The following is a 72,089-nucleotide window of genomic DNA, read 5'->3' as shown; positions in this document are numbered from 1 at the left end:
CTCTCACACACACATACGCACACACACACCCACACATAGAGTCACATACACTCTCACACACACACAAACACACACAGAGAGACAGTGTCCTGTCACTGTCCTCTGCGCACCTGCGCATACACACTGTCCTCCTGCTGTGTGTTGCAGGTAGGTTTTGGTAGTCTGACCTCTCCGTAGTCCACCGTCTCCGCCAATGTTCTCTTCTCCTCAGTTTCCCCCTTCTTCCGGAAGGTCACCTCTCCGTAGTCCACAGTCTCCGCCAATTTTCTCCTCTCCTCAGTCTCCCTCCTCTTCTTGAAGGACACTTCTGCATACTCCACCTCGTAGCTGTTAGCTGAGACAGACAGTAAAACAGTCCATATGACAGGTACACATAATCTATGTGTGAGATAGAAACAGTCTACATGACGGGTAAAAATAGTCTGTGTGTGAGATAGAAACAGTCTACATGACAGGTAAAAATAATCTATGTGTGAGATAGAAACAGTCTACATGACGGGTAAAAATAGTCTGTGTGTGAGATAGAAACAGTCTACATGACGGATAAAAATAGTCTGTGTGTGAGATAGACACGGTCCATGTGAAAGGTAAACACAAGTGTGTGTGTGAGGTGAAATAAGACCTATGATCATTATTCTGGGTGGTTCATTATGTGGGCTTGGGGGGGCAGTCTGATTACTTTTCTTCTTCTATTTTTTTCATACTAGAAAAAAAGTCTTTGACTTTGATCGACAGATTATTTTAATTTAATTTCGATGCCATAGCTTTTCAACAGTGAATCTGTTTAGTCCACAGTGTTGACTGTGTGAGGTTTGGCACCAATAATAGTCTTCTAGACCAGGGGTCTTCAACCTTTTTCAGCCCAAGGACCCCTTGGCTGAGAGAGACACTGAGCAGGGACCCCCACCCCCGCCGCCCCAAATTTGGGCCTGATATTCATATATTTTATTTGGAACTAAGTGTCAGTCACACACACACACACACACACACACACACACACACACTCCCCTACACATGTTTGAACATAATTGCAAATCATCTGTGACACACAACTCGTTTAAATGTATTCTGTTTATTATTGACATTTTTTCTCCCTTACAGTTAGCCATCACTCTGTATTCAATTAGGGAGGGACAAAGAATTGAGTAGCTTGAGAAGCTTAAGTATGGATGAAATATCTCATACCTAGTGAGAGATCTGACGTTTGAGAATTCATCACTCATGTCTTTGGCAACAAGATTCTCCCTATGAAGCATGCAGTGCGTCATACATGGCTCTTGCACCGCCTGTGCACATCGCGACACATTTTGGCCAGGGTATATCATGTTCACGGAAAAAATTGTTCTATCACTTTGAAAATCTCTGAACTTGTTTTACGTCCAGGCAGCTGCTTACAGAATAGATATTCCTCCTGCATCTCATTTTGGTCGACAAATCACAAAAGCTAAAAGCTGAGCGTCGTTTGACACATCGGTGGATTCAACAAATTGTAGTGCAAAATAATCTGCCTTTGGGAGTTTTGCGACTAGTAGTGCCCTCACATCAGCTGCCAATTCATCAATAGCATTGGGATGCTTTTCAGTTTTTTTACGTACTCATCCTTCCCAAACATTGTTTTGCACATATAGCTGCTGGCAATATTAAACTTTCGGCAATTATGTATGGCTGTTTGGTCTGAGCGACACGTAATGCAACTTGATAAGAGGCTTTTAAAGTTAGCTCGCACACTTTGGCTGATTGTCTCATCAATGTCTGCTGGCCCTCAAAAGATTTTAAACAGGTAATTCAAAATGATTTCAAGTGAGCATGGGTTGTCTTTAAGTCTCGTTGCAGCTTTGATGGTTTTATAGTTTCGTTTGATAGCACGGGAGGGCAAACCACGTAGTGGTTACACTGGTAATTCGTCACCATCAGTCAAGGCAAACTTCAGATAATTCTCTGAATATTTACGTGTCTTCTCCCGTTTGGCTTTTGGCTGTTCGTGGAAGGGGTGTTGGCATCCTCTGAATGTAGGTCATCTGAACCGCCATCAGTCGTGCCTGACGTGGAGCTTTTGTTCCGAGAAATTACAAAACGATTAAAGCAGGTAACGTGTTTTGGCACCAGATAGCTAAATGTAGCTAAAAGTGCATATGTTGCCATGGTGATCAAATGATCGCGTGAAGACTCATGGGTAGCCTATGTATGATTTTTAACGAATAGAAAGCAATTTTTACGTTCTGTTTATGTTTATGTAGGCCTATTGGACGTTTTTAATTTTTGGAAGAGGGAAAAAATGCTTCAGATGAAATAATTTGGCGGACCCCCTGCAGTACCTCCACGGACCCCCTGGGGGTCGCGGACCCCCGGTTGAAGACCTCTGTTCTAGACCACTCCAGACAAGAGAAAAAACATTTGTGTGCTACTGAGGTTCCAGTGCAAAATGTGCGACTGTGAGCATTACACTGGTCTGACCACTCCAGTGTACGACTAAAGGTGTGATGTGTGTGCGTGTGTGTGTGTGTGTGTGTGTGTGTGTATGTGATGTGTGTGTCTGTGTGTGTGAGCGAACTGACCTGTTGTGGGTGCGTTTTTCTTCTTCTTTTTGCAGATACAAAACACTGCCATGAACATACACAGAAACAGAACACCTCCCAGAACTGCTCCAAGGACTGAGGGAGGAAGAAACCACATGCAGTCAACCACATGCATTCTGAATAGCTTCCTATGTTACAAGGCTGTACATATGACAGTACACACACACACACATACACACACACACACACACACACACACACACACACACACACACACACACACAGACACAAGCACAAACACACACACACACACACACACACACACACACACACACACACATACACACACACACAGATAACCACTCGCTACCAGTAACAAATTAATATAACTTACTGGTGAGCGTGGTGTTAGTTGCCATGGATACTACACTGCTGGTTGTCACAGATACAGTAGAGGTGAGATGGTGTGGAGGTGAGGAGGCAGTTGGTGCTGGGGTGGCTGAAAACACACATCCAGAAAAAACTCATGTAACAGACAGCTGCAGAAAAGTGACAACATCAGTGCTGGTATATTTGAACACACACACACACACACACACACACACACACACACACACACACACACACACACACACACACACACACACACACACACACACACAAACTGTAAACCCTCTGTGTCGTGTGTCTGGACCTTACTTGTGCAGGAGGGTAGTAGTTGGGCCTCGTTGGCGCTGCTGATGCTGTTTCTGGCTGAGCAGGTGAGATGTCCCTGAATGCCCTCTGGGAGTGTGAGGTTAGGTGAACTGAGATCAGTGTTAAGATCAGGACTAGACTCCGGCCTTTCAGTTGAACCACTGGAAGATGCTTCCTGTGTGTTTGGAGATGTCTTATTGGTCTTGGTTTGACCTTCTGTGCTCTGATTGGTTAAGATTTCACTCAGAGGCCTTCCATCCACAGACCAGCTGTATTGAGGACTGTCCCCATTGGAGGAGCAACTCACCCTCCTCTCCCCATTGGCTGAGCAGCTGATTGACAGATTCACAACAGACACAGGAGCTGGAAGAGAGGAAGGACTCTAGTGAGGATTAGAATGTTACCATCCACATAGCCATGTTTGTTACAATACATTTTGTCCCTCAAATTCACTTCTGGGGCACGGAATGCAGAACAAACTTTTTGCTTCAAACACAGACAGATTTGTGTGGCTCATGAAAGGATTTCAATAACGTGAACATGTATTGTGAAAGGTGTAAAGAGAACAGTTTGTAAATAAAATTTGACAAAACTATTTCATGTAACAAAGGCCCCATAATTATGAGTTCCTAGATCTCTAGCTGTGTTTCACACATGAAGCTAGGTATGCAGGAGAAGACTGCTCAAGCTCTCTCTCTCTTTGTTTACTGCCATTACAGTGAGTCAGATGCTGAGGCAGATTATCAAATTTACTAATGCCATGCAGAGCAGATGAGGATATTTACTTTCAATCATCAACTGGACTGTGTCCTTTTTGACGCCTTAGAGATCCTCACTAAACTTCACTGTGTCCCACTGTTTGAGTTCAGAATGACAGTGCAGGAGATGTTAAATCTAATAACGCATAAGAGGCAAGATTAAGTGATTTACCTTCAATGATCAGCTGTACTGTGTGATCTCCCACACTCTTCCCTGATGACTTTTTAAAGATCTCCACTCTGTATGTTCCTGCATCTTTCCTCTCTGCAGGGTTTATAATGAGGGTCCCGTTATCAGGAACAAACTGCCACCTCTGGAGGTATGATGGGGTGTTGAACTCGTTAGAGAACACTGTCTTGGATCGTCTGAGTGTAAAAATGGTTTTATGTTCATTACGAAAGCTCAGTTCATGCCCACTGGTGTCCCTCATCAGCTGCAGATACACAGGTCCTCCCAGAGCCCCATAACATGTAGCATCCTGAGTAGCATCACAGATGGAGTCCAGACCTGTGGAAAAAAAGGCCTTTGAAATGAATGACTGTAATACTTAAAGTTTTATGAGTGAAAATGGTAAATGGCAAAGTTGCCAGATGTCACATTAATGCAGTCAGTTGGGTGTTGAGATGAACAGGTCTTATAGTGGCATGTAGTAGTCTCATGTACTGTTGTTTAACTTACTGTACTGGGAAATAAAATTGTCTGCACACTTTTTTGTACTATAGTATACCACAGAAAACACATATAGAGACATATAGCTGAATTTCATATTTACTGTATTTTATTTTATATTACAATATGTACAAGGTGTCATACGTTGTTCTTTTCTTTTGCAATGCAACACTAAACTGTGCAAAAATAGAGGATACAGCAACACATAATATATGCATTTTGAAATGCTTCAAGTTGCCTGTGTTTTTTAGTTAATTGTACATTGATTGATAAAGTAGTTTAATGGGAGAGAGCATAGTAATGGCAGCATAAGACACTTTTAGGTGAAAGTGCTAGGTAAGTGTTTTGCTGGTTGTAGTGCATTTTGCACCAAAGGTTAACTGATATGCTGAGGTGTGTGTCTGGTAAGCCCACTGTGCGAAGAGTTTTAAAAAAGTGTGAAAATTATTGGAAAAAAGTTTAAATACAAAAAAATACTAATACTTCTGAGATATAAATTTGGACTAGATATATGTATGTTGAAACATTTTGTGAATTTCCCTTATTTTGAATTAGACCAAGTGGTGCAACATCATACAGTACATAAAGCATTTCTAACTGCTGCTCCTCGCTACTGCCATTACACACAACAGTATCACATTACACACTTGTCCCAATACTATGTCCACTTTTTCAAAACGCTTCACACAGTGGGCTTTACAGACACACGCCTCAGCACATCAGTTAACCTTTGGTGCAAAATGCACTACAACCACCAAAACACCTCATACTTGATCCAAAAGTGACTTGTGCTGCCATAACTATAGCACATGCTCTCTACCATTAAACTACTTCATCACTCAATGTACAATTAACTAAAAAACACAGACAACACATCCCCCCACCCTAATTGGGGCAGGACAGAGAGGCCTGAGCTCCATGACACTCACATATTCTGATGTGTGTACTCACAGATATGCACACTGTGCCCACTGTGTGAAGAGGTTTGAAATAGTGGACATGGTATTGAGACAAGTGTGAAAATGATTGGAAAAAACTGTAACATTTATGTCAGGCCAGTCGATTCTGACCCAAACCACAACAAGTGAAACTGCGATGCAAACCCAACATGAGAGTTAGAAATCCACCCAAAATCCAAACTCCACAGCTTGTTTATTTACACAATAAACCTTTAGCTAAAATACGAAACCAGCTTAGGACCAACTGTTGACAAACAAACAAGGAGAATGATTTATTTATTTATTTTTAACAATTTGAGCTCTTGTTTTTTTTAACCTAGGTTTGTCCATGTTAAAGTGATACCGTTGTGTGCTATGGCAGTAGCGAGGAGCAGCAGTGAGCACGTCTAGGTCAATTTAAACCAAACAAATCGTTTCTTATCACTTAGAGCAGGGGTTCTCAAACTTTTGCAAGCTGGGCCCCCCCAAAGCTGGTTAGGGGTAGTTGGGGCCCCCCCATCCGCCCGCGGGCCGCCGCCACCGCCCTCAACTACACCACCATATATAGATAGATAGATAGATAGATAGATAGATAGATAGATAGCATATTGTTATTGATAGGCCTGACATGTCAAGGTTAGGCTATTGTTATTGTTAGGCCCATACAGACAATTATTATAACTATTTATTATTATTATTGTTATTGTTATTATTATCAGTAATAGTAGGCCTATTATTAGGCTATTCATTATTATCACCATCATTATGTTATTATTATTATAATTAATGATTATCGACCAATTATTATTATTGTATAATTATTATTATCATAATAATAATAAGTGTTATTATTGCTATCATTAGGATACTGTTATTATTATGGGCCTCTTGTGATCTTTACAAAAAAAAATCCTACAGGTCTGTCAATGTGAGACATGAGCCTGCTTTGCACTGCAAAGGTCCTCAAATCTTGGGGCAATGTTTGACAAATATATCATCAGGTCATCCTCGATCTGTGCGCGGTTGCGATATTTAGTTTTGAGCGCAGTCTTGAAAAGCCTATCTCGCACAAATATGTCGACGCGAAAAGGAGGAGCATTTTTAAGGCTATGTCGCAAAGCTGATCATTGCTACCCAGAATGACGAAAGAGGGGAGATGCTTAAGTCTACTGTCACTCTTCAGCTGCTCTTTCATGTCTAGTGACAGCTCATCTGCTGAGCAGAGAAATGGATCCCGAACTCAGGCGAATGAACGGTAGTCCACTTTGAAATAGGACCCAAACTGATTTCTGATATTCGGCGTGATACAGTGTAATTTGACATAGGAGCTAAACTCAGCACAATACCTATCATTATTCTACACGTCTTGCGTGGCCGGCTAAATCAGTGTTTCGGCAATTGTATGGGGTTTGCCAAGCTCAATTCTATGAGCAACTACATAAGATGCCTCCAGACACTGCTTGGAGACAGTGCTATGCTTGGACATGGTGGTTCGTTGTTGCTGGAGGCCATCACGTTTATGTTTAAAGAAGTCCACAGGCTTCTCTTTCTGACTTTTACGAATCAGAAACTTGTCCATGTTGTGTTTGTTTGCTGATACAGTGTGTGTGAAGTTAATAAAGTTCTAATTTCAACGTAGTGTTCTTGTATGTGTGGTTGTGAACGATTTGCACACGAATAATGGATAAGGCTGTGCTAGACAATGATTCCTAACAAAACGAACTGTACACAATGTAGACAGGGACAGCACACAATAGTATTCAAGTGCTGGTGTTTTATTTGTTGCAACACGGTGGATGATCAAAAAATGTAAAGGTAGGCTAGGTGTTAAGGAGAAAAGGGCTAGCTGTAGTTGGAAAAGGTAGCTAGCTAGGCTAGCTCTCGGGGCTACGAACTTTTTTAAGGTTTTTTTTTTATACTCGGAAGCGGAGGTGCAACTCGCGTTGAAATGATAAGACTCTGTTTTGATTGGTGGATCAGGAGCAAAACAGTATTTGATTTGTTTTGGTCAGTCCAGCCCCTTGCATTTCGCCACTGAGGGAGCTTTCACTAACCAGTGACAGGTCGGCGTTTTTTTTTTTTTTTCTCCGTCTGTGACATCGCGCCCCCCTGGAGAGTGTTCGCGCCCCCCACTTTGAGAACCACTGACTTAGAGACTATGTAGCATTGACACAGTAGATCAGATACTTGGATCGTATTGCCTATGAAGGCACATGTGTAAAGTAGTAATAATGCGACTCGCTGTACTGTACATATCTGTGAGTACACATGTCAGAATATGTGCGTGTCATGTCACTCAGGCCTCTCTGCCGTGCCCCAAATAGAGTCGGGGATGTGGCACTTTACAGCAGTAGCCTACAGCAGCAGTGACCACATCTTAACAGAGGGCAACAGTGCGCTTGCATTATTAGTCACTAAATAAAAATCAACAGGGCAATCATCTTCTAGAATCTAGAGAACTTAGTTTACCCTATTTTTACACACACACACACAGACACACCTACACACACACAGACACACCTACACACACACACACACACACACACACACACACACACACACACACACACACACACACACACTTACCATAAGTTGACGCAATCAGTAGCACCAGAAGTCCAGTAAAAGCTCTTATCTCCGCAAGCAACACCTGCATCTTGGCGAACACACTCTCTTTGCTGATAAAAGTTTCTGCAATGTCCAAATGAGCCCAGGGTTGTGTGTGTGTGTGTGTGTGTGTCAGAGAGAGAGAAAGAGTGTGTGTGTAAGTCTGGGGTCATAAGAGACAAGTGTACAGAGAGAGAGAGTGTGTGTGTGAGAGAGAGAGAATGATTGGTGATTTTCATAGTTGTGTGTGCTTCCTTTGGAAAGAGGAAGCTTGACTTGCGGTGCTGCACCTCTGTCTTTCACAACACTGATACAACAGTTTTTTTTGATTGCTTACACACATTTAGCGAATCATGGGTCAACTTACTCTAATGCTCACACCTTCTTTGCACAGCAAGAGTCTTCTCTGGCGAATGGGTTAACTATTTCTCATTGCTGTTACACAATTTTCTTTGAGTTTTAACACACTTTTCAAAACAGTTAACACACCTCTCAGAGAGAGACACGAAACCTAATAGAATAACCATGTCAACACTTCGCAGACACTTAAGATCTAAGTTGCAGCCTACTGAAACTGCTCTCTATATTCTAAATATCATCAGCACCTGTGTGAACTCTCTGTGCACAATTCATCAAGTAGTTCTCAACCTATAAAAGAGGTCAATAGATTGAAGTTGATACCAAGCATGGATCGAGGAGGCCGCCACCAACAACCTCAGCAAGGACTAGGACGAAGACAAGGAGGAGGTCCGTGGTAGCGGTAGAGAGGCCCCTGTCAGGGGACGTGGCGTTCATGTAAGATGCTCTAATGAAATTAGGGCAACAGTCATTGATCACGTAGTCAATCATGACCTCTCCATGAGAGAGGCTCGCCAAAGGGTTCAGCCAAACCTGAGCCGTCATACTGTGGCATCAATTGTTTGGACGTTCCGCAATGACATGAAAAACTGTAAATGAGTGAGTGTGTTTAGTGAGTGTGTAGATGAGTGAGTGTGTAAATGAGTGAGTGTGTGTGGTGAGTGTGTACATGACTGAATGTGTGTGTGTAGATGAGTGAGTGTGTAAATGAGTGAGTGTATGTGTCTAGATGAGTGTGTGTAGATGAGAGAGTGTGTGTGGTGAGTGTGTGTATAGATGAGTGAGTGTGTGTGGTGAGTGTGTATAGGAGTGAGTGTGTAGATGAGTGTATGGGTGTGGTGAGTGTGTGAACTATGAAAAGATGAAGAAGTTCTCTCTCTCATTTGCGCAATGTGTGTTTGCCTAGAGCAACACAAAATCCAGGACCAACACTGTACATGATAAGAGACAGATAAGATTGTGTGTGTGTGTGTGGAATAGCAATCCATTTATAATTTTTTTTTAGCATTGAGTCGTTAGATATCAGTCTAAATACATAATGCTAAAGAAATAAAAAAGCTGAATTTTCTTCCCAAAGCAACATAGCCTGGTTGTGTCTGTGCTTTCAGTCCTCAAACTCCCAGCTCTTTACTCTTCATTAGACACGTAACCCTCAGGGTGTGACACCACACCGCACTACTCCTCAGCAGTCACGTAACCCTAATGGTGTGGCACCACAAAGCTTTTAGAGGTCTTGTCCAAGTGAGGAGACGTGACCAACAGCACTACTCTTCAGCAGAAGCTTTTAGAGGTCTTGTCCAAACACCCATCAGGGTGTTTACACCACACAGCACCACTCTTCAGCAGAGTAGCAGTGGTGCGTTCACTACCACACTGCTCTGTGGAACTTCACTGTGGGGCAATAACTGTAAAAATGGACAGCTCTGTGTAACCTGAGTGTGTCTCTGCTGCTCATTTCAGTAGAGTAGGAATGGTGCGTTCACTACCACACTGCTCTGTGTAACCTGAGTGTGTGTCTGCTGCCAGAACTCAGGAGCACATATGGGTGAAATAAGGATTGTCTCTGTATCTCCACTCTGTTGTTCCCAGCTTAGTGAACAACAGGCAGGAGGCAGGATCACACCAGCAGGGCATCTCAATTATCATGGACTCCTGTACTGTGTGGTTTAGGTCTCCTAGTCTTGATGGACTCATCATGATGGTACCCCTGATTAACTACATCATTTCATCATGATGGTAACCCTGATTAACTGCATCATTTCATCATGATGGTAACCCTAGTTAACTACATAATTCCACCATTATAGTACCCTTGGTTAGTTGTGTCTGCTGTGGTCAGGTATTTAACCTCCACATTAACCTGCTATGAGGAACAGACACACTCTGCTACATGCCTCCACTACGGTGTTCATATTAGGACATCCTCAGATCTCAGTTAGGTTAGCGACAAGTGGAGGCATTCATTCTTCAGCAAAGTCGGCAACCGGAGGACTAAACATGGGTTTACTTTACACGAGTGAACTAGCTTGCAGAAAACAACTATTTCGTATTATATCAAAAGTAAGTTTTCTTGCTGTACCAGTTAACAAAAACACCACAGCGGTATTCACTGTAAAAGCTGCAACTTTTTTTCTAAGAAAGTTCTGCTGAGAATGACGGCGTTTGGTTTGACAAAGAATTGTGTGAGGATGACGGCGTTTGGTTTGACAAAGTTTTGTGTGAGGATGACGGCATTTGGTTTGACAAAGTTTTGTGTGAGGATGACGCCGTTTGGTTTGACAAAGTTTTGTGTGAGGATGACGCCGTTTGGTTTGACAAAGTTTTGTGTGAGGATGACAGAGGTTTTTCTGAGACTGAAGCCGTTTCGCCTGAGTCTGACTACTTTTGGTCTGCTACTTTTGGTCTGCAGTGAGTGAAAAGAAAGAGCCTGAGGATTTGGTGTACGTCCAGGTGACCACTGGTAGCAACGGCAGAGGACAAATATCAGACATTCAAGGTCAGATTACACATATCAGCACACACACACCCCCTGCACCTGCTTCATAACTACATCTGCTTTGTCAAATGTGCATTTGTGTGTGAAAGAGAGTTGGCACAGGCTTTCTAGCCTGGAGTGTGTGTATTCCTCTTTTTCATTCTGATGTAGAACGTCCCCACAGCGACACACAGACACAAAGTCAGGGGCATAATAACACAGAAATAACTTTTACTGAAAGAGAGAAAACACACACACACACACACACACACACACACACACACACACACACACACACACACACACACACACACTCAGATCACTGACTTACCCGTCACATGTCCAGAACACATGTCCATCCCTGACCAAAGATGGACAGTTCACCTCACTTGGTCCCCGGGCACTACAAGCTGCCCACTGCTCCTGGGGGGTCCTTGAGGAAGGACAGTCCAGGATGGGAAAAAGCAGAAAATAAATTCACCGCGACCTCAGGCCTACCTGCGTGTGTGTGTGTGTGTGTGTCCTGTGTCGCCTCCATATATGCACGTGTGTGTTCCAGTGTGTTGTGTGTGCCATTAAAAACCTGACAAAGGTCTTAAAAAACCTAACAAAGGTCTGACAAAGGTCACTGAGGGACCTGGGTGGGTAGAGGGAAGAGTCGTGTTAGTCTGGTTAGTTGGTGTGACAGACACAGTGGGGGTACCTGAAACACGTTATATGTTAAACATGTTATAACAGATGGCAAACACTGTCATAAGCCTTTGTGACACATGGTAGAGGATAGATGATCCAGTGATATTTACAGTTTATTAGTATATAATCCAGTGCCATACTAGCATCATCATGATTGTTATGACTGCATGTCAAATGTTGTGATTTAACCTCCTCTGGTCAACCCTGCAAACTCAGATACTGCTGAACACCCCGTGTTTTTATTCTTTACTCTCATAACTCATCATTGTTATTATTATGGCATACGGCTATTTGCTCAAGAGGAGAATCTCATGATTGACCTTTGCTATGGCTGATTACTGATGTTATGTCTGTATTAGGGCTGTCAATAGATAAAAAAAAATTAACTAATTAATCGCACATTTTGAAATTAATTAATCGCGATTAATCGCGATTACATTTTTTTTTCTTCTTAAGACTAAATCTTATAAATTAACGAGTAATCACTTCATACAAACGTGTTTTTTAGACACTGTTGTTTAATTGTATTTTTTTTTAAAAACACAACGGTGCCCCTCGACGGTAAATCGTAAGAATTTCCCCTGAAGCAATTTGAATCACCTCAATCAGCCCACTGTCCTCAACTATGTTGCAACCCAAATGGCAACCTTTTCACGGACTGGTCTAGTTATTTTCCTAGAGAAGTCATGGAGTGTGGGTTGGGGACCATCTAACCTGGGACTGCTTTGCATTAGGGTGATAACTTCAAGATGAGCTGCTTCTGTGATAGCTAAATTCAGCTTGACAAATGCTACATACAACTTCAGTTTTGTCGATTGTTCCGTCATTTTGGCTCTTAAACAGAGACTTTCCGCCCAACAATCCCTCAGCTCTTTCCATCTTCAACTACCGCAGTGGTTCTCAAACTTTTTCTGTCATTCCCCACTTTGAACAAGGGGGGCTATTCAAGCCCCACCTGTCCCTCATCGCTCCCATAAAATGGTAGGCCAAGCCCCCTTACGGGCTACATTGCCCGAGGGGGACACAGGTTCAAGTCTGGCCTGATGTAATTTCCCAATCCTCTCCCCACCTCTTCTCCGCCTCGCTTCCTGTCATAACTTCATGTCATATCCAAATAAAGGCATAAAAAAAAAAAAAAAAAAAAAAAAAAAAATCATTTTAATCGCATAGATTAACGCGTTAACGCTGACAGCCCTAGTCTGTATTACTGATGTTGTCATGACCACTAAATCACTCAGATGTAAAGTAATGTCCCACTAACTGACCAGAGCAGGCGTCCAGCAGTAGAACTGAGGTGTTTTTGCTGCTGATGTGGTGCTGCAGGTGAGTTTGCTGCAGGTGAGTTCTCCAGTCACATTCCCACTCAGCAGGAGAGTCTGGTTATCTGCACTGAGATCAGCATCAGCTTCACTCAGAGGCCTCCCGTCCAGGGACCAGCTGTACTTAGAACTGTTCCCATCGGAGGAGCACCTCATCCTCCTCTCCCCATTGGCTGAGCAGCTGATTGACAAGTCCACATCAGACACAGGGGCTGAAGTAGAGCAATCTATTTATCTATATATCTCTTAATTTCTCTCTTTCAGTCCATATCTTTAACTTCTCCATCTTTTTCTACATTTGTTTTGTGTCTAAACTGTATATTCCCTCTCTCTTTCACTCACTTTCTTTCTCTCTTTCTATCTATCGGCTATTCTACATGTCTTTATTTCTTTGTCTATCTCTATGTTTGTCTTTATCACCTTCCACATCTCAGCTGCCATCACAGGCTTTGCTTTTCTCTGGCTCCCCCTCCCCACCCCCCTCAGCATTAAATGTTCTTTTGACTCTCTAACCTTTTATTTCATATTTGTTTCAAATGTCTTAATTTATGGAGTTATGGAGTTTATGAACTTTTAAACTCCCCAACATCACCTCCAAAGCCATGTGCCGTACAGCTATGCACTGATAAAACAGTTTACAAGTCATCACAGACTATTGGTTGACTAGAGTCTCTGCAGGATTTATAATCAGGGTCCCGTCATCACAAACAAACGGCCACCTCTGAAGGAATCATGGGTTGTTGAACTCGTTTAAGAACACTGTCTTGGAGCTTTTGGATGTAAATATATTCTTATCTCCACTGAATAACTTCAGTTCATGTCCTGTGGTCTTCATCAGCTGCAGGTACACAGGTAGTCCTAGGGTGCCGTTACATACAGCATCCTGAGTCCACACCTGGATTAAGAGAGATTTATTCTCATCATTTGAACACATCTGTATGGACGAGTCCAGTCCTGAACGAACCGAAAACCTGAATTTACTGACAATAAACAGTTGAGAACATACCTTTCCACAACCTTGGAAAAGTACCATGGTCAGATCTGTCTTGGCCAAAATCCTCCCCAAAACACACAAAACAGAACAGCCTAGCCCAGTGGTTCTCAAACTTTTTCTGTCATTCCCCACTTTGAACAAGGGGCCCTTTTCAAGCCCCACCTGTCCCTCATCGCTCCAATAACATTTCTAAAGTTCTAAATCTTAATCAATTACAAATAACATGAGTTCAAACATAGAGAAAATCAATAACAAATAACATCAGTTCAGAAATAGAGCAAATAAAAGAGCAATGGTGTCAATCCTTGCCTCAAATGAGCTGAGTTCCAAAAATAAAGAAAAAGAGCCTACTATGCGAATGTGTTATCAATTGTAGGCCAAGCTTAAAATTTCCCTTGTACGTGGCTTTGGATAAAAGCGTCTGCTAAATGACTAAATGTAATGCAATGTAAAATTGTCACATTTATTGAAATTTTCAATTTTCTTTTAGGTTGATTTTTTGGTGGATCAGCTGTCTTTTTCGCCACTGGTATTGAATCAATAACTTATGTATTTCGTGTCACAAATGTATCCATAACGTCAATATTAGCCTATCGCCCACTACACTTTCATGCTCTGGGAAAGTTTTTTTTTTCATTGTCCCGCTGTAAATCGTCAATCCAAATTTTCGCACAATGGTTCCAGGTCACATTTTTATCTCAGTCCCCCATCTCATGTTAATACAGTGTTGTGCGGCTCCTATAATGTATAATATATAATGGAGCAACACGTAGGCTACAGGGTGGGTGTGGTAGAGCGAGAGAGAGAGAGAGCGAGCGAAATACAGGGAGAGAGTGTTAGTATCCTCTCTAATGCTCAAGGGACTCTGGCTGTTACGTGTCTATTGTGTTTGTTTTGACATGTGCTCCTTGTGTTTTTGTTATGCCATGTGTTTTCTGTTTTGTTCTGACACTCCGCCCCACCTGCCTTGTCACTTCCTGCATTTCCCTGTCATCATCTACCACACCTGTCCTGTTAATCAGTCTACTTGTTGTCCTGATTAGTTTCTCCTGCCTCCTGTTTGCTTCCCACCAATTATCTGTTTCCCCTCCAGTATTTAAGTTCAGTCTGCCCTTTGTTCTATGTCTGGTCGTAACCTAAGATCTGTCTGAAAGAATCTGTCTGATGAACCTGGATTGTAACTCGTCTGTTTTCTGACTATCTGCTGGCTTGAGATAAGTTGTTGTTTTTGTGTTTCTTCGTCTGCTCTGACTGCTCTGAGTTTTTGGATCTTTTGTGCGTTACCTTTTTGGATCTTTTGTGCGTTACCCTTTTGAATTTTTTGGATCTTTTGTGTGTTGATTTTTTTAACTTTTGATTGACCTTTTTTGTACAAATAAACCCTAATTTTTCCCCGCATTTTTGGTCTGCATTTGGGTCTCTTTTCCTCCGGAGCTTAACAGTGAGAGAGCGGTGATGCACTTGGATAGATCAGATGTAGCGACCGGAGCAAAGTTATGTTGCTATAACATTGAACCCTGTGTAACCAGTGTGGAGAATAAATCTTCGGGCCAAATCAAGTTGCCATTAATTTGCTCCTCAGCCGCAGACTGAAGGGAAAGGGAGATAACCCCGTAGTTATATAGAACACTTCAGCCCTAGAGCAGTAAACAAAAGTCTCCCCTGTAATCTCCGACTACGACTAGCAGGAAAGGTTAACAACAGGCTAATGAATACAATATTTCTTTGTTTGAGTCTGGTTGTTTAGTGCGATGGGGGTGTATGATCCTTATTGTCTATAAAGGAAGGCATTGCAACGGGGAAATCTCCCGTTCATCGCGTCCATTCCATTTCAATGCCGTCACACCCCTTTACTTATTGTGGTTTTAACATTTCTGCATCTATTTTTGCATTTCCATGCCACGATCTGTGAAACCTCCCATGGATTTGCAGATATCGGTCCTTTGTGAGAAGTTCACATCTTTTTGGCTTACTTGTATGAAATAGTTTCCCAAGAACAGCTTCAGCTTCCTCTATGTCAGTGTGGGACACGCCCCACTGGTGACGTGTGGATCAGTCTTTCATATTAGAGTCGGTCTTTCCCTTTCTCTCTCTCTGTTTTGTCCTACACTGGTAGTAGAGATTCTGTACTTAGGGGAATGGGAATCAATGTTTTTGTCTTTTCCTTTACACCATAGTAGTCTAACTACTAGAGGTGGTGCCGGGGGTTGCCATGGTTGACATGGTTTGAAGTAACAACTTGGTGGGAGACTGGGTATGGCCGAGTGGGACCTCAGCTGTGGTTGGTCCGATGCAGTCCCTCTTGGCGAAGCATAGTGGGGTTTGGGGCTTGCCTGTGGTAACTGGACACTGTGGAGACACCGGTCATGGTTAAGTCATCTCTGTGTAACTCTGAAGGTGAAGATTGAGCAAACTGAGATTAAGATGGAGGGATCTGAATCTGACTGTTCTGGCCAGGGTTAGGATAGGCCAGCGTTTCTCAAAGTGTGGGGCGAGACGTAACTGGTGGGGCGCGAATGGACGCGATGAATGGGTGATTTTCCCGTTGCAATGCCTTCCTTTATAGACAATAACGATCATGTAGCGAAAGGAGAGCATAGTCACCCCACCCGGACTCGAACCCGGGTCTACAGGGTGCCAAACATGCACTCTGACAGCGACGCCAAAGAGCCAGGTTTGATAGCATGGCAGTCAGAGCACATACTGATCTGTAGTGACGATAACATCGTCACACTGCCCTCGCCTTCGGGTGAGAGTGTGCGTGTGTGTGTGTGTGTGCGTTTGTGTTAGTGTGTGTGCTTGTGGTTGTGAGGGTGTATGGGCTAGTACTGGTATACGTTCTTCTGATCTATCAAATCTGTTATTGTTACACATACATACACACACACACACACACAGGCTAACTAAAGCATCACTTCCACATTCCACAAGGCTGGTGTGTTGGTGGACGTGTCAGAACTCCACAATAGGACACACACAGCTGTGAGACATGCTGATGCTAAACACACACTTGGATTCTCTGTCTAAAAAAGTGTGAAAAATAGCAACTCACACACACACACATTTCCCAAACACGCAAATAAAACCACTGAATAAAAACACATTTTTTTTAATATTTATTTGCACTTATTCATTAATAAAATAACGCTACTTACACATCACTTACAGTAATTGGACTAAAAGACTGACATGCAATATTCTCAGCAAGCACAGAGACAGAGGGGTCTTTAAATTACTGTAATGTTTTAAATATTAACCATCACAACGCACCAAAGAGGAATATGAAACCATTACATACACTATAAATCAAAACAGCATTTTATCATTTACAATTTGCTTTGTATTGTCAATTACAGATATTTATGTCCACTATATATATGCAACACAAACTCACTCTCTCTCTCTGAGCTGCTGACGTGATTTGGTTTGACACACACACACACACACACACACACACACACACACACACACACACATAAAGAAACATACACTCTCACACACACATACACACACACACACACACACAGTAACATACAGTCTCACACACACACACACACCCACACCCACACCCACACAGTCACATACACTCTCTCACACACACACACACACACAGAGAGAGACTGTCCTGTCACTGTCCTCTGCGCACCTGCGCATACACACTGTCCTCCTGCTGTGTGTTGCAGGTAGGTTTTGGTAGTCTGACCTCTCCGTAGTCCACCGTCTCCGCCAATTTTCTCCTCTCCTCAGTCTCCCCCTTCTTCTTGAAGGACACTTCTGCATACTCCACCTCGTAGCTGTTAGCTGGGACAGACAGTAAAACAGTCCATATGACAGGTACACATAATCTATGTGTGAGATAGAAACAGTCTACATGACGGGTAAAAATAGTCTGTGTGTGAGATAGACACGGTCCATGTGAAAGGTAAACACAAGTGTGTGTGTGAGGTGAAATAAGACCTATGAACATTATTTTGGGTGGCTCATTATTTGGGTGGCTTTGATCGACAGATTATTTTAATTTAATTTCGATGCCATAGCTATTCAACAGTGAATCTGTTTAGTCCACAGTGTTGCCTGTGTGAGGTTTGGCACCAATAATAGTCTACTAGACCACTACAGACAAGAGAAAAAACGTTTGTGTGCTACTGAGGTTCCAGTGCAAAATGTGCGACTGTGACCATTACGCTGGTCTGACCACTCCAGTCTATGAGTTCTCAGGGTGGGATTTGTGTGTGTGTGTGTGTGTGTGTGTGTGAGAACCGACCTATTGTGGGTACGTCTTTCTTCTTCTTTTTGCAGATGCAAAACACTGCCATGAACACACACAGAAACACAACACCTCCCAGAACTGCTCCAAGGACTGAGGGAGGAAGAAACCACATGCAGTCAACCACATGCATTCTGAATAGATTCCCATACTACAAGGCTGTACATATGACAGTGCACACACACACACACACACATATATTAAATGAATATAACTTACTGAGGACTGAGTTAGACCCAAGTGTGTTGTTAGTTACCATGGATATGGAGGTGAGATGGTGTGGAGGTGAGGAGGCAGTTGGTGCTGAGGTGGCTGAAAACACACATCCAGAAAAAACTCATGTAACAGACAGCTGCTGAAAAGTGACAACATGCAGGTAAATTTACACGCACACGCACGCACGCGCACACACACACACACACACACACACACACACACACACACACACACACACACACACACACACACACACACACACACAGAAGATGCAAGGGTGCGCTTCCTGAAGGTGAGGGCAGCGTGACGATGTGCCGTCACTACACATGAGTATGTGCTCTGACTGCCATACACACAGCAAATACAAGGCAACGGTGGCAAGGAAAAACTCTATCAGTAAAAAACTGATCAGAACGCAGCTCAGAAGGGGGGACCCATCTGCTTGAGTATGAGTAGAATGGTGTTGTATGCAGTGTTCTCTAATGCCACTAATGCACTGAACGGTATTATTATCTCATGTGACAAGTGGTATGCTGTTGCTCAATACACAATGCAGGTGATCTTTGAAAAAAGAAGGAGTTGGAATTTAAAGCAACGTCTCGGTTACTTACGTAACCTCGGTTCCTTAAGCAGGGACCAGATATAACAGTATGGTACATGACGTTAGTCATGGGCCCAAATCGAAGCATTTATCCATTCACGCCTGAAAGGCTGCGATTCGTCCGCGCTCCCTCCTGAGCCCGCCCCCTCAGGAGCTTATAAATTCAGGAGCGTGGACTGAAACATCCTTGGAAAGAAAACTGAGCGTAGAAGTATCAAACCAAGGGCAACACTCTACACGCAACACTTGTTATATCTGGTCCCTGCTTAAGGAACCGAGGTTACGTAAGTAACCGAGACGTTCCTTATCGCAGTTGACTGTGATATAACAGTATGGGACCGTATACATTCCCGCGTGATAGTACAGTGGCAGCCAATCACACACACCAACTTTATACATTGCTTTGGCCCTCCTAGAGGTTCATACAGCAGCTGGTGGTGAACATTATAGGGCACATCCTTTATACATAGGCGGCAGGGATCAGTGATCCCTTGCCTGTAGGAAAACAACCCTGGAATGGTTCATTTGCAACGTAACACGTAGACACTAATGAACACATACATCATTATATCGTTCTCAGGCCAGGGGATTCAGAGATCGCCTGCCTGTAGAACACCTTGTAAAAAACTAGGTTCAGCCACATCTAACATATAGAATCTAATGAAAGTGTGGCGAGAACTCCAGCTTGCAGCTTTACAAATATCTTCTACTGAGACTCCTTTCAGTAAGGCCCAGGAAGACGAGACCCCCCGCGTAGAGTGCGCATGCAACTTCTCCGGGGGATCCAAAGACAAACTCTTATAAGACAACACGATAGCCTCTACTATCCAACGGAAGAGGCTCGGTTTTGATAGAGGTCTGCCTTTTGCACGTGCACCAAAGCACACAAATAGCTGATCTGATTGTTTGAATGCCCCAGTGCGCTCTACATAGCAGCGGAGAGCGCGTACTGGGCAAAGCTTATTCAAACGTTCCTCCTCTGCTGACGCAAAAGGAGGAGGCGAGAAAACTGCTAATTCAATCACCTGATTGCGGAATGGGGTTACCACCACTTTAGGTGTGTAAGCAGCATTAGGTCGCATAACCACTCTGTCCCCAGCGATCGAGAACTGAAGGCCCGACGGGCTGACGGACAGGGCTTGCATGTCACCAACGCGCTTTGCTGACGTCAATGCCAGCAACAGCGCGGTCTTTAAAGAGACACATTTTATGTCCACTGTCTCCAGGGGCTCAAACGGAGGCCCTGTGAGAGCACGTAACACAACCAGCAGATCCCATGAGGGTATGAGGTGTCTATCAGGCACCCTGAGCCGTCTCACCCCCGCCATAAAGCGTGACGCTAGCGGGTGACTGCCCGGGGAATTGCCATTTATGCCTGCATGGCTGGCTGAGATGGCCGCCAAGTACACCTTGAGAGTGGGAGCCGCCTTCCCCTCATCAAACAACTGCTGTAGGAATTCTAATATGACGCCTAGCGCGCAGTTAACGGGGTCGCGCTGGAGCGCAGCGCACCATCGTTCGAAACTGCGCCACTTCAGCGCATACAGAGCCTGTGTCGAGACTGCTCGGGCACTCTGTATCGTAGCTACCACCGCGTCCGACAAGCCTGACGCTAGGAGTCTGCTCCTTTCAGGTGCCAGGCTCTGAGACGCCACAGCTCCGGATGGGGATGCCAAACTGTCCCGTGCGCCTGTGTTAGGAGGTCTCTCGAAAGAGGCAGCTCCCAGGGCTGTTGCACTGACATATTGATCAGATCTGCTACCCACGGCTGGTTGGGCCAGTGGGGGGCTATCAATAACAATTCTCTGCCCTCGTCCGCTACCCTGCTCAGCACATGCTGGAGGAGCGGAACTGGGGGAAACGCATATAGGCGCAGGCTCGGCCACTGGTGGCTCAACGCGTCTATGCCGAGTGGGGGGTCGTCGCCCCCTAGCGAGAACCAGAGAGGACAGCAGATGTTCTGTCTGCTCGCAAACAGATCCACCTGCGCCCTGAAAAAACACAGCTAGATCTGCTCTATCACCTGAGGGTGTAGACACCAATCTGCTGCTCGAGGGTCGCCCCTTGATAACAGGTCCGCCCCATAGTTGAGGTGGCCTGGAATATGGACTGCCCTGAGGGAACGGATGTGAACTGCTGCCCACAGGAGCAAGCGATTTGCCCGGTGGTGCAGTGACGGGGAGCGCACTCCGCCTTGGCGATTTATATACGCCAATGCCGAAGTGTTGTCCGTCCTTACCAACACATGCTGACCACTCAATCTGGGTAGAAAGTGCTGCAGTGCCAGGACTACCGTTCGCAGTTCTAATACATTTATATGTGACGCAGCCTCTGTCGCAGACCAGTGGCCATTCACGCCTTCTCCCTCGCAGACCGCTCCCCACCCCTTCGTGGAGGCGTCTGTGGTTACCACTACGCGGTGCGTCACTATGCCCATGTGGCCTGACGCTGCGAGGAACCCCGGAGTTCTCCAGACTGCCAGGGTTTTCCTGCATCTGGAGGACACCGTTATTCTGCGGTATCTGTGCTTGACTGGACTGAGTCTCAGGGATAGATACCACATTTGGAAAGGCCTGGGGTGGATCAGGACATGGAAGTTAGGTCTATCGTGATGAACCAATCGTTTGGTCTTATGAACTGCACTAGCCGGCGGGGGGGTCAGCATTCTGAATTTCAACGGCATGAGCGCTTTGTTCAATACACGTAGATCTAGTATTGGCCGATAGTTCCCGTCCTTTTTGGGGACCAAGAAATAACGGCTGTAGAAGCCTGAAGCTGCCTCCTCGGGAGGCACTACACTTATTGCTCCTTTTTGGAGCAGGGAGTCTATCTCTTTTCGTAGGAAATGAGACTGCCCCTGCTGCACCACTGATTGGATCACCCCTCCGAATGACGGAGGGGGACGGGCGAACTGCAGCACGTACCCCGCTGTGATCGTTCTCAGCACCCATGATGACACTGCTCATGCGCGCCAACAAGCCGCGCAGCCTGCCAGGCTGGGCTTTGAGTCGAATAGGTCGGGAACTAACCCGCTCATAGTCAATGGGCCTCATTCTCGAACGCAGTTAAGAAGAATTTAAGAAGGAATTTCTTCTGAATTGGATTTAGGAAAACATTTGGCATTCATGAAAGTTTTCTCATCTGGGATTTGTTCTGAACTTCAGAAGACTTTCCGAACTCGAAATAGCAGTCGTAACTCGGCCAGTGGGCCATCTTGTGGTCCATCTTGTGGTTTTTTGAGGAATCGCATTTAAGAAAACTCTCCGTGTTAGAAGTGTTAATGAATCGTTGGTGATTGCGTTCACATCAACTCTACAGTCATCCTCGGATTAGATTAATTATAATAATAATAATAACGAGACTATTTGTATCATTAACAATTGATGATGATGATTCTACGAGGCACCGTGATGTCATAAAATAAATAAAAGGACTACACCAGAATGCTGCGCTCGTCTAGTGAGCGTCGTTTGGCACTGCCGTCTGTGCAAGTACGGCAATCCAGAATTTTCATTTGTAGTTCCACGTTGGTGGAACGAACTGCCTAGCACTACCAGAGCAGGGGCGTCCCTCTCTACCTTTAAGAAGCTTTTGAAGACCCAACTCTTCAGAGAGCACCTCCCTTCCTAACTGGCACTTCGACTAGTGCTTAACTTGCACTTACAGCAGTTACATTCCTGCACTTCGTTTTTATTTTCTATTTCGTTTTTCTATTTCTTATGTAAAGTAGTATTTATTGTTACACTAGGTCTCTATTGCTCGTAGCTTGACTGTTCTCTCCCTTGTACGTCGCTTTGGACAAAAGCGTCTGCTAAATGACTAAATGTAAATGTGAATGTACACGAACACTGCAAATGTAAGTGAATAAATAAAAAAGCACTAAACTCAATCACGTTGATATAGCTAGAGTGGAATAGAATGGACACATCTACATCCTGCAACGGTCCACCTCATGACATGACTCGTTTACGAGTTGCTTTCGTCTAGATTCGGTCGATTCCGACTGCACACCTCACTACGGTTGCGTGCCCTTATAAGGAGCTGGCGGGGCGTGTATGTATGCAAATTCAGGAGCACGAGAACGCGCTTTCAATTTCAGAAAACTCTTCCGGTGGAGCACAGCTCAGAACACTTCTGCTGTGTAGGAACACATTTTCAAGCGTTCATGAATTTGTCGGATGTCTTTTTCTTACGTTGTTTTTCCGAAGCCCGTAAGAAACATTTCAGAAGAAACTTCAGAAAATGTTCGAGAATGAGGCCCAATGAGTCTAAACCTAGATCTGCGCCCGCTCCGCCTAGGGAGGGGGACGAGATCTGGGGTTGCCCCCTCATGGTTTTGAAAAAAAATGCGGGGTGCGAGTGCACTGTGTGCACCACGGGGGGAGTTGCACAAGCATGCCATAGCACTGCGCCTACTGGGGCAGGGGCTGAGACATTTGAGTGTGGTGCTTGTGGGAACCTGCTTACCGTGCTTGACATGAATTTTGCATGAGAGCAACGGGCGGATTTCTGTGGAGGCGGTGGGGACTCCACCGCTCCCCCTGTCTCTTGGTCGGGCGACTGTCTATCAGGTGGCCGGCAGCCTGCCCTGGCCCTTCCCCCGGCGAGCAGCATGCTGCCGTGGGGCTTGGGCTGCGCCCTGGTTCGGGCGCGCAGCTGGCTGCTGCTCTGCGGGCGGCTGAGAGGCGGGGCGGAAAGGGTGCTTCTGCCAGCCTCGCCGGGTGGGCATCTTGGCCGGAGGAGCTGGTGAGCGGAAACCGCTCCGCCTCTGGCCTGGGGTGGGTGTAGTGTGTCCCGAAGAGGACTGCTCACCGGACCCGCTGGAGCGAGGCATCCAAGCCTGGAATGCCTCTCTGCTTTTCTGCTGTTCCTCGAACTTAGCAGCCATTGTTCCCACAGCCTCTCCAAACACGCCCTGGACGCTGATCGGTGCGTCCAGGAGTGGCGCCTTTTCCCGGTTCGTCAGCTTCGCTAGGGACAGCCAGAGGGATATCTGCGTCGCCACGGATGCTCCCATGACCCTCCCCAGGGCCTGGGAGGTGCAGCGTGTGAGTCGGAGGGAGAGGTCCGTCGCCCGTCGCTTTCTCAGCCAGAGCCGCCTGGTGCCTGGCCACTCGCGTGGGCAGGAGGGGCTTCTGGCTGAGGCGCATCGTGGGGGAGGCGGGCGAGAGGTAGCCCGCCACTGCATCCTCGACCGGCGGAAAGGAGAGGTAACCGCTCTCCTTGGCCTGGTCGAGGTGCAAGTAGGAGGCAAAACCCGGCACTGGGGCACGGCCCGAGTAGGGGGTTGCCCACGTTGTCTTCAGCTCCCCATGCACCTCCGCAAAGAAGGGGAGGGCGCTGGGGGCTGGCACGGCTGGGCCAGCATAAAACTCCCCATCCAGCAGCGAGGCCTGGGAGGGAGGGGAGAGGGAGACCGAGGCAGCTCGCTGCCCTCAGCGCCACCTCGTGCAGCTGCTGGCCCAGAGTCCTTGATGTGGCCGGGGGAGAGGTTGCCCGCGGCCGAACATCCAGACTGAGCTGCATGTCCTCCTCGTCCGAGCCCTGCTCGTCCGAGAAGTCCAGCAGACTCTCGTCATCCAGGCCGAAGTCCAGCTCCGGCGTGGGCTGGTCTTCGCCAGCGGGTAGCTCCACCGCCTCGTGGCCCGCGGCCAACAGGCTGGCAGGCGACGGCGACGGGGGAGGACTAGAGTCCAGCCTTTCAGATGAACCACTGGGAGATGCTTCCTGTGTGTTTGGGGATGTTTTATTGGTCTTGGTTTGACTTTCTGTGCTCTGATTGGTTGAGATTTCACTCAGAGGCCTTCCATCCACAGACCAACTGTATTGAGGACTGTCCCCATTGGAGGAGCAACTCACCCTCATCTCCCCATAGGCTGAGCAGCTGATTGACAGATTCACAACAGACACAGGAGCTGGAAGAGAGGAGGGACTCTAGTGAGGATTAGAATTTTACCATCCACACAGCCAGGTTTATTTTGGGTGTCCACCAGGAGACCAGGGTTCCTATCCCGGCCTGTTCCTCTAACCCTGAGTTCACATCACAGTCCAGGCGAAGTCCAGACTCTCTATATTCAAGGTCTATTCTTTCATCAACATCACCATCTTTCTTTCAGCCCTATCATTTAGTTTGAAGTTTAATGTCAAATTATTGGAAAATTTTTGTCCTCTAGAGGACAGTTAGGGACTCCTTTAGCTCGTTGTTTTGGGCTTACCATGTGTTCTGTGTTTATTTTTGTTGTCCATGTGCTTCAGACCTGGGCTCCATTCGTCGTAGCTCGTTCAGCGAGTTACCGAGAAAATGTTCAGGATGAGATAATATATGTCCCTCCTTTCGGTTCGTCGAAGCAACTTTCGATAAATCACCATAGCAACACATCAAGTAGCTCTAACCTGCTCCAGCGCAGGCTAATTTAAGTGAAGCTGGATAAGCTTGCCACACCCCCGGAAATAGGAGAGATCCCTTCATAGTTCATCGCTTCATAGTGAGAGAGTTCTTCGCGATTGCCAAGATCCATCATTTCATCATGATGAGTTCTTGTATGAGCGCTACAGATTCAGCCGACAAGGAATAATTTATTTACAAGACCTTCTCGAGCCATTTATTGCAAACACCACAGCCGAGCATTGACTGTCTTGCGCTTTTTTGCAAGTGGTAGCCTACATTTTTGTAGTGTCGGCGATGCGGAGAACAAAGCACTCATAATTATATGACAGTGTTATTAGTACACCATATCATTATTGTAGAAAATGATTAAGGTGGTCTCATGATAAGAATGGAGAGAAATACACACAATTTCTTTTCACTGCTTCAATTTATTGAATTTCTTATACATTTACATTTAGTCATTTAGCAGACGCTTTTATTCAAAGCAACTTGCAAGGAAATGTAAAGCTACACTTAATAAGGAGGTGAGGGGAATCAAACTAGCAACCTTGTAACTACTAACCGACAGCACTACCCACTGTACCAGATAACACTTGCTGTAATCTATACATACATAGATATCCCCCCATAAACAGCCCCATACACAGCTTCTTGTCTTGCTCTCGCAGCGATGGCGGTGTTGGATTTTGCCATGATTATGGTCTTGTATTCTTCATAAGCGTTCATGATCATCTCCTGCTCGCCAGCGGAGAAAAAAAGAGTCTCCTTCATTGAGTTTAATAGCCATTGTACCGACAGAAAATTATGGTTTTGGTGATCGACGCTTCTCCCTTTTGACGTAGGACGGGCACGCGCAATTGCCCTGATAAGTTTAGCCTGGTTCAAATTAGCGACATGGTTAGACCGCGGAAAAGCCGTCGACGAGCCGATATATCCTGTTCTCAATCATCTCGGTAATTAAAACGGGCTAATAGGACAATTGATCGACTTAACTTAAACCTTTACGACGAATACACCCCTGACCTCTCACCTTTTGTGTCTACTTCCTGCCTTTGTTTGTTTTCCAGCCATTTTCTGCTCTCACCTGTTCATCAGACTATAACGCGACTAATTATCCTGAGTATTTATACCTGGTCTTTTGGGCATGTCATCTCGAGTCTTTGTGTTCTAGAGATTAGTCACATAGCATGCTGGAGTTACTTTTTGGTCTTGCCTGTAATCCTTGGACTGTTTCCTGACTTGTTTTGTGTTAGATTTCCGTGGAATTATGTGCCCTGTTTTTTTCCTGAGATATCTTTTGTTTTTTGTTGTGATCTTCTGAGTTTTGGATTAATTCTTGATTTTGAAAATAAATGTAAAACGTTTTTTGACACTATAGCTGCATCAATCCCTGACTCCGGCCTGACACTGGGTGCTTTTTGTGAGTGATAACAGTAATACAACCCTTTCATGCACAAGGCTGAAATTAATGTATTGATAATTTTGTACAGAATAATGTGGATGTCACTCCGGTTAGTGAGAGAAAATGAATGTGAAAGACACTCATGTCATGAACAGAATACATTTTGCCCCTCAAATTCACTTCTGGGGCACGGAATGCAGAACAAACTGTTTGCTTCAAACACAGACAGATTTGTGGGGCTTCAATGACATGAACATGTATTTTGAAAGATGTAAAGAGAACAGTTTGTAAATAAAATTAGACAAAACCATTTCATGTTACAAAGGCCCCATACTTATGAGTTCTTAGATCTCTAGCTGTGTTTCACACATGAAGCTAGGTATGCAGGGGAAGACTGCTCAAGCTCTCTCTCTCTGTTAGGGTTTTAAGTAAAGGACCCAATCGCAGACCAGATGCAGTAAAGTTCAGGGTTTATTTTACAAAAATTAAACTAAAAGATCCAAAAAGGGCAAACACACAAAAGATCAGGGCAAACTAGAAATCCGAAAGCACAGAAGATCAAAACTAGGAAATCCCCCCAAAAAACAAAACACAGAAGATCCCAACCTAGGAATCTAACAGGGGCAGAGCATCCACAGAAACAGAAGATCCCAACATAGGAATCAAACAGGGAAAGCACAGAAACAAGACAGAGACGTAACACGGGCATTAAACTTACGAACCGACAGGGGACACAGGACAGACTGAACTTGAATAGCAAAGGGCTAAAATCGCTACTGAGATTATTTAACTTCTTAAAGGCTCAACGAGGAGTTGAAGTGATTTACCTTCAATGATCAGCTGTACTGTGTGCAGTCCCACACGCTTCCCTGTTGAATCCTCATGGATCTCCACTCTGTATCTTCCTGCGTCTCTCCTCTCTACAGGGTTTATAATCAGGGTCCCGTTATCAGGAACAAACTGCCACCTCTGGATGAATGATGGAATGTTGAACTCGTTATAGAACAGTGTCTTGGATTTTCTGTGTCTAAAAATGCCTTCATGTTCCTTATGAAAGCTCAGTGTATGCCCACTGGTGTCCCTCATCAGCTGCAGATACACAGGTCCTCCCAGAGCCCCATAACATGAAGCATCCTGAGCAGCATCACAGATGGAGTCCAGACCTGCGTAAAAAAGAGCCCTTTACAATGAATTACTGTAATACTTAGAGTTTTATGAGTGAAAATGGTAAATGGTAAAGTTGCCAGATGTCACATTAATGCAGTCAGTTGTGTGTTGAGATGAATAGGTCTTAGTGGCATGTAGTAGTCTCATGTATTGTTGTTTCACTTACTTTGCTTGGAAAGAAAATTGTCTGCATGCCACAGAAAACTTAGCATGGAGCTCTCTTGAGGCATATAGCTGAATTTTGTTTTATTTTAAAATTACAATATGTACGAGGTGTCATACACGTTTCTTTACTTTTGCAATGCAACACTAAACAGTGCAAAAATAGAGGATACAGCAACACACAATATATGCATTTCGAAATGCTTCAAGTTGCCTGAGGTTTTTTTTTTTAAATTGTACATGGAGTGATAAAGTAGTTTAATGGTAGAGAGCATATGCTATAGTTATGGTAGCACGATGGGTGAAGTATGAGGTGTTTTGCTGGTTGTAGTGCATTTTGCACCAAAGGTTAACTGATGTGTTGAGGTGTGTGTATGGTAAGCCCACTGTTTGAAGAGTTTGGAAAAAGTGTGAAATTTATTGGAAAAAAGTTTAAAAACAAAAAATACTAATAATTCTGAGATATAGATTAGGATAAATTCTATGTATGTTGAAATATTTTGTGAATTTCCCTTATTTTGAATTAAACAGAGTGGTGCAACATCATACAGTACATAAAGCATTATTAACTGCTGCTCTTCATTACTGCCATAACACACAACAGTATCACATTACACACTTATCCCAATACTATGTCCACTTTTTCAAAACTCTTCACACAGCAGTACAACCACCAAAACACCTCTTACTTAATCCAAAAGTGACTCTTGTTGCCATAACTATAGCATATGCTTTCTACCATTAAACTACTTTATCACTTAAAGCATAATTAACTAAAAACCACAGAAACACATCCCCCCACCCTATTTGGGGCAGGACAGAGAGGCCTGAGCTACATGACACTCACATATTCTGACATGTGTACTCACAGATATGCACACTGTGCCCACTGTGTGAAGAGTTTTGTAAAAGTGGACATGGTATTGAGACGAGTGTGAAAATGATTGGAAAAAACTGTAACATTTATGTCAGGCCAGTCGATTCTGACCCAAACCACAACAAGTAAAAAATCCACCCAAAATCCAAACTACAGCTCATTTATTTACACAATAAACCTTTAGCATACTAAACCAGCTTAGGACCAACTGTTGACAAACAAACAAGGATAATTATTTATTTATTTATTTTAAACAATTTTGAGCTCTTTTTTTTAGCCTAGGTTTGTCCATGTTAATGTAATACCGTTGTGTGCTATGGCAGTAGCGAGGAGCAGCAGTGAGCACGTCTAGGTCAATCTAAACCACTTTGGGCTATACGTATCATTGGCACATTAGGTCAGATACTTGGATCGTATTACCTATGAAGGCACATGTGCAAAGTAGTAATAATGCGACTCGCTGTACTGTACATATCTGTGAGGACACATGTCAGAATATGTGCGTGTCATGTCATCATCAACATCAATAGGGCAATCATCTTCTAGAGAACTTAGTCTATCCTATTTTTACACACACACACACACACACACACACACACACACACACACACACACACACACACACACACACACACTTACCATAAGTTGACTCAATCAGTAGCACCAGAAGTCCAGGAAAAGCTCTTATCTCCGCAAATAACACCTGCATCTTGACAAACACTCTCTCTGCAGATGAAATTTCTGCAATGTCCAAATGAGCCAGTGTGTTGTGTGTGTGTTAGAGAGAGAGAGAAAGAGTGTGTGTGTAAGTCTGGGGTTGTAAGAGACAAGTGGCTGAAACATGTACAGAGAAAGAGAGAGAGAGTGTGAGAGAGAGAGAGAGAGAGAGAGAGAGAGAGAATGCTTGGTGATTTTCATAGTTGTGTGTGCCTTCCTTTGGAAAGAGGAAGTTTGACTTGCGGCGGTGCACCTCTGTCTTTCACATGACTGATACTAAACCAACGGGATTCTGCCCTTCCCTTCTGTAATTCTCCGTTTCTGTTACTGATGTGTGTGTGTGCTGAGTGTAAATGAGTGAGTGTGTGTGTAAATGAGTGAGTGTGTGTAGTGAGTGTGTATATGAGTGAGTGTGTAGATGAGTGAGTGTGTGTGTATACATGAGTGAGTGTGTAGATGAGTGAATGTGTGTGTGTAGGTGAGTGAGTGTGTGTTGTGAATGTGTGTGGTGAGTGAGTGTGTCTGGTGAGTGTGTGGTGAGTGTGTCTTTCGACCTACAACAGGTCCCCACTCCTCGAACTCACAAAGCAGGGAAAGAGCTTGACCTCATCCTTGCTCGGAACTGCACCACGGACAACCTAACGGTTACACCTCTGTACCTCTCGGACCACTTCTTCATTCGCTTCGATGTTCGGCTCGTTGAACAACCCTCTGACCCCCCTCCGATGGTCTCGTTCTGGCACAATCTCCGCAACCTCTCTCCCACCCACTTCTCCTCTCTGGTTTCTCCTGCTCTTCCACCTTCAACCCCTTTCTCCTCACTAGGTGTCAATGATGCCACAGAATCTCTCTGCTCCAATCTGAGCTCATGCCTGGATAGTTTGTGTCCACTTTCCACCAGACCTGCTCGATCTACCCAGTCTTATTCATGGCTGAGTGATACCCTCCGAACGCAGCGCTCCAATCTCAGAGCAGCTAAGAGAAAGTGGCACAAATCTGCAGCACCGGACAATCTTGCAAGCTACCAGACACTGCTGGCCTCCTTCTCATCCAGCATCACTGCTGCTAAGAAGACTTTTTTCAATGACAAGATCAATGGTGCAACTGACGCTCAGAAACTATTCTCCACCTTCAAAACTCTGCTCTACCCTCCTCCTCCTCCCCCAGCTACCAACCTCACTGCTGATACCTTTGCTTCCTTTTTCACAGAGAAAGTGGCAGCCATCGGGAAGCAATTCAACCATCTGTCTCCTCCCCCTAAGGGCACAACCGTCAATGGCTCATTGTTTCCTTCTTTCACCCTTTAAAATCCTAATAGGTAGCCGTCCTACTACATGTCCGTTGGACCCCATCCCATCCAACATCCTTCAAGCCATATCACCTTCCATCTTACCGGCAATCACACAGGTGATTAATGCTTCATTTAATTCTGGAACATTTCCTTCTTTATTCAAAGTGGCTCGGGTAACACCGCTGCTCAAGAAGCCGTCTCTCGATCCCACTCAGGTGAAAAACTATCGGCCGGTCTCACTTTTCACGCTCCTATCTAAAACCATTAAGAGGGCAGCTTCCAAACAGGTCACAGAGTTCCTGTCAAGGAACAATCTCCTCGATCCAAACCAGTCTGGATTCAAAAGCTGTCACTCCACCGAAACAGCCCTGTTGTCTATGACAGAGGCCTTACAGCCAGAGCAGCAGCTCAATCCTCGGCTCTCATCCTGCTTGACTTTGTCAACCAGTCAACCACCGCATCCTTCTGTCTATACTGTCAAGTATGGGCAATTCTGGCAAGGCACACTCCTGGTTTGAATCTTACCTCACTGGCCGCTCGTTCAACGTGTCATGGCAAGGTCAGCTGTCTGTACCTCACCGCCTCACCATAGGGGTGCCACAAAGCTCGGTGATAGGACCACTTCTCTTTGCCATTTACACCGCCTCGCCCTATCATCCACTCGCATGGTTTTTCCTATCACTGCTATGCCGATGTTACTCAACTGTATCTGTCTTTCCTTCCTGATGACACCACTGTCTCGGCGCGGATCTCTGAAAGTCTTGCTGATATATCCACATGGATGAAAAATCACCACCTTCAGCTGAATCGGGCTAAAACGGAACTGAAGGTCTTTCCAGCCAAACAGGTCATCCACATCAATATCAATATTGACACCTTATCTCTTGCTCCTTCCAAAACAGCAAGAAACCTCGGGGTCATTGTTGATGACCAACTGACTTTCACTGACCACATCGTCTCCCGGTCGTGCCGCTTTGCGCTATTCAACATCCGCAAAATCAGGCCGTACCTAACCCAGTATGCCACCCAGCTGCTGGTGCAAACCTTGGTGAGTTCCCGCCTTGACTACTTACACACACGCACGCACATTTTTTATGTATATTGTAAATGTGTGTTGTTAATTGTTAAATACATTGTTAAATACAAAAAAGACTCGTTCTATTTATGTTGAAATATTTTGTGAATTTCCCTTAATTTAAAGAAAACACAAGGTACAACATTGTTAACTAGCTGCAAATGATACAGTACATAAAGCATTATTAACATTTATGTCAGGCCAGCCAATTCTGACCTGAACCACAACAAGTGTAACAGTTGCTGTGTTTGTTGTTGTTGTTGTTGTTGCTGCTGTTGTTGTTTTTATGTTGTTATTGTAATATGTTTTTCTTTACTATAATCTGATGTGATTGTCATACACATGCTACTGTTTTATGCATAATGCTTTATTTATCACTCTTGTATTCTATTTTTTCCAAATATGTTTTGGCAGTCAGTCGAGAATCTGTGTGCATAGAGTGCTGCTTGGGAGTACAAAGGTGTTGGGGATTGGCGTCTTCAGTTTGGGGATCCTACTAATTGAGTATTGGTGAACAAATCTAAGGGCACTCAGGAGGGTAATATGTTCAGAAAGCCTTTAATATCTCTTGGCTGTTAAGCCAAAGAAACAAGAAAAAACATGCTTATGCGTTTCAGTCATAAGAACCTTCATCAGAGCAAGTCAAAATGTCTTCCTTTGGGCTGTTTCTTCAAGATGTTAACAAGTAGTCACATGACATGTATGGACAGGTAAGTAGTCACATAATTAATGAAGACAGGTCAAGTCACATGACAGACCATGCTCTCAAACCATTAGGTAGAGGAAAGTACACATCCAAACACACACACACACACACACACACACACACACACACTATCAGAATCATCTTAATGTCTTATTTATGGCTAACATCATGTTCTGTCCTTCCTGTATGTACCAGTTTGCCCTGATGTAAGTCACTTTGGACAAAAGCATCTGCCAAGGCCCTTGAACTTAAACTGAACTATGAAAAGATGAAGAAGTGCTCTCTCTCATGTGCACAACGTGTGTTTACCTAGAACAACACAACACCCAGGACCAACACTATACATGGTTAGAGAAAGATACGATTGTGTGTGTGTGTGTGTGTGAGAGAGAAGAGATAAGTAGGTGTGTATCTGTCAGAGAGAGACAAGAAACAACAATTAAAATACATACATCAAATACAAATAATACAGACAACAATAATAGCAAATAAAAACAACAAAGTCCGGTTTGAGAGCTGCAGTAACAATACAAATGTATTATTGTACATTAAACATTAGAAACCTCAATCAATAATCAATAATCAATGAAGTACCAATCAGACAATTTACCAATATGTATATAACGAACAAAATAGCAATCCATTTATAAAAAAAATGACATTTTAGCATTGAGTCATCTCTGAATGATATCAGTCTAAATATATAATGCAAATAAAGAAATAAAAAAGCTGACTTTTCTTCCCAAAGCAACAAAGCCTGGTTGTGTCTGTGCTTTCAGTCCTCAAACTCCCAGCTCTTTACCCTTCAGCAGACACGTAACCTTCAGGGTGTGACACCACAGAGCACTACTCTTCAGCAGACACGTAACCCTGAGGGTGTTACACCACACAGCACTACTCTTCAGCAGACACGTTACCCTGAGAGTGTTACACCACACAGCACTACTCTTCAGCAGACACGTAACCCTGAGGGTGTTACACCACACAGCACTACTCTTCAGCAGACACGTAACCCTGAGGGTGTTACACCACAAAGCCATTAGTGGTCTAGTCCAAACAGTGGTGGAGGAAGTACTGAAGTTTAGTACTTAAGTGAAAATAAAAGTAAAAGTAAAAGTACTACATCAACAATCCTACTTAAGTAAAAGTAAAAAGTAATTACTTTTAAATTTACTTTAAGTATTAAAAGTAAAAGTACTCACGCAATGGGTTGTCTCTCAATGTCTAGGCTGTGCCATTTTAATAAAGAAATAGCTACTGGTAATAAATGCCTCTACAGATGTCACTACTAGTAATAATTATAAGCAACAACGTTTGTTAATTGGAATGGTTGGTGTACTTATTGTGCCTACCATCTGTAATACTGTTCACACTATATCTTACAATTCTGCAGATGACAAGTTATCTACCAGGCATTATTTGCAAAGTGAATACCATTAAGCCAAACTAATAAAGACACCATGTGATATCTTTAAATCTTTTATTTAATTGTAAACGTGTAAAAAAGGGGAACATGGAACATGAAAAACAAATGTAATTGTAAAACTGGACAGAACAAGGCACGCTAGCTTGACATTGCTAACCTACCAGCTTTATTTTACCACTACGTTAAATATATAATGAAGATACAATCATGTTTTTTGATGCTATTGCTGTATGTCAACATGCATTTCACTAGATAACATTATAATATCATGTCAGTAAACGAATTAAATACATATCAATATTCAAAAGTCAGGGACATTAACTTAGCATAGCAATCACTCTGCTTACCTCGATATGCTACTTTAAATTTGAGGGCGAATTATTGAAGGCTAGCAACTCCCTTTTTTTGAGGGAGACAGGAAACGCATTGAAACCTCCAGGAGTCATTCTTGGGGCCTTTGAACTCGAACATATATTTTAAATAGGGCCAAGGGTGGCTCATATCAGAGGGCTCAGTTCAGGCCGACTCTGGATCCATGTTGAATAGGCAGTAGTCAGGCTGAATGTTCAACTATAACAGGCAAAGCTACCGCTAGTGCTGCTGCCAAACGCGCACTCTGATATCATTGGAGTTGATAGAGCCACCTGAATGGTTTAAACTTCCAAAACAGCAACGCAATCCATAGTAACAACACATATTGTAAAAATGTAGCGGAGTAAAAGTATAGATAATAGCTAAAAAATGTAATGGAGTAAAAGTAAAAAGTATGCACTATTATTTTTACTTAAGTAAAGTACAGATACGTAAAAATTTACTTAAGTACAGTAACGAAGTAAAAAATACTTCGTTACATTCCACCACTGAGTCCAAATGAGGAGACGTGGCCACAAGCACTACTGTTCAGCAGAGTAGCAGTGGTGCGTTCACTACCACACAGCTCTGTGGAACCTCATTGCATTTGGGGATGTGGGCATGGGGCGTTCACTACCACACAGCTCTGTGTAACTTCACTGGGGGGCAATAACTGTAAAAAAAAATGGACAGCTCTGTGTAACCTGAGTGTCTCTCTGCTGCTCATTTCAGTAGAGTAGGAATGGTGCGTTCACTACCACTACCGCTTTGTGTAACCCAGTGGTTCTCAAACTTTTTCTGTCATTCCCCGCTTTGAACAAGGGGCCCTTTTCAAGCCCCACCTGTCCCTCATCGCTCCAATAAAATGGTAGGCCAAGCGTAAAAATAAAAACGCCACTCACTCAGCTGACCGTAACAGAGACATTAAAACGACAGCAACCATACAGCAACGACAACAAGAGACGAAAGGAATTAAATGCAAAGGTAATGGAATTCATATGCCTTGATCAGCAGCCGCTGTCTGTTGTGGAAGACGCCGGGTTCAAACGCCTCGTATCCTGCTTGGATCCACGCTATACGCTGCCGGGCCGAAAATACCTAACTGATGTTTGTCTGCCGGAATTATACCAAAATGTCTACACGCACATCGAGAGCCTTATGAAGGACAACATCAGGGCAGTTAGCTTCACCAGTGACATTTGGAGTTCGAGTGTCTGTCCTATGTCAAGCATTTATTAATGAAAACTTCGAGCTGACCAAAGTGGTGCTTCACTCACAAGAGTTTCCCGGATCCCGTGCGTGAGACACTATACAGATAGATATACATGTTTTGTTTTTTGTTTAATTGCTGACTTCCTCTGCACCTTTAATCTTTATTCTGTCTGCTATCTCCTCCTAAATGCAGACAAATCTACTTGAAACTGACTGACTTGAAACATATTAGATATTTGGCTATAGCCTGTTTATGTTGCAGTTAAGTTTGTATTATTATTTTTCCACAGGAACTCTACTGTAAAAGCTCCAAGTTCTCTTAAGAGCCTTTAGAGAGTGGAATGTTGCACATGTGATTCTAGTGTTGTGATTTTCATTTAAAGATTTATATTTGTATTATTATTTTAATATTTATTATTATTTACACATTTTATAGTAAGCGAGAGAGCTTCTACACTGGAATGTTGCACGTTCCCTGCAATAAAATGGATGGTTGTCAATTCATGATTCTCGTCTCGTAATTTAAATACTTAAAATACAATACCAATGTTGTTAAGAATAATTAATTTCATAAATAATGCTACACAATAAATAGAATGCTTCAATCGACACCGTGATCGGTATTATCGGATCGGCAGATACTGATTTCAGTGATCGTGATCGGCACCAAAAAACCTGATCGGAGCATCTCTGCTGGGAACGTATTTTTTTTCATTGTCCCGCTGTAATTAATACGCCGACCTCAATCAAAATTTTCGCACTATGGTTCCAGGTCACATTTTCATCTCGGTCCCCCATCTCATGTTAATACAGTGTTGTATAATGGTGCGGCTCCTATAATGTATAATGTATAATGGAGCAACACGTAGGCTACAGGGTGGCTGTGGTAGAGCGAGAGAGAGAGAGAGAGAGAGAGAGAGAGCGAGCGAAAGAGAGAGAGAGAGAAAGAACGGTGAAGCACATGGATAGATCAAATGTAGCGACTGGAGCAAAGATATGTTGCTATAACGTTGAACTCTGTGTAACCAGTGTGGAGAATAAATCCTTGGGCCAAATCAAGGTGCCATTAATTTGCTCATCAGCCGCAGACCGAAGGGAAGGGGAGCTAACCCTGTGGTTATATAGAACACTTCGGCCCTGGAGCAGTAAACAAAAGTCTCCCCTGTAATCTCCGACTACAACTAGCAGGAAAGGTTAACAACAGGCTAATGAATACAATATGACTTTGTCTGAGTCTGGTTGTTCAGTGCGATGGGGGTGTATGATCGTTATTGTCTATAAAGGAAGGCATTGCAACGGGAAAATCTCCGGTTCATCGCTTCCATTCCATTTTAATGCCAGTCACACCCCTTTACTTATTGTGGTTTTAACATTTCTGCATCTGTTAGGTGAAAATTCACCCTAGTTACCTCAGGACTCCGGAGCTGCATATAAGTATATTTATTAGACAAACAACAATTGCAATTGACCGATCGCGAAACTCCTCCCTAGAACGGCCCTCGTCCAATCATACCTTAGCAACCGCTACTAAGAGAAGAAGGTCCGACAACTTTGAGGTCTGAGCAGCATGGTGAAGCAGTGTGCTTAGATCTGACACAGAGATTAGAGGGATGCGTGTTTTTTTTCCCGCATTTCCAAAGCCCAAAACACAAGAGGAAATGTGCCGGCGGTGGATTAAACAGTGTGGGAGACCCGACTCCCACCTCAATATATCGAAAAACACACATATGTCTGCTCCAAAGTAAATGAAGCTGCTTGCAGCTAGCTATGATATCTATCTAGCGAACTACGCTATCGCTAGGTATGATAACTAACTGTCTAGTTGAGAGAACATCCCCAAACAGTTATGGTTCATGACAACTTGTATTATTACCACTACAAGTACATAACTAGTCTCTCCAACTAAAGTGTTAATGTTAAAATCAAAATGTTACCGTCAAAATGTTAATGTTACCGTCTGTAAAATTGCACTCTGAGCTATCCTAGCTAGCGATAGCAAACGCCAGCTATGAACAGAACTTTTAACGAACACTTTGTATTTATGCTGCTGGCGTTTGCTATCGCTGGCCAGGATAGCTCAGCGTTCAATTTTACAGACGTAACATCAACATCGCTAGCTAGGATAGCTCAGCGTGCAATTTAACAGACGTAACATCAACATCGCTAGCTAGGATAGCTCAGTGTGCAATTGTACAGACGGTAACATTAACATTTTGATTTTAACATTAACACTTTAGTTGGAGAGACTAGCTCGAGCTTAACATACTGTATCAATGTTGAACAAAAGGCCAATATGAAGTTGTTTTATTTTAATCTTTGTGGCATTTTGTGAATGGGCAACCTACTCCTGAGTATCCCAAGGTATGCATAAGGCACAACCTGAGAGCAATAACCTGGCGATCTGATACAAAGCCATAGCATTACATCAGGATCATCATTTTACAAGCAAGTTATCACTACAGTGACTGTGAAATACTTTCAGCAACATGCACACACATCCCTTGAACAATAACGTCACTAGCAGCTATCTTGATCCACACTGGTACGTTACTGTACTGTTCTCTAGATTGTCACCATCCTAGCTAGCTAGATCGATAGATACCTCCAGTACCAGAGTGTCTCGCCAGAGACGGAATAAATAATACGAATAAAGAATCTTTGTAGGTTATTAGCTAGCTTGAAATATTATATACAGATCTTACCCAGTGGTGAAATAAAATGACTAGTCTACAAGGTTTGTGCTGGTTGCATTTAATGAAGAGGTCGTGGGGTTTCTCATTTTTTTTATTGAGACCTGTATACTTTTGCTTCGATTATTGTTGTGTCCACTTCGTTGTTGATCTTAATATTTTGGATATCCTTCCACTGCATATTGCAGTCCCTTTTGCCTTGATCTGGAGGATATCGTGGAGGTATTACTCCAAAAAATCATCACTCACACTGACAGCTATAGCGCTTGTCCCCGTACTCGCCATGGCTTTTAGCTTGACAGTTCCGGGAATTGTGTCGGACGTAGCAACAGTAACTAAGGGGGCGGGGCCCTGGCGATCGGTCAATTGGGCTCACTCACAAAACAAGTATGAAAGTGAAGCCCTGATAAACACATCGCACAAGGTTTATATAGACAGAAGTTTAGCATTCAGCGAGATAACCACGTGGTGGATTTCTGATATCCGAGGCAAGGATGGAAGTTTTGCAAGGTCGGAAGAAGCACAGTTCGAACCTTCTTATCACTTCTGGTCTAAACATGCTCTTGTACATGTACAGACTAAGTGGCACCTAATATTCTAAGTTACACACACGCAGAAACACAGAAAAGCCATGTTCCTGCTTACATAAGTACATGATTCATATAAGGTAATTAATAATACAAGGCACTTGATTATTATATTCTTAAGTCATTAACAGTGTTTGGAAATTATCTCCATCAGTCCCTCCTTTTATCCGTTTCAATGGATAATTCAGAATCAAAATCACAATTCAAATCAAAATCACAAATCATCTTTCTTAATTCGTCAATTATCAATTTCAATGGATAACCTCAAAATCATCACTCTGAGCTTCATCACATGGATTTTCGGAACAGAGATCATTACTGAACATCACTCCATAAGTTAATCATTTAAAATGTCATCATATTTCTCATCACACATTTGTATACTTTGCATTTGTAGGCCAACATAGTGGATGTCGACTGTGTGTGTGTCATTAGCTCGCCTAGGCTTCAGATAACATTCGAACAAGGTTTCTTTGCTGTGTCCTTGAAGGCCCTGTTCCCCATCAGGCATTCTGTTGGACAACTTTTTGCATCTTTTGTAGGATCAGATCTAAGGCTTTCCCATTATCGGGTGTTATCAGGGACATATGTGCAACATTGGTCAGTACCAAGCATGACACAAATGCCTCCATTCATGGCAGTGAGAATTTCAAGCACGGTTGTGTTTTGCCGCGTTAACCTGGAGTTGGCGTGTAGTTCTTCTCTGATCTTTTGTAGTCCGTCTGTGGTCAGGTTCTGGAACTTCATCTCAGCGTAGTAAAGGAAGTTAATCCAATCTGTGTGTGCTCCGATGACGCACCAGGGGCAGAGGGTAGATGCCAGGCCATTGGCTGCTGGGTTCAAGGCTTTGTAGTGGTCTGGAATGCCTCAGGGAATGCCCAGGCCATCGGACCAGATCCCGCTGTCATCCCCTGCTTCTCTCCTCCCTCGTACGGAATGCATTGGAACGTTCCTCAGGTACTGGTGAGTCTTGGACCTGGGGGAAATCTGAAAAGGTTGTACCAACATTGTTCTAGCACAAGGCCCAGACCAACCCACAGGTAGTGTAGCTCTTAATTCACCATCCCCACTTATCAGCTATGGCTATATCCTGTACTTCAAGAAGTCTGCCATTCAAACACATCCCGCTATTCTACATTCAGTGGAAGTATTTAACTGTATTTCTTTCCCATTATCTATCACATTTTACATTGTCTCCAGTGTCCTAGGTGTGGATCGTTCTTTTCCCCAGGTTTTAAATAGCATTCAAACAGAGCATCTTTTCTAATAATGTGTGGAGGTGGGGCAACATTGTCTGGCATGTAGGGTCAGTTAAAATGTGAACAGTCATGCTGTATAGCTGTATCATTAAACGCCCTATTTCCCATCATCAGCAAACATTCTGCAGAACACATTGGCTGTTGTATGTAGTTACATTGGGCAGGAGGATATGAACATTCTTTTCTACGACATGAGGTGTCCGCTAGATGGCACATCTCACACAAGCTTTTGATAGCTAAGAGTAAGTTGACATGTTTCTTCCAGGCTTCAGTTTCTCTAAATTCTTTGTCACAGTGATCTATGTCATAAGGTACAGGGGTCGCCAGGAGTGGTTTGGTCGGCACCCTGGGCCCTGCACAGACTAAACAGACTAAACTAACTTGTGGTACTTGCATTCTGACGGTCTGATTTACCCATTTCCATCACGGATGATCTTTAGCCAGGCCCCATCGTGGATATTCGTCCAGGGCCTGTGTTTGCTGTATCATTCATAAGTATGTTACTAGAACAACAATGTAAAATCCTACAGTCGTTGCAAAGAGTCCCCCACATCCTTTGGCCCACTTTTTGGTAACCTCCCATGACTTTGCAGAGGAAAAGACCTCTCACTCCACAATTTCCACTAGGTTCTAATCCCCCAGGACAGTACTGTATCTTCTGCCAGCGGTTGAGACGAATAGAATCTAAACATCTAAACCCCTTTGTAGGCTGGTCTTCTGTCACAGTGGGCACACCCTGGAAACAGCAAAGAAAGATGATCTTTATTCCTCTGCCTCAGCCGTGTGCAGGCTTACCCGTTTGCATTGAGCAAGAAGTATCCACGTGGCTCTATCAGCTATTTTGACTGCGGTAGGTGTTGACAGTCGCACTTGTTATGGTCTGTCCCACTTGGGCGAATGGCAGTGTTTTCTTTTGAGGATGTTGATTAGGACACAATCTCCTGGCCCAACCTTGGATACAGCCTCACAGTGTTCCTGTGTAGGGGAGAGAAGTCTGAGAGCATTTAGTTTGGACATCATCTTTGCCATATATTCTGCAAATGTATATTCAATCTCTTAGTCTGTTTCAGCAAATGGTTTGAGAGTTTAGGCAGTGTAGATTCTTCCATACATCATTTCAAACAGTTGTGACCATATGGTAAGTTCCCCAATACTTGGTATGTTACCCAATTAAATGGATTTAAACCGAGGCTGTTATAAGCAATAAATAATTTATTTCAATACAGATCTTGTGTTCTTTACGTGGCAGGAGTAACAAAACACGATGACGATACATACATCAGACTTAAAAGAAAACAAACAAACACATAACATAGGCCCAGGGGGCCAACCCAGAGTAACTAGGGTAACACGACTAGAGTACCTCTGACCACTATTCAGCCATACGTGATGAATAGCACACTCATGCACACACTAGGGTAATACTGCAAAGTGCAAAACGGTGAGGTCAAGATAAATCACACAGAGAACAACCTTATACAGGTCATGTCAAACTCCACTCAACCACTAGGGGGGTGTTCACACAGCAACTTAAGGGGCAGAATAGTACCATACATGTACCAATACAGTGTTACCCTGCCACTCGCCCTGAGTTAGGCACCCAGGCCACAGAAATGGGTGACAATGATACACCTACACGTAACAACGAGACACGTGGCTTCAACTAGGTCAGTCAATACACACAGAACTACATCAAAGAAATAAACAGGAGGAAAACAGTGGCCAGACTATCAACTGTGTGTCAATTGCTGCTGTGATCTACAAAAGAGAGATTGTTTTAAACATTGACAGATATTGCACATTTTCCCTGAAACAGTATAACTCTCTCATCCGTTTAATAATTACAAAATAGACATTTGAAATATAAAAACATTTCAGACACATTAAAAGAGTTACAATATGAAGCACTACAGCAGTGCTCTGCCTACCTTGGCCTTGACGGTCATACCAAAGGAAGGACCCAGGTGGACATGGGGAGGAGGGACCCACGTCAGCTTGGCGTCCCTTGTTAACCCCAGTAGCCAGGGGAGACCTCTTGCAATACTATAGTCAAACAGGGCTACGAGGAGTTAAGCAAACACTGCAGTCAGCCTTATGCGAGATCACAACAGAGAACTGTTTCGGTTTGTTTTACCCCCAAAGCATTCTAAATCAGGCCACGTAGTAAACAAGGCTAACCGGTAGAAAGTGATGAAAGTAACATACCAATGCCTAACGTGAAGTTCCGGCATGAAACTCCTGACAAGGTGCAGCTAGCGTCTTACTCCCACCAGTGACGGCAACGTGCGTTTCAAACAATCGGCGAGAGCATATCCTAGTTTATCTAGGCGGAAGTTACAAGCTCATTATCGCTCAATTAACTGACAGGTGGGTGTAAGCCAGTGAACGTCTACGTGGGCTGACCCTATCACACAGTGATAACAACATGCATGCTTAATATCACTAATTTCACTCTTGGATTCTCAATTAACTTTTAATAGTTTGGTTCATTCTTTTCTACCAGTCCTGCTGACTGGGGGTTGTATGAACAATGGCTGTCTATGGCTAGACAATATTTCTTTCTATCGTTGGGATTTAACTCAATAAAATCAATAATGAATGATTAAACATCTTTCTCATGAAATATAAATAAGAAGTATAAATATATGCTGACTATCCCCACTTATTGAGGCATGTTTTCACCATGGCTCAATATTACAGCATATCTTTTAGTATTGTGAGATCTAATTCTTCAATTGTGTACGTGATGGTTGTTGTAGTGCAACCTGGTTTGTGGCCTTGTCAGCTTTTTGGTTTCCTAATGAAACCGGGTCTTTTGCATGTGTGTATGCGCAATCAGGGAAATCAGTTATGCTGCTTGTGCAGAATAGTGTGGAAGTAGTGGCTATACGTTCAAGGTTTATTTGCTTGAACCATCAACAAACAATAGTTAAATCAGCTTCTGGAAAAGGCATATCTTGTAGGTCAGCTCTGGCTGCCATAGTTTTATCTGTTCTCTGCTGTAAGTAAAAGTGTAACTGGGTTAAAAGACACGCAGCCTCAATATTGATACGAGGCTGAGTGAGCAAACAAAAAATAAAAAATGTAAAAGAAATAAGCATGTGGAACTTTCAGTGTAAGTGTCTGTTTAGTACAATAGGAGCAGAGGCCTGCAGCCACTACTGCTTGTAAACATTCAGACATTGCTTGGGCTACTGGATCTAGCCGTGTTGAATAGTATGCCACTGGTATCAACTTTAAGTCCCCACTTATGCATTAACACAGATGTTATATAACCTTTTTTTTTTTCTTTTTTTTTTAGTCTACAGTTTGTACGAATGGCTTTGTCATGTCCTGGATGTGCTAAGACATACTTTATTTCTTTGTCTATGGCTGAGGTGCCTTTTTTTATGATAGCTTTACTTTAGTGGACCACAGCAGCTAATTTTGTGGCCTTGTTTCTGCAAAAAATCTTAACAACACCAGGGTATGTTGTTTACAGGTCTTCTTATCTGGAGGAACAGCATATTCTTTTGAGCCAGCACTCAACCCCCACCCAGTCTGTGTTAGTCCAATGCATCAGTCTAGGTTAATGTAGTTAGTGTGACAGGCTTCAATTTCTCTTTAAATCTTTTTGGGGCTAAACAGTGTATATTCTATACATAGTAATATTTTGAGACACCATTTCTTTGACACACCATTGTTTAATTTATTCTAAAACCCATGTATTGTTGGAACAATTCTAATGCCCAACCCATATCACATCTCTTCATAATAAGTTTGTAGGGCATTTTTTTTTTAAACATAATCTGTATTTTTTAAATATCTCTCTTTTTCAGACTCTTTTATATGTCTCTTTCTTCTTACAACCTTACTGTTCTGGGCATCTAATTAGAGTAATCAGAGTCACACAAAACAAAACAAAACAAAAAATCATTGGCTTTCTTGCCACCATTACCGTAAGCTTTGCTCTGTTTGGCGCAACCAATAATGTAAAAACATTTTCATATCAGTGTTACAATTTTCTTCTTGTTGTAGACATTTTAAATCACCTCTTATTGCCATTATCATGTACGTCTTCTGATTTTGACGCACTTTTTCCCATTTTTTAAAGTTATTTTATGTATTTCTTTTAATACCTCTAACTGATCTTGAAACCTTTTAAATTACCTTTATCTTATTATTCACACTAGGGTTAGTTATGTTTCTATTTTCAGACTCTTTTAGACTTGCTTTTAGATGTCTCTTTCTTCTTACTTTCTATTTTAACACTTCACTTTCCTCACTTTCTTTTTCTACTTCCCACTGACCTTCTTAATTTTACTTTCCATTTTACCTTCTTATTATTACTTTCTATTTTACCTTCTCCTCACTTTCTTCTTCTTCTTCTTCTTCTTCTTCTTCTTCTTCTTCTTAACTTCCCATTGACCTTCTTATTTTTACTTTCCATTTTACCTTCTTATTATTTGTTCTTGAGATCGCAATGCTGAGTCAACCCGAGCCCGACCAGAGGGCCCCCGTCTCACTCGTTTGGTGAGGAGGTTGAGGCCAGGGAATTTCCCTGGGGTGATCAGTCCCCTACTGGTTCCGGGTCAAGGCATCTCAGTAATGCGAAATCTTTAATTACATAAATTATGACTACATTATCTGTGTTTTACTCATTGTAAAAAGTTTGTCTCAACCCCACAGAAAAATAACACACAGGAGTATCTCTGACTCTCTCTTTTTTCTTTATCTCTTAAGCAGACTGGAGACAGCCCTTTTAATTCGTCTCCCTTAGGAATATATCTATTCGTAACGGACTATACCCTTCTTTATAGCCCTTTTTAACAATGCACCCAGAGGCCCACCAGGGGACCCCACAGGAAAACAGAAATTGAGAAGTTTGTTCCCTTCAAACAAGGCGAACAGGAAAATATACAGAAATATCCGGAGAAATAGGCCTAGAGAGTTTTCAACTTCAGATGACACCTTCCTTCAGGTGATTCAGCGCTGTGTACACCTTTATCGTTCCCTTAACAAACGATACCCTTCCGTCTCTTTCCCTTATCAGGGGACAAGAAGGTGAACAGTACTATTACCGATCGCGCGCGCTAACCTTCCTTGGCAACAGGCTTCTATTTACTTATAACCTTTAGTCGTTTCCAAAATGAACGCTACCCTTCTGTCTCTTTTCCCTTATCAGGGCACAAGAAGGTGAGGAGGATTATAGCATTCAGCACTTTTAGCGCTCCAAGAACATGAAAACTACAAAACAGGAGTCTCTCTAACTTTAGCAATTCGTTCAACACACGAGGCATGCAAGAAAAAGTCCTATCGAACCGTTGTTCCCCTTTACACCCCGCAGCAAACATGCAAAAAGTTAGTCTCAACCCCACTTGAAGACAAGTATATACAAACAAAAACAAACAAGATCCATATAGTGGCGTTCATTTTCAACAACTAAACAATATACTCACAAACAGCTCGGAGTCCAACCCCCTATAGTCCAATTCAATTCCTTCACTCTCGGCTCTCCATGCTGGCAGGCCCTGGCCTCCTTCCAATTCAAGGTTGAGGTCTTAAGAAAAACGGAGTCTCGTAAGCCTCCGTACGATTCAGGTCCTGATGATTAGCCCAGCGTGGAGAGTCGATGAGGTTGTTGGAATCCCGGTCACGAGCCCCCAAATATGTTAGGTGAAAATTCACCCTAGTTACCTCAGGACTCCGGAGCTGCATATAAGTATATTTATTAGACAAACAACAATTGCAATTGGGCTCACTCACAAAACAATTATGAAAGTGAAGCCCTGATAAACACATCGCACAAGGTTTATATAGACAGAAGTTTAGCATTCAGCGAGATAACCACGTGGTGGATTTCTGATATCCGAGGCAAGGATGGAAGTTTTGCAAGGTCGGAAGAAGCACAGTTCGAACCTTCTTATCACTTCTGGTCTAAACATGCTCTTGTACATGTACAGACTAAGTGGCACCTAATATTCTAAGTTACACACACGCAGAAACACAGAAAAGCCATGTTCCTGCTTACATAAGTACATGATTCATATAAGGTAATTAATAATACAAGGCACTTGATTATTATATTCTTAAGTCATTAACAGTGTTTGGAAATTATCTCCATCAGCATCTATTTTTGCATTTCCATGCCACGATCTGTGAAACCTCCCATGGTTTTGCAGATATCGGTCCTTTGCGAGAAGTTCACATCTTTTTGGCTGACTTGTGTGAAATAGTTTCCCAAGAACAGCTTCAGCTTCCTCTATGTCAGTGTTTCTCAGTGTGGGACACGCCCCACTGGTGGGGCGCAGAGACGTGCGGATCAGTCTTTCATAATAAAGTCGTTCTTTCCATTTCTCTCTCTCTGTTTTGTCCTACACTGGTAGAGATTCTGTAGTTAGGGGAATGGGAATGAATGTTTTTTGTCTTTTCCTTTACACCATAGTAGTCTAACTACTAGAGGTGGTGCCGGGGGTTGCCATGGTTGACATGGTTTGAAGTAACAACTTGGTGGGAGACTGGGTTTGGCCGAGTGGGACCTCAGCTGTGGTCGGTCCGATGCAGTCCCTCTTGGCGAAGCATAGTGGGGTTTGGGGCTTGCCTGTGGTAACTGGACACTGTGGAGACACTGGTCATGGTTGAGTCATCTCTGTGTAACTCTGAAGGTGAAGATAGAGCCAACTGAGTTTAAGATGGAGGGATCTGAATCTGACTGTTCTGGCCAGGGTTAGGCTAGGACAGTGTTTCTCAAAGTGTGGGGCGCGAATGTAACAGGTGGGGCGCGAATGGACGCGATGAACGATTTCCCCGTTGCAATGCCTTCCTTTATAGACAATAACGATCATGTAGCGAAGGGAGAGCGTAGTCACCCCACCCGGACTCGAACCGGGGTCTACAGGGTGCCAAACATGCACTCTGACAGCGACGCCAAAGAGCCAGGTTCGATAGCATGCCAGTCAGAGCACATAATCATCTGTAGTGACGATCACATCGTCACACTGCCCCTTCGGGAAGGGCACCCTTGCACTTCACGCACACAGGCATTCCTCGCACATCCACCAACTGTACTTCTCCCAACGTGAGCACCCCACACACAAGTGCTTCACCCATCTATGGAGTCCGTCACACAGGGGTCAACCTACCTGGGGGTCCCTCACACAGTTTTACACAGTGTACATACACACAGGCTAACTAAAGCATCTTTTCCACATTCCACAAGGCTGGTGTGTTGGTGGACGTGTCAGAACTCCACAATAGGACACGCACAGCTGTGAGACATGCTGATGCTAAACACACACTTGGATTCTCTGTCTAAAAAAGTGTGAAAAATACCAACTCACACACACACAAATTTCCCAAACACGCAAATAAAACCACTGAACACAAACACATTTTTTAAATGTTTATTTGCACTTATTCATTAATAAAATAACGCTACTTACACATCACTTACAGTAATTGGACTAAAAGACTGACATGCAATATTCTCAGCAAGCACAGAGCCAGAGGGGTCTTTACATTACTGTAATGTTTTAAATATTAGCAATCACAACGCAGAAAAGAGGAATATGAAACCATTAAATACACTATAAATCAAAACAGCATTTTATCATTTACAATTTGCTTTGTATGGACAATTACAGATATTTAAGTCCACTATATATATGCAACACAAACTCTCTCTCTTTCTCTCTCTCTCTCTCTCTCCCTCTCTCTGAGCTGCTGACATGTTTGGGTTTGAACACACACACACACACACACACACACACACACACACACACACACACACACACACATAAAGAAACATACACTCTCACACACACACACACACACAGTAACATACAGTCTCACACGCACATACACACACACACACACACACACACACACACACACACACACACACACACACACACACCCACCCATAGAGTCACATACACTCTCTCTCACACACACACACACACACACAGAGAGAGAGAGACTGTCCTGTCACTGTCCTCTGCGCACCTGCGCATACACACTATCCTCCTGCTGTGTGTTGCAGGTAGGTTTTGGTAGTCTGACCTCTCCGTAGTCCACCGTCTCCGCCAATGTTCTCTTCTCTTCAGTCTCCCCCTTCTTCCGGAAGGTCACCTCTCCGTAGTCCACCGTCTCCGCCAATGTTCTCCTCTCTTCAGTTTCCCCCTTCTTCCGGAAGGTCACCTCTCCGTAGTCCACAGTCTCCGCCAATTTTCTCCTCTCCTCAGTCTCCCTCCTCTTCTTGAAGGACACTTCTGCATACTCCACCTCGTAGCTGTTAGCTGGGACAGACAGTAAAACAGTCCATATGACAGGTACACATAATCTATGTGTGAGATAGAAACAGTCTACATGACGGGTAAAAATAGTCTGTGTGTGAGATAGACACGGTCCATGTGAAAGGTAAACACAAGTGTGTGTGTGAGGTGAAATAAGACCTATGATCATTATTTTGGGTGGTTCATTATGTGGGCTTGGTGGGGCAGTCTGATTACCTTTCTTCTTCTATTTTTTCATACTAGAAAAAAGGTCTTTGACTTTGATCGACAGACTATTTTAATTTCATTTCGATGCCATAGCTTTTCAACAGTGAATCTGTTTAGTCCACAGTGTTGCCTGTGTGAGGTTTGGCACCAATAATAGTCTACTAGACCACTCCAGACAAGAGAAAAATTTGTGTGCTACTGAGGTTACAGTGCAAAATGTGCGACTGACCACTCCAGTCTACGACTAAAGGTTTGATGTCTGTGTGTGTGTGTGTGTGTCTGTGTGTGTGTGTGTGTGTGTGTGTGTGTGTGTGTGTGTGTGTGTGTGTGTGTTTGTGTGTGTGTGTGTGTGTGTGTGTGTGTGTGAGAGAGAACTGACCTATTGTGGGTATGTCTTTCTTCTTCTTTTTGCAGATGCAAAACACTGCCATGAACACACACAGAAACACAACACCTCCCAGAACTGCTCCAAGAACTGAGGGAGGAAGAAACCACATGCAGTCAACCACATGCATTCTGAATAGCTCCCCCCCCCACACACACACACACATACATACACACACATACACACACACACACAAATACATGCATACACACACACACACACACACACACACACACACACACATATATATACATATACACAGTACACACACAAACACATACACACACACAAATACATGCACACACAAACACACACACACACACACACACACACACACACATGCATACATACACGCACACACGTGCACACAAACCCACACACACACACACACACACACACACACACACACACACACTCACTGCCAGTAACAAATGAATATAACTTACTGATGACTGATTCAGACAGTGGCCCAACCGTGGTGTTAGTTACCATGGTTGTCACAGATACAGTAGAGTTGAGGTGATGTGGAGGTGTGGAGACAGGTGGTGCTGGGGTGGCTGAAAACACACATCCAGAAAAAACTCATGTAACAGACAGCTGCAGAAAAGTGACAACATGAGTGATGGTATATTTGAACACACACACACACACACGTACACACCCACACAAACACACAGACAAAAGACGCATATATTTAGAGGCTACATACATTTGTATACTCCAGTGAGCTTGTCCACTGTCACATGTTTAATTGAGTTCAGTTGATTTACACATCACTATTAACAAGAGCCCAAATCCTGAAAGCCCTAGAGCAAGCACAAGGCAACAGTGGCAAGGAAACTTACACACACACACAGACACACAGACACACACACACACACACACACACACACACACACACACACACACACACACACACACACAGACACAGACACAGACACACACACACACACACACACACACACACAAACTGTAAACCCTCTGTGTCGTGTTTCTGGACCTTACTTATGCAGGAGGGTAGCAGTTGGGTTTCGTTGGCGCTGCTGATGCTGTTTCTGGCTGAGCAGGTGAGATGTCCCTGAATGCCCTCTGGGAGTGTGAGGGTAGATGACCTGAGATCAGTGTCAAGATCAGGACTAGACTCCGGCCTTTCAGCTGAACCACTGGGAGATGCTTCTTGTGTGTTTGGAGATGTCTTATTGGTCTTGGTTTGACTTCCTGTGCTCTGATTGGTTAAGATTTCACTCAGAGGCCTCCCATCCACAGACCAGCTGTATTGAGGACTGTCCCCATTGGAGGAGCAACTCACCCTCCTCTCCCCATAGGCTGAGCAGCTGATTGACAGATTCACAACAGACACAGGATCTGGAAGAGAGGAGGGACTCTAGTGAGGATTAGAATGTTACCATCCACATAACCATGTTTGTTTTGGGTGTCCACTAGGAGACCAGGGTTGCTATCCCGGCCTGTTCCACTAACCCTGAGTTCACATCACAATCCAGACAAAGTCCAGACTATTTTCATTCATGGCCCCTCAATGGTGGAAAAAGCTACCAAATTATGGACGCCCCTGCTCATTATCAGAGCAGGGGCGTCCCTCTCTTTTTTCAAGGTCTCTTCTTCTATCAACATCACCATCTTTCTTTCAGCTTCATCATTTAGTTTAAAGTTAAATGTCAAATGTGTGTCACGGGTTGGGAAATGTTTTGGCCTCTAGAGGACCGTTAGGGACTCCTTAAGTGTCAAGTGGTATGCTGTTGCTCAATACACGAGGCAGGTGATCTTTGAAGAAAGAATGAGTTGGAATTTAAAGCAACTAAGATAAGCCAACACACACACACACACACACACACACACACACACACACTCACACACACACACAAACTGTAAACCCTCTGTGTCGTGTGTCTGGACCTTACTTATGCAGGAGGGTAGCAGTTGGGTTTCGTTGGCGCTGCTGATGCTGTTTCTGGCTGAGCAGGTGAGATGTCCCTGAATGCCCTCTGGGAGTGTGAGGTTTGGTGAACTGAGATCAGTGTTAAGATCAGGACTAGACTTCGGACTTTCAGCTGAACCACTGGGAGATGCTTCTTGTGTGTTTGGAGATGTCTTATTGGTCTTGGTTTGACTTCCTGTGCTCTGATTGGTTAAGATTTCACTCAGAGGCCTCCCATCCACAGACCAGCTGTATTGAGGACTGTCCCCATTGGATGAGCAACTCACCCTCCTCTCCCCATAGGCTGAGCAGCTGATTGACAGATTCACAACAGACACAGGATCTGGAAGAGAGGAGGGACTCTAGTGAGGATTAGAATGTTACCATCCACATAGCCATGTTTGTTTTGGGTGTCCACTAGGAGACCAGGGTTGCTATCCCGGCCTGTTCCACTAACCCTGAGTTCACATCACAATCCAGACAAAGTCCAGACTATTTTCATTCATTGCCCCTCAATGGTGGAAAAAGCTACCAAATTATGGACGCCCCTGCTCATTATCAGAGCAGGGGCGTCCCTCTCTTTTTTCAAGGTCTCTTCTTCTATCAACATCACCATCTTTCTTTCAGCTTCATCATTTAGTTTAAAGTTAAATGTCAAATGTGTGTCACGGGTTGGGAAATGTTTTGGCCTCTAGAGGACCGTTAAGGACTCCTTAAGTGACAAGTGGTATGCTGTTGCTCAATACACTAGGCAGGTGATCTTTGAAGAAAGAATGAGTTGGAATTTAAAGCAACTAAGATAAGCCAACACACACACACACACCCTCTGTGTCGTGTGTCTGGACCTTACTTATGCAGGAAGGTAGTAGTTGGGTTTCATTGGCGCTGCTGATGCTGTTTCTGGCTGAGCAGGTGAGACTTCCCTGAATGCCCTCTGGGAGTGTGAGGGTAGATGAACTGAGATCAGTGTCAAGATCAGGACTAGACTCCGGCCTTTCAGTTGAACCACTGGGAGATGCTTCAGGTGGCCTCAGAGGCCTCCCATCCACAGACCAGCTGTATTGAGGACTGTCCCCATTGGAGGAGCAACTCACCCTCCTCTCCCCATAGGCTGAGCAGCTGATTGACAGATTCACCTCAGACATAGGAGCTGGAAGAGAGGAGGGACTCTAGTGAGGATTAGAATGTTACCATCCACATAGCCATGTTTGTTTTGGGTGTCTACCAGTTAACCCTGAGTTCACATCACAGTCCAGGCAAAGTCCAAACTCTCTATCTTCAAGGTCTCTTCTTTCATCAACATCACCCATCTTTTTTTCAGCCCTATCATTTAGTTTAAAGTTAAATGTCAAATTATTCACCTTTGCTGTGTGTCACGACTTGGGATCTTTTTTGGCCTCTAGAGGACCGTTAGGGACTCCTTTAGCTCGCTGTTTTGGGTTACCATGTGTTTTGTTGTCCAAGTGCTTCAGACCTGACCTCTTACCTTTAGTGTCTACTTCCTGCCTTTGTTTGTTTTCCCGCCATTTTCTGCACTCACCTGTTCATCAGACTATCAAGTGACTTATTATCCTGAGTATTTATACCTGGTCATCTCCGAGTCTTTGTGTTCTAGGGACTAGTCACATAGCATGCTGGAGTTACTTTTTGGTCTTGCCTGTAATCCTTGGACTGTTCCCTGACTTGTTTTGTGTTAGATTTCCCTGGAATTATGTGCCCTGCTTTTTTCCTGAGCTATATTTTGTTTTTTGTCGGGATCTTCTGAGCTTTGGATTTATTCTTGAGTCAAGTTTTTTTTACACTATGTCTACATCAATCCCTGACTCCGGCCTGACACTGGGTGCTTTTTGTGAGTGATAACAGTAATACAACCCTTTCATGCACAAGGCTGAAATTCATTTATTGATAATTTTGTGCAGAATAATGTGGATGTCACTCTGGTTAGTGAGAGAAAATCAATGTGAAAGACACTCATGTCATGAACAGAATACATTTTGTCCCTCAAATTCACTTCTAGGGCACGGAATGCAGAACAAACTTTTTGCTTCAAACACAGACAGATTTGTGTGGCTCATGAAAGGATTTCAATAAGATGAACATGTATTGTGAAAGGTGTAAAGAGAACAGTTTGTAAATAAAATTAGACAAAACTATTTCATGTAACAAAGGCCCCATACTGATGAGTTCCTAGATCTCTAGCTGTGTTTTACACATGAAGCTAGGTATGCAGGGGAAAACTGCTCAAGCTCTCTCTCTTTACCTACTGCCATTACAGTGAGTCAGATGCTGAGGCAGATTATCTAATGTACTAATGCCTTTCAGAGCAGATGAAGATATTTCCTTTCAATCATCAACTGCACTGTGTCCTTTTTGACGCCTCAGAGATCCTCACTAAACTTCACTGTGTCCCACTGTTTGAGTTCAGAATGACAGTGCAGGAGATGTTAAATCTAATGACGCATAAGAGGCAAGATGAAGTGATTTACCTTCAATGATCAGCTGTACTGTGTGCTCTCCCACACTCTTTCCTGTTGAATCCTCATGGATTTCCACTCTGTATGTTCCTGCATCTCTCCTCTCTGCAGGGTTAATAACCAGGGTCCCGTTATCAGGAACAAACTGCCACCTCTGATGGAATGATGGGGTGTTGAACTTATCAAGGAACACTGTCTTGGATTGTCTGAGTCTAAAAATGACTTTATTTTCCTTTTTAAAGCTCAGTGTATGCCCACTGGTGTCCCTCATCAGCTGCAGATACACAGGTCCTCCCAGGGCCCCATAACATGCAGCATCCTGACTAACATCACAGGTGGAGTCCAGACCTGTGTAAAAAAAGGCCTTTACAATGAATGACTGTAATACCTAGAGTTTTATGAGTGAAAATGGTAAATGGCAAAGTTGTCAGATGTCTCATCTAATTGGGTGTTGGGATGAACAGATCCTAGTGAAATGTAGTAGTCTCATGTATTGTTGTTTCACTTACTGTCTAAAACTTACTGTGCAGACAATTGTCTGCACACTTTTTTGTACTATAGTATACCACAGAAAACTTAGCATTGAGCTTTCTTGAGGCATATAGCTGAATTTCATATTTACTGTTTTTTATTTTATATTACAATATGTACGAGGTGTCATACGTTTTTCTTTTCTTTTGCAATGCAACACTAAACTGTGCCAAAATAGAGGATACAGCAACATGCATTTTAAAATGCTTCAAGTTGCCTGTGTTTTTTAGTTAATTGTACATTGAGTGATAAAGTAGTTTAATAGGAGAGAGCATATGCTATAGTTATGGCAGCATGAGACACTTTTGGGTGAAGTATGAAGTGTTTTGCTGGTTGTAGTGCATTTTGCACCAAAGGTTAACTGATATGCTGAGGTGTATGTCCGGTAACCCCACTATGTGAACATTTTGTGTGAACACAAGTGTAAAAATTATTGGAAAAAAGTTTAAATACAAAAAAATACTAATAATTCAGAGATATGGATTTGGACTAGTTCTATGTATTTTGAAATATTTTGTGAATTTCCCTTATTTTGGATAAAATCGAATGGTGCAACATCATACAGTACATAAAGCATTATTACAGTAACTGCTGCTCCTCGCTACTGCCATTACTAGGGATTCTTGTTAAGAACCGGTTCCCAGTGGACCAATTCCTTGGAATCGTTAGCCAAAGTCGTTTTCGATTCCGCTATTGATATTCAAAAAAATTAAAAATAAAATTAAAAATAATAATTTTTAGATATTTTTTTTCGATTCCGCTATAGATACTTTAAAAAAATATTTATTTTTGTTGTTTCCGGTATCATGTAAGTGCCGTTTAGGTATGTCACGTGCACGCAGCTTTGTTTTGTTTTAGACTGCAGCTAACATGGCGTCTAGGCAGAGGCGCTCAAAAGTGTGGTTATATTTCACGCAAAAAGATGACCACAGGGCCACTTGCAATGCTTGCAAAACGTCTCTTTCGTCAAAGGGGGGAAAAACTACCATTACGCCGAAACATTTGTCCATACTGCATGCAATAACTTTGCAGGAATGTCACGTTTTTGAGCGCTACGGAGTGACGAAAACGTTAATGAATCTCAACAAAGCAACAGCAGCGCGGCTAACGTTAGCGCTTCATCTGTTAATATCGAAGGTAAACTCTAACAGTCTATTGTGTTAGTGCTAGTGCTGTCAGTTAAACGCGTTATTAACGGCGTTAACGCAAACACATTTTAACGCCGTTAATATTTTTATCGCGAGATTTTTTTTAATTGTTATTATTATTATTTATTTTTAGATAGACGTTCCTTTTGGCCTCGCAAACTGTGTAGTAGGCTAACGTTACGGTTTGAGTGAATGGTGAGCGCCATACGGCGAAATGGATGATAAAAATCTTCTGAATGGAAAGTTTACTTTTAAAAGTTGTATTGCAAAAGAAGCGAGCTTCACTGTTGTCTGAAAATGTCAACAGGCAGCTAGCTGAAAGCAAAGAAGTAGTAGGCTTACCTTTTATTGGTAACCTAACTGTTACGGTTCATTGTTTCTGAAATGTTTCCAGCAAACTTGAAAAAAAATAAAATATTAAGCCATAGTTTAACTGCACTATAGGCTGAGTCCTTGTTTTTATAATTTTATTTTGTACCGGCCTGTTTGGCAATGTTGGTTTTCAATAAAATCAAACATTTGCATAAAGCAAGCCAATCCACTTTTCCATGTTGATAAGGGCATTTAAATTAAAATTAAATGATAGAAAAAATAAATAAATGAAGGGACATATAGAATAGATAAAAATGTGCGATTAATCGCGATTAATTTTGAGTTAACTATGACATAAATGCAATTAATCGCATATTTGAATCGTTTGACAGCACTAGTTAGTGCCATTGGTTTCATTGTGTAAACCAGCTTTCACTATTTGTTTATGTCAGTTTTATTGTTAGTTCAAGGAGAATACACTTAAAAAATATTATTTAGCACAGTGGTTCTCAAACTCTGGTATATCAAGGACCCCTTAAAAATTAGACCAGGGAGGGATCCCTATTTGATAAGATTATTTTCCAGGCTCCACCATCTGACCAGATTTTTGAGTTTAGATGTTTTATTACAAAAATTGTATGAAACCCATTACCAAATCAGTCATACATTCTGTTACTTATGGTTGGAATTATAGTCAAAACAAATACTTTTTTTCTTTGTTGGGACCCCCTGGCACCCCATCAAGGAAAAGGATTCCTAGGCTATGGGTCTCTGGACCCTACTTAGAGAGTTTGTTGACCTATTCTTAGGTTTGTTTTTGGTTATTTAAAACATGTAAATGTATACATACATACTGTATAGGCTGGGCATCATCTATTCAGAGAATATTATATAAAAGAAAATGAATGTAAATAAACCCGTTTGTACTCTTTTTTTCCCTTGCCCAAAAAGAATTGATGAGATAAGGAATTGAATCGATAAGCAAGAATCGTTATGGAATCGGAATCGTTAAAATCTTATCAATTCTCATCCCTAGCCATTACACACAACAGCATCACATTACACACTCGTCCCAATACTATGTCCACTTTTTCAAAACTCTTCACACAGTGGGCTTTACAGACACACACCTCAGCACATCAGTTAACCTTTGGTGCAAAATGCACTACAACCACCAAAACACCTCATACTTGATCCAAAAGTGACTCGTGCTGCCATAACTATAGCATATGCTCTCTACCATTAAACTACTTTATCATGTAAAATCAATATCACTCAATGTACAATTAGCTAAAGAAACCCAGACAACACCCACATCCCCCCACTCTATTTGGGGCAGGACAGAGAGGCCTGAGCTACATGACACTCACATATTCTGTACTCACAGATATGCACACTGTGCCCACTGTGTGAAGAGTTTTGAAGAAGTGAACACGGTATGAGACGAGTGTGAAAATGATTGGATAAAACTGTCAGGCCAGTCGATTCTGACCCAAACCACAACAAGTGTAACCATGTTGCAAACCCAACATGAGAGTTAAAAATCCACCCAAAATCCAAACTCCACAGCTTGTTTATTTACACAATAAACATTTAGCTAAAATACTAAACCAGCTTAGGACCAAATGTTTATCTGTACACAATAAACCTTTAGCATACTAAACCAGCTTAGGACCGACTGTTGACAAACAAACGAGGAGAATTATTTATTTAGTTATTTTTAACAATTTGAGCTCTTGTTTTTTTTAACCTAGGTTTGTCCATGTTAATGTGATACCGTTGTGTGCTATGGCAGTAGCGAGGAGCAGCAGTGAGCACGTCTAGGTAAATTTAAACCAAGTAAACCAGTAGTTTCTTATCACTTTGGGCTGTACGTATAAGTGGCACATTAGGTCAGATACTTGGATCGTATTACCTATGAAGGCACATGTGTAAAGTAGTAATAATGCGACTCGCTGTACTGTACATATCTGTGAGTACACATGTCAGAATATGTGCGTGTCATGTCGCTCAGGCCTCTCTGCCCTGCCCCAAATAGAGTCGGGGGATGTGGCACTTTACAGCAGTAGCCTACAGTAGCAGTGACCACACCTTAGCAGAGGGCAACAGTGCGCTTGCATTATAAGTCAACGGGTGAGTTGACTAAGTGAATAAAAATCAACAGGGAAATCATCTAGAGAACTTAGTCTACCCTATTTTTACACGCGCACACACACACACACACACACACACACACACACACACACACACACACACACACACTTACCATAAGTTGACGCAATCAGTAGCACCAGAAGTCCAGGAAAAGCTTTTATCTCCGCAAGCAACACCTGCATCTTGACGAACACAATCTCTTTGCTGATGAAAGTTTCTGCAATGTCCAAATGAGCCCAGGGTTGTGTGTGTGTGTGTGTGTGTGTTAGAGAGAGAGAGAGAAAGAGTGTGTGTGTAAGTCTGGGGTTGTAAGAGACAAGTGGCTGAAACATGTACAGAGAAAGAGAGAGAGAGTGTGAGAGAGAGAGTGTGAGAGAGAGAGAGAGAGAGGGTGAGAGAATGCTTGGTAATTTTCATAGTTGTGTGTGCTTCCTTTGGAAAGAGGAAGTTTGACTTGTGGCGGTGCACCTCTGTCTTTCACATGACTGATACTAAACCAACGGGATTCTGCCCTTCCCTTCTTCATTTCTGTTACTGCTGTGTGTGAAAGTATGTGTGGTGAGTGTGTAGATGAGTGAGTGTGTAAATGAGTGAGTGTGTGTGTGTAGATGAGTGAGTGTGTAGATGAGTGTGTGTGTGTGTGGTGAGTGTGTATATGAGTGAGTGTGTCTGCTGTGTGTGTAGATGAGTGAGTGTGTGTGTGAATATGAGTGAGTGTGTAGATGAGTGAGTGTGTGTGAATAGATGAGTGAGTGTGTGTGGTGAGTGTGTAAATGAGTGTGTGTGTATGTGTGTGGTGAGTGTGTAGATGAGTGAATGTGTGTGGTGAGTGAGTGTGTTTGGTGAGTGTGAAGAGTGAGTGTGTGCCTTACAGAGCTCTGCAGCTCCAGTGTGTTGTGCCATGACAGAGGTTTACTGAACGCCCCATCATACTGCCCCAAGGTTAAATGCATGGAGACATTCAGTCACTTTTGACCGAAGACACAACAAGTGTTATTGTGCTGTAAAATGATTTTCATGATTTTTTTTAATGTATATTGCAATTGTGTGCTGTTAATTGTTAAATACAAAAAATATATAGAGATGTGGATTTGGATCCGTTCTATTTATGTTGAAATATTTTGTGAATTTCCCTTATTTTGAATAAAACCGAGTGGTACAACATTGTTAACTAGCTGCAAATGATACAGTACATAAAGCATTATCAACGTTTATGTCAGGCCAGCCAATTCTGACCTGAACCACAACAAGTGTAACAGTTGTTGTTGCTGCTGTTGTTGTTGTTGTTGCTGCTGCTGTTGTTGTTGATGTTGTTATTGTAATATGTTTTTCTTTCAATAATCTGATGTGATTGTCATACACATGCTACTGTTTTATGTCAAATGCTTTATTTATCACTCTTGTATACCATTTTTTCCAAATATGTTTTGGCAGTCAGTCGAGAATCTGTGTGCATAGAGTGCTGCTTGGGAGTACAAAGGTGTTGGGGATTGGTGTCTTCAGTTTGGGGATCCTACTAGTTGAGTATTGGTGAACAAATCTGAGGCACTCAGGAGGGTAATACGTTCAGAAAGCCTTTAATATCTCTTGGCTGTTCAGTCAAAGTAACCATAAAAAACATGCTTATGTGTTTCAGTCATAAGAACCTTCATAAGGGCAAGTCAAAATGGCTGCCTTTGGGCTGTTTCTTAGATGTTAACAAGTAGTCACATGACATGTATGGACAGGTAAGTAGTCACATAATTAATGTAGACAGCTCAAGTCACATGACAGATCACATCCAAACACACACACACACACACACACACTATCAGAATCATCTTAATGTCTTACTTATGGCTAACATCATGTTCTGTCCTTCCTGTAGTATGTACCAGTTTGCCCTGATGTAAGTCACTTTGGACAAAAGCATCTGCCAAGGGCCTTGAACTTAAACTAAACTATGAAAAGATGAAGAAGTGCTCTCTCTCATGTACGCAATGTGTGTTTGCCTAGAGCTAAAAAAAAACCCACAACACCCAGGACCAACACTATACATGGTTAGAGAAAGATGTGTGTGTGTGTGTGTGTGTGTGTGTGTGTGTGTCTGTCTGGCAGAGAGAGACCAGAAACAACAATTCAAATATATAAACAATAAATACAGACAATAACAAATACAAACAACAAAGTCCTGTTTGAAAGCTGCAGTAACTCAGGAAAGTACAGTATACAATACAATTGTATTATTGCACATTAAACATTAGAAACCTCAATCAATAATCAATGAAGTACCAATCAGACAATATACCAATATGTAGTATATAACAAACAAAATAGCAATCCATTTATAAAAAATGACATTTTAGCATTGAGTCATCTCTGAATGATATCAGTCTAAAGTATAATGCAAATAAAGAAATAAAAAAAGTTGACTTTTCTTCCCAAAGCAACAAAGCCTGGTTGTGTCCGTGCCTTCAGTCCTCAAACACACAGCACTACTCAGGGTCTAACACACCACACAGCACTACTCTTCATCAGACACGTGACCCTCAGGGTGTAACACACCACACAGCACTACTCTTCAGCAGACACGCAATCCCTGAGGGTGTTACACCACACCGCCGTTAGTGGTCTAGTCCAAATGAGGAGACGTGGCCACCAGCACTACTGTTCAGCAGAGTAGCAGTGGTGCGTTCACTACCACACAGCTCTGTGGAACCTCACTGCGTTTGGGGACGTGGACATGGGGCGTTCACTACCACACAGCTCTGTGTAACTTCACTGGGGGGCAATAACTGTAAAAATAATGGACAGCTCTGTGTAACCTGAGTGTGTCTCTGCTGCTCATTTCAGTAGAGTAGGAATGGTGCGTTCACTACCACTACTGCTCTGTGTAATCTGAGTGTGTCTCTGCTGCTCATTTCAGTAGAGTAGGAATGGTGCGTTCACTACCACTACTGCTCTGTGTAACCTGAGTGTGTCTCTGCTGCTAGTTTCAGTAGAGTAGGAATTCGTGCGTTCACTACCACTACCGCTCTGTGTAACCTGAGTATGTCTCTGCTGCCAGAACTCAGGAGCACATATGGGGGAAATAAGGATTGTCTCTGTATCTCCACTCTGTTGTTCCCAGCTTAGTGAACGAAGGAGGCAGGATCACACCAGCAGGGCATCTCAATTATCATGAACTCCTGTACTGTGTGGTTTAGATCTCCTAGTCCTGATGGACTCATCATGATGGTAGTGGTACCCCTGATTAACTACATCATTTCATCATAATAGTAACCCTAATTAACAGCATAATTCCACCATTATAGTACCCTTGGTTAGTTGTGTCTGCTGTGGTCAGGTATTTAACCTCCACATTAACCTGCTATGAGGAACAGACACACTCTGCTACATGCCTCCACAGGTGCACACACTCACACTAAGACTCAGACTCAGACTCAGACTCACACTCACACTCACACTCACACTCACACTCACACCGGTCACTGTGAGCATACACACTGTCTGCCTGCTGTGGGTCAGTGTGATGTGTGGACTCTCACTTCCCCGTACTCAACCGACTCCTCTGGCCTGTGACTCTCAGTTGGGCCCCGTCGCTTACTGAAGGCAGACACCTCAGCATACTCCAACTCATACGCCTCAGCTGGGGAGAGGGAGAGGGAGGGAGGGAGGGAAGGAGGGAATGAGATACCTGACAGCATAAGATAATATTAGCTACTCTTGTTCCTGTATGATGGAAGGGATTCTGGCATGATGAATGCACAAATATCATGATAACATATTTATTAAGTATTATCAAACTCTTAAACAGGCTCAGACCACAAATAAAGGCTACAGATGAAATAATAACGGAATATGCTGCCCAAAAACAGAGTATCTTTGCAGTTTTCAAAACGCATCTGTGTGATGACACGTTTGTGTAGACAGGAGCTAGTTTAATTTTACAATCAAACATTACATTTAATTTAATTTCAGAAAAGAATGGATCTTATCGGTTGTTTGTGAATATGGGCTACTTATCCCAAAAACTGAACACTTTCACTTAGGTCATGATACTGACACTAACGTCTCAGAACTGAGACCTGCTTCTGGACACAAAAAAGAGCTCACAACGTTTGTGTGTTAGTCTTTGTTGCAGTATCTAACTTCCTTTTCTCCAAGTTTGACCAGCCGTCACTTATCTAGATAGTCTGCAGACCATGGGCATCTGTCCTTAACAGGGGCTAACCAGTCTAACATGTTCTCACTCTGCTGATACTTTGACATTACTGAACCAGTTACAATGCTCCTCATGGCAATGGTCTGTTCTGTATTTTATATAGCTCAGTAGCTTTCTTCTCTGTAACACAGCACAAATTATTTCAATACACTGATTATTATACTACATTATGTTATACACATGTCTGTAAGTATATGTGTGTCTTTGTGTGTATGTGTGTGTGTAAGTGTGTGTGTGTGAATAAAGTCCCTCTTTCAGAGACTCACCTGCTGGTGGCTTCCTGCTTTTATGCCTGCTGCTCCTATTTGCCATGGCAACGCCAGAATACACCACATCCTCTGTTTCCACTCTTGTACCTGATGACCATACAGACACAAAGCAGATGTAGTTATGAAGCAGGTGCAGGGGGTGTGTGTGTGCTGATATGTGTGATCTGACCTTGAATGTCTGATATTTGTCTTCTGCCATTGCTACCAGTGGTCACCTGGACGTACACCAAATCGTCAGGCTCTTTCTTTTCACTCACTGCAAACACAAATACAGGCACACCTTCAGGCTTCCATTGGGAATTTCACTTGACAGTGTGTGTGTGTGTGTGTGTGTGTGTGTGTGTGTGTGTGTGTGCGCCCATGTGTGTGTGTGTGTGCATGTGTGTGTGTGTGTGCATGTGTGTGTGTGTGCATGATATATGTGAATTTGTGTGTGTCTGCATGCAGAAAGAGTGGTGGCACAGGCTTTCTAACCTGGAGTGTGTGTGTTCCTCTTTTTCATTCTGATGTAGAACATCCCCACAGCGACACACAGACACACAGTCAGGGATAATAACACACAAATAACTATTACTGAAAGAGAGAAACACACACACACACACACACACACACACACACACACACACACACACACACACACACACACACACACCACACACAAACACACACACACATACACTGTTATAAGAAGACTCACCTACTGTAAGATGTGTATTAACCACCTCCATTGAACATTAAGATAATGATCATGACGGTAACAGCACACTCAGATCACTGACTTACCCATCACTGAGGGACCTGGGTGGGGAGAGGGAAGAGTCGTGTTAGTTTGGTTAGTTGGTGTGACAAACTCATTTAGAAGACTCACCTACTCTAAGATGTGTTATTAACCACCTCCAGTGAACATTAAGATAATGATCATGTCCGTAACAGCACACTCAGATCACTGACTTACCCGTCTCTGAGGTACCTGGGTGGGTAGAGAGAAGAGTCGTGTTAGTCTGGTTAGTTGGTGGGACAGACACAGTGGAGGTACCTGATACAAGGTATATGTTAAACATGTTATAACAGTGGGCAAACACTGTCATAAGCCTTTGTAACACATGGTAGATGATAGATGATCCAGTGATATAACAGTTTATTAGTATATAATCCAGTGCCATGCTAGCATCATCATAACTGTTATGACTGCATGTCAAATGTTGTGATTTAACCTCCTCTGGTCAACCCTGCAAACTCAGATACTGCTGAACACCCCGTGTTTGTATTCTTTACTCTCATAACTAGGGATGCACCGATACCGATACCAGTATCGGTATCGGTGCTGATACTTCGTTAAAATACTCGTACTCGTACACGTTGTTGAATTGCCGATACCAAGCACCGATACCACTCATCAGTATTTCACTGCATCAAACTGGCCGGGCTATGCTGACACAAAATGTGATTTACTGTCCTACCTGTCCTACCATTCTCTGCCAGACTAGTAAGTAGCTTATTTGCCGTCTTGTGTTGCATTTGCTTGATGTTTGACTGTGTTAGGAAAGTTTGTCATAGTGTCAAAGTATTTCAGTATACAGGTTTCGCTAAATTTAGCTGCTAGCATCTCGTTAGCGATTAGCAATTCCGTTGTGCTGCCTTAACGGCGATTTGGGCTCATTTTAAGATAAATGACGACGACAGGAGTAAGGCACAGTGTAAGATCTGCACTGCTACGGTGTCGAGGGGCGGAAAGGAAAGTACTCTGTTTAAACCAAGCAATTTGATTAAACATCTGAAGACGCACCATAGTGTTAAGTACACAGAGTTCACTGATGCTAGTGGCGCAAGACCGAAGCAACCAATCTTAACTGACGTCTTGCAAAAGAAAAAAACGCGCACCCACACACAGAGAGAGAGAGGTAGAGAGAAAGACTGTGCCACATAGGTTAAGTGATTGTTCGTGTACTTGAGCAGGAGATTCTTCTGATCCTTTTGTAACTGAAATGTGCTCTTGTGCTAATCCAGTAATAGTTCTGTTCACTTTTTGTTAAGCAGACTGTGTTGTTAACTATGAAGCAAATTGAATTGCCTTTATCTGGTTATATTTGCATTTTGTCTAATGTGGTGATATTGTCTGAAGGCTTTTTTTGTGTGTTAAAACCAGAAAGCTCTGTTTATTTTTGGCTTGGGATAGCCTTCTGTTAATTTTGTACTATAGGCTTGACATAATCTGCAGAGGATAAAATAAAATCTGCCTCCAAATTAATTGCACTTTCATGGAGACCAAATCTAAGAAGTATCGGTATCGGTACTCGGTATCGGCAAGTACACAAATAAAAATACTCGTACTCGTATCGGTTTGTAAAAAAGTGGTATCGTGCATCCCTACTCATAACTCATCATTGTTATTATTATGGCATACGGCTATTTGCTCAAGAGGAGAATATGATGATTGACCTTTGCTATGCCTGATGTCTGTTTTACTGATGTTGTCATGACCACTAAATCACTCAAATGTAAAGTAATGTCCCAATAACTGACCAGAGCAGGCGTCCAACAGCACAGCTGAGGTGTTTGTGCTGCTGACGTGGTTTGAGACGCTGCAGGTGAGTTCTCCAGTCACATTCCGACTCAGCCGTAGAGTCTGAGGATCTGTACTGAGATCAGCATCAGCTTCACTCAGAGGCCTCCCATCCAGAGACCAGCTGTACTGAGGACTGTCCCCATTGGAGGAGCACCTCACCTCCCTCTCCTCATTGGCTGAGCAGCTGATTGACAGGTCCACATCAGACACAGGGGCTGAAGGAGAGGAATCTATTTATCTGTCTATCTCTTAATTTCTCTCTTTCAGTCCATATCTTTAACATCTCCATCTTTTTCTACTTTCTTGTGTCTAAACTGTATATCCCCTCTCTCCTTCACTCACTTTCTATCTATCGGCTATTCTATGTGTCTTTATTTCTTTGTCTGTCTCTATGTCTGTATCACTTTCCCCATCTCAACTGCCATCACAGGCTTTGGTTTTCTCTACCCCTCCCCCCCTCTCCACATGCATTAAATGTTCTTTCGACTATCTAACGTTTTATTTCATATTTGTTTTATATGTCTTCATTTGTGGAGTTAAACTTGAACTTATAAACCCCCAATATCACCTCCAAAGCCACGTACACTACAGCTATGCACTGATAAAACAGTTTCCAAAGTCATCACTGCCTGAGAAATGGGTTGACTTTAATCTGTGAAAATATGAACCTATAAACCTCTAAATCTCACTGTTGCTCAGTGTTTAGGTTCAGTGTGACAAGGAAGAAGATTATTTCACTTCTTAAAGGTTCAGAGATGAGTTGAAGTGATTTACCTTCAATGATCAGCTGTACTGTGTGCCCTCCCACTCCCTTCCCTGATGACTCTTCAGAGATCTCCACTCTGTATGTTCCTGCATCTCTCCTCTCAGCAGGGTTTATAATCAGGGTCCCGTTATAAGGGAAAAACTGCCACCTCTGATGGAATGATGGGGTGTTGAACTCGTTATAGAACACTGTCTTAGAGCTTTTGGATATAAAAACATTCTTATCTCCACTGATAAACTTCAGTTCATGTCCTGTGGTGTCCCTCATCAGCTGCAGGTACACAGGTAGTCCTAGGGTGCCGTTACATGCTGCCTCCTGAGTAGCATCACAGATGGAGTCCAGACCTGCATAAAAAGGGGACATTTTGTCTCATCATTTGAACAGATATGTAGGAACAAGTCCAGACCTGAACAGATAAAACCTGCATTTACTGACAATAAACAGTTGAGAACATACCTTCCCACAACCTTGTCAACAATGCCATGCTAAGATCTGTCTAGGCCAAAATCCTCCCCAAAAACACACAAACAGCCTAGCCTAACCCTGGCCAGAACAGTCAGATTCAGATAACCTCTGTCTTCACGTCAGTTTGCTCAATCTTCACCTTGAGCATTGCTTCAGAGTTACACAGAGATGACTCAGCCATGACTGGTGTCTCCACAGTGTCCAGTTACCACAGGCAAGCCCCAAACCCCACTATGCTTCCCGAAGAGGGACTGCATCGGACCAACCAGAGCTGAGGTCCCATTCAGCCAAACCCAGTCTCCCATCAAGTTGTTACTTCAAACCATGTCCACCCTCTCTACAGGTAGCAAGTGGCAACCCCCGACACCACCTCGAGTAGTTAGACTACAAAAACACCCATTCCGGACACCGTAATGACTTGCAAGCTCTGACAACTTCAGTAGGACACAATAAATTCTTTACTTTCAGAACTCATAATTAATCACCATTTTAAGCACCGCTACCAGGACAAATCACAATGTGGAGTTAGCAACAGAATTTCCCAAAACAAAAATCGTTTTAAACTAAACTCAGCCCAAGTCTTCGTTCGTTTTAGTGGTTTTTATGCTCAATATCCCAATGAACGCAAAAAAGCAACTGATGACTGGACACTATTGCAAGTCACTTCAACTCCACCGTGGTACTTACCAAACTGTTTCAGCGACCTCATTACACGCCGTGGGCCAAAATCCCACGTATGCACAAAAATGCCAATCAAAACCAAATCCAATTATCTAGACAAACAAGAGTGATATAGCCATTCAAGCGCACACTACAAAACAATCAGTCGCTTACCTCTCAAATGAGGCACTACAAAACAGGACACAAACTTCAGAGCCACGTCATTACAGAACAAAAGTAGCCTGGGTGCCAGCCGAACTTAGCCACAGCATTTGAGGTCGGTAAGTTCGGTCTGGCATTGCTCCGTTGGGGCGAAACTATGCCCGAACAGAAGCTGTTCGGACCAATCGAATTGTCAGGGCAGGCTTTATATGATGATGGACAGATGATCAACAGTAACGTAATCAACCACGTCACCAAAGAGCGCTTGGGTTGAATTAGTTTTCAACAAACATGGCTGCCGCTGGAGAGCTGAGATGTGTAGATTCTGCCATCGAGTCTGTTTTAGAAGACATCGACAGCGCATTCATTTTGAAAGAGGAACAGAGAACATCGATCAAGGCATTTGTTGATGGAAAAGATGTTTTTGCCGTCCTTCCTTCCGGTAAAAGTTTAATTTATCAGCTGGCCCCGATGAGTTATATGATGTTGCTCTGATTGGTTGTAGGTCTATCCAATTGAGCGAAGAGGCATTTTTTCCTGGTTCGTTGAAACACGCCCCATAATCACAGCCCAATGGAGCATTATCAGACTTATATTCTGACTAGAATAATGAGTATGACAACGTCAGGCTAGAACAAAAGTGCATCTGCACCTAAACTCTAAACGTAATGTAGAGCGGACGAACAAGTCTCAACTAAATCATAACCTCAAACACAACCCCACCCACAAGTGTAGATTATCAAACACAACCCGACCCACAGGTGTAGATGATCAAACACAACCCCACCCACAGGTGTAGATGATCAAACTGACGACACAGGTACTGATGATTGATGACTGATGACTGAGCTCTCCAGCCACAACCACCAGCTGGCACTGGCAGAGGCCGTGTGTGTGTGTGTATCTGTGTGTGTGTGTGTGTGTGTGTGTGTGTGTGTGTGTGTGTGGTTATGTGTGTGCATCTGTGCGTGTCAGTTTGGTAAGAATGAAGAAACTGAAACAGCCGGGTTAAGCAACGCATGACATGATAATGCAATGCCTCTCCTGGTTGACTGTTGCGTCAGTTCTGGACATGGTTGACTGTCTATTGCATTAACACAGCGGATGTTGACTGGCTGAGTCTAACAGTTATGCTGACTGCTTTGTCTGAAAAATTAACATAAGGAAGCAACATCTAAAAGAGAATGGATAAATACAAACATGCAGAATAAACCGACCAACACAATATAAACAAAACAAAAAAAACAACAAATTAATAAGTGAACTTGAGTAAGCCCGAGACTGACTAAAACCACAAATAAAAGCCTGAACTCACACTGAACTAAGTGCCGCTAAAAGGAATACATGACCAAATTAAAATCGGGTGCTCCATTACAACGTGCCCAACGTGCTCACAGCAAACTCACAGCACGTTGAAAGCACTTTTTTGGCTGCAACAACACAAATGTCCCTCCTCACCAGCCCTACTCATCTGATTTGGCTCCCTGCGACTTCTTCCTCTTTCCATAATGAAATTCAAGCTGAAGGGTTGCCGTTTTGACTGGGTGTAGGATATCCAGAACGAATTGCAGATAGTGAAGGGGATGGCAGCCACATTTAAATGAGGCACGTTTTTAGTTTTTTTATAGGAGCAGTCCCAGAATTTTTTTAACATACCCCGTAAATTATCCAAACATCAGTGTAGCAGTGACAAGAGATCCCATGCTTTCTGAATAACTGGCCGAGAGGCAATAAATAAAGTGAGAACAGAATGGGAGCCAAGCATTGGACCTGGCGATAGACCACACGAGAGGTGTGCAAAGTTAAAAAATATGCCATTCCTATTGGTCATAAATGTCCTATTAGATAAATAAATAAGAGGCAAACCACTGAAGGGCAAAACGGAATAAAATCTGTTGGGCAAGTTGTGGATTTCATATGAGACACTAGGTCTGTGATTATGTCATATGAGACACTATGTCTGTGATTATGTCATATGAGACACTAGGTCTGTGATTATGTCATATGAGACACTAGGTTTGTGATTATGTCGATGAATAAGTCAGTGCCACCAAAATGCAAGTCCACTGACTGACTGCAGCTCCACTGACTGAGGGCACCAGGTGATTTATTGTAAGCATACTGTGGCAGGATGCAGAAACCCACTTGAGATACTGGGCAGTAGCAACAAATACAACCTCTTGAGAGACAATGGACAGTCTTGCATGCCACACCTGAGAACCAGTTAATGTTATGTCTATGATCATCATGATTGGATATCACCTTCATTCAGAAAAGAAATGTGCCTTTGGATAAGGCACAGAGTAAGGTAGATAGAACTAGCCTGGATACCAGACCGAACCTAGCCCCGCCCACACATTTTTTGGTTGGGAAGTTCGGTCTGGCATTACTCCATTGAGGAGAAATTATCTGCGGACAGACATTGCCGTACCAATCAAATTGTCAAGGCGGGCTTTATATGATGATGGACAGATGATCAACAGTAACGTAACCAACCACGTCATAAAAAGGCGCTTGGTTTGAATTCGTTTACAACAAACATGGCTGCCGCTGGAGAGCTGAAATGTATAGATTCGAGTCCATTTAGACATTGACAGTGCATTCATTTTGAAAGAGGAACAAAGAAACGCGATCAAGGCATTTGTCAATCGAAAAGATGTTTTTGCCTTCCTTCCTACGGGATCCGGTAAAAGTTTAATTTATCAGCTGGCCCTGGTCACATACTACATTGTTCTGATTGGTTGTAGGTAACCAATTGAGCGAAGAGGCATTTTTTCTCCTGGTTCGGTTGAAACACGCCCCATAATCACAGCCCAATGGAGCGATATCAGACTCATATTCTGACTAGAATTATGAGTATGACATCGTCAGGCTAAGATAGAACAGTAATCAGCATTCTTTTGGCTCCACTAAACCATTCCCTAATGCTGTTTATTGGAGAAAGTTTACGTCGACCCAAATGACCTCATACAGTACGTAGTTCAAAATTCCTCTCATTCTCATAAATAAGATCCCTGTGGAAGATTTTACGTAAGGAGAATGTTGTGTTCTATGAAGCCTGATGGTGAAAATATGACTAAACACATTATGCTGGCTTGGCTCATCCACTCTGGCTTGGCGGCCTATGAGGTGGCCTACATTCATTTTTTACCTTTGAACAAATGGAATCAATCTGTCACATAAAAAAATCAATGTTTCTACAGCTACATATCCATTTAAACAAATATGTTATGTCAGCCAGTGTGTCCCATGACCTTTTATGACTATACTGATCAGTCTCTGATGCTTTTCAAATGCACACACACTCATCCTGCACACACACACACACACACACACACACACACACACACACACACACACACACACACTCATCCTGCAGACACACACACTCATCCTGCACTAAACACACACACACACACACACACACACACACACACACACACACACACACACACACACACACACTCATCCTGCAGACACACACACTCATCCTGCACACACACACACACTCATCCTGCACACACACACACACACACACACACACACACAGACACACACACACACACACACACACACACATACACAAATACATGCACACACACACACACACACACACACACACACACACACACACACACACACACACACACACACACACACACCAAATACATGCACACACACACACACACACACACACACACACACACACACACACACACACACACACACACACACACACACTCATCCTGCAGATATGTACACTGTAGAATATTGGTATTTTTCATATATTTTCTAAGGAGTTGCAAATCATGTGAATTCCTCCCCCACAAGAATGTATCACATTCACGTCCCCTTCATACACCTTCACACAAACGACCCTCCGTCTGCCATTCACACCTTTCACATCTATATAGACTGTATACCCTTCGTCTTCCTTACAAGCCCCCACCTTAGACCTTGAACTAGACCCCCAGACACACCCATTCCCTATCACGTTATGACCAAACCAGGCCCCTCGTGATGACCAAACAAGGTCTTACCTATCTCCATTTATGCATACACCTTCACACCTATCCCGTTAGGACCTACTGTCCACACTCTTTCCCCCCACGGATGAGTGACACACTTACATCAAATATACCAACATCAAAGACCTCCACAAATTCATTAAAACACTACAATGTGACATATTTTGTTTCCCCTCAGCCAAGTTATTCTTTCCTGCCAAAAGGTCCAGAGTAGCCCAAAACTTTTTATCCCCCAAAAGCAACCGAAATTGAATCAAGAGGTACAGCTTTGGCGTTTCATCAGGGATTCGCCAGAAACGACGACTTTCAACACACACACTCATCCAGCAGCCAAACATACACACACTCATCCTGCACACACACACACACACACACACACACACACACACACACACACACACACACACACACACACACACACACACACACACACACACACACACACACACACACACACACACACACACACACACACACACTTACCATGAGAAAATGCAGCCATCAGCACCACAAGTCCCAACAAAGTTATCATCTTGGTCTGAAAAACAGCGTTCTGATGCGGGTACAGTGTGTTAACTGTTTAGAGAGGAACTTCTTCGCCCGCCTGACTAATGAAGACGTGTGAAGCCATCCAGACTCTGCCTGTTTATAGAGATGAAAAAGAGGAACCATAATACACGTCTCAGCAAACGCTCACACACACACACTCACACACACACACACACACATTAATACACACTGTCACTCGCTCACTCACTCCAACAAGGTCATATGTTGGATTGGGATTTGAGAGAGGAAGAGAGGGAGAGAGAGAGAGAGAGAGCGAGAGGAGAAGGAACCGAGAGGGAGGAGAAAAGGGCAGAGGGAGAGAGAGAGAGAGAGAGAGAGAGAGAGAGAGAGAGAGAGAGGAGAAGGAACCGAGAGGGAAAGCGTAAAAGATAGATGGAGGGATTAAGTTAAAAAAGTTAAAGAGTAGGGAGGAAATATAAACACTGAGTCTGTGGGTGGGAGATAGACACAGATAGATTGTGTGTGCGTGTGAGTGTGTGGTGTGTGGTGTGTGGTGTGTGGTGTGTGGTGTGTGTGTAGGTTCATTCTTTTTGTTTCACACCTTAAGGTGCTTTTTTGAGA

At 43.2% G+C, this 72,089-nt stretch overlaps 2 long non-coding RNA genes across 2 annotated transcripts; both read right to left on the bottom strand.

Moving 5' to 3' along the window:
* Positions 1-42,056: 42,056 nt before the first annotated feature.
* Positions 42,057-42,815, bottom strand: LOC116220777. The gene is made up of 3 exons (XR_004163850.2): positions 42,624-42,815; positions 42,347-42,477; positions 42,057-42,176 (listed from the first exon to the last, which is right to left on the bottom strand). It is a non-coding gene; the product is annotated as an uncharacterized LOC116220777 (long non-coding RNA).
* A 6,485-nt stretch (positions 42,816-49,300) lies between these two features.
* On the bottom strand, positions 49,301-49,834 carry LOC122132960. The gene is made up of 2 exons (XR_006152457.1): positions 49,730-49,834; positions 49,301-49,373 (listed from the first exon to the last, which is right to left on the bottom strand). It is a non-coding gene; the product is annotated as an uncharacterized LOC122132960 (long non-coding RNA).
* Positions 49,835-72,089: the final 22,255 nt, after the last annotated feature.

This window comes from Clupea harengus, chromosome 6 (genome assembly GCF_900700415.2).
Source record: "Clupea harengus chromosome 6, Ch_v2.0.2, whole genome shotgun sequence".
NCBI classification, from domain to species: Eukaryota; Metazoa; Chordata; class Actinopteri; order Clupeiformes; family Clupeidae; genus Clupea; species Clupea harengus.
Note: the sequence above shows the minus strand (reverse complement) of the source record. Positions and strands in the feature narration are given on the sequence as shown.